The sequence below is a fragment of the Diuraphis noxia genome, unplaced genomic scaffold, assembly GCF_037042655.1.
Source record: "Diuraphis noxia isolate RWA-SAM2 unplaced genomic scaffold, SU_Dnox_SAM2 contig0004, whole genome shotgun sequence".
Lineage (NCBI taxonomy): Eukaryota > Metazoa > Arthropoda > Insecta > Hemiptera > Aphididae > Diuraphis > Diuraphis noxia.
Genome location: NW_028301714.1, coordinates 16359885 through 16431973, shown reverse-complemented (window position 1 = coordinate 16431973; position 72089 = coordinate 16359885). Strand labels below are relative to the sequence as shown.

The 72089-nt window shown below is 31.7% G+C and overlaps 1 protein-coding gene across 1 annotated transcript; it reads left to right on the top strand.

The window, feature by feature from the left end:
* The first annotated feature begins 18589 nt into the window (after positions 1–18589).
* Positions 18590–59239, top strand: Lim1 (LIM homeobox 1). Its single transcript, XM_015518143.2, has 8 exons — positions 18590–19767; positions 25665–25863; positions 40489–40694; positions 51878–52108; positions 52222–52439; positions 55347–55629; positions 56828–56986; positions 58122–59239. The coding sequence occupies exons 1-8, from the start codon at positions 19461–19463 to the stop codon at positions 58181–58183; spliced, it is 1665 nt and encodes a 554-aa protein (XP_015373629.1). The 5' UTR covers positions 18590–19460; the 3' UTR covers positions 58184–59239.
* The last annotated feature ends 12850 nt before the right edge of the window (positions 59240–72089 follow it).

The window sequence follows — 72089 nt, the reverse complement described above, 5'->3', positions numbered from 1 at the left end:
AAAATTCGTAGGCACAATTTTTTTTTATAAGCATTTAAAGTTCAAATTTTGACTAAATACGTAAAAATTACGGCAATGTTCAAATTATCTTAGATAGAAATTCATAAAAGTTTTTCTTTTTAATTCTAAGGTTTGAAAATTTAATACAAGGCTCCTAACATATTTTTACAATAGCAGTTGCAAAATAAAAGGAATACATAGTCATAATTTTTTTTTTAAGCATTCAAAGTTTGAGTTTTGACAACATATTATGTAAAATTCACGAAAATACAGAAATTATTTTAAGCTAGAAATTCATAAAAAATTTTCTTTTTATATCTAAGATTTGAAAATTTAATACAAGGCTAATAATATATTTTTACAATAAAAATTGAAAAATAAAAGAAATGCGTAGTCACAATTTTTTTTTTACAAGCATTCAAAGTTTGAATTTTGACAACATATGTAAAAATCACGAAAATTCGCAAATTATTTCAAACTAGAAATTCATAAAAATTTTTCTTTTTAAAACTAAGATTTGAAAATTTTTAATAATCTATAATATGTCCTAGACAGATAATCCCTCTTCGCTCAGAATCGTTTTTCGTATACAATGATATAATATCATTGGATTCAAATTTAATTCCATCCATTACAGTAACCCACTTGTAACTTACTGTACAGCAGAGCGACATACACGACTTACCCGCTTTTTTTACCTTAACTGTACACCACTTGATCTCATTATATAAAAACAATGAAATTTACAAATTATTCAATTACAAATAACATAGTTTAAAAAAATACAAATGAATAACTATACATTTTTTTATTTTTTATATTGTAGTATGGTTTACTAAGTATGTACATCTTCATTTTCTCTAATAATTCATTTATTTGAATTCCAACTGTTGGAATTTTATAATGTTCTTAAGGCACCACATATTTTCAATTATTTAAATTTCAAAATTGGGGGAGAGGGGTTAAACACTATATTTTTCTGTTATAAATGCATATAAATATTTACCTATAAATCCGTAATGTGCGTACTTGCAGCAATTTTCAAAACAACGAAGAATGAAACGCGTTTGACAACGGAGAAAACTAGTGGGTGTGTCTGCAGTGCCAAAGAAATCTAGTCGTGTGCGTTTTGAGGCGCACAAAAAGACAAATAGGTAGAACCATTATTATTATCACTATCGTTGTATTGTTATCTGTAAATGTAAGACTTAAGTGTACCTGTATTGTAGTTATTGTGTCGTGTCGTCTCACGTAAGTTGCGGTGAACGGGTTTTCTCGACCGTTCGCGGTGGGATTTTCCACGGTTTTCCTATACGTATATAAATATTATATTAAAATTACGGGTACCGTAACCACGGTATATAATGCATTCTAGGAAAAATCGACGCTGCCGCCGCCGTCACGGACGCGGTTCGTTATGTGGCGCCAAGGAAGTGATAATAATAGACGGCGCAGACATACCGACTTGTGTATATAATAATATATATATAATATATATCTTTATATAGCTCTCTATATCTATTATATATATATTTATGCATACAAGTACCTATATATGTAATTATTGTGTACTGCAATAGGCTGCGGTACCTATATATAAGTACATTATACTATAATAATATTAATATTATACTCATGCTTACAGGGTGAACTATTTGAGTAAGTTGCTCTCTACCAGTTTTCTCTGTTGATTTCCGTGGTGTATATTTAGAATATAATTTTTTTTTAAACATTAATCAACTATAACAATAATTTTTGTTTATGTTTCTATTATTCTTATTCACTGTGTTCATATAAAATCTGATGCACAATAATTTAACCTTAAACAATTTAATTTAAAAAAATGATAATTCAAAATGTCGAAAAATTGTTAATAATTTCGCAATCTATAGTAGGCATATTGTATAGGCATATTCATTCTATATGTTAAGAATGTTGTTGCTTTACAACAAACTTGAAAATGTTTTATTTGCTTCGAATTTTATTCATTACTGCAGGTATATTTTCCATGTATAATACATTAATCAATTAATTTTGAGTGAATTTCTCCAGTAGCACCATAATCGCTAATATTGTCCAAAAGTTGGTGTGATTAGGCATGCCGTGGAAACGCATTACTGGCGCCCGTAGAGGGAAATTAATTTTTCCCGCGACGAAATTACTCGATACAAATCCTGATATGAGTGGTAAAATTACTGGCACAGATAAAATGTTTATTTTTGAATATTGTGGTACCAGGGAAATCTACCCATTGTCCAAGTATAGAAAGCCAACAGGAGAAAACAAGTGTAGCAGTTAAAATATATCATCCTGTATCATTTTTAGAGAGATTATATGACCTGTACGGTTTGCAGAGTATTATAAGTGTATATGGTGTCTTTTATGCGCGCGTATGTATATATATATATATATATGCGTGTAAATCGTGGACAATGACGCACGTGATGTTTTTCGCCAAATATATATAATATAGGTGGTGTACTATAATATATAAGTATAGGTATATAATAAAAATAAAAGCCGAATAACAATATATACCTACTTATAATATTATAATATAATATTTAGCCACTCGGGGAAATGTGTGGCAACAACGGGAAAATTCGCAACGTCCCAGGACGCCATTATGTACACAAATACATATTATACATTATATACATCTATATATGTATATAATATGTTACGGTCAAACATGATAATTAGAAAATTACGTCATTGGCCAGTAAATGTCGTAAATGGCACCAAATCGGCTAAATATGCTGTAGGAAAACGTCACAAACCACACATTTTGTACAAGAATTTTCGTCTTGTATTGTTTTCGCCACGAATTCCTAAGATAAGTGCTTAAAAACTTGGTGTCACCATTTTAAAAGTAAAAAAAAAAACTCAAGGACTATGATGAAGCACCCTAATTTTTCAGTTAGTCTTACGAGTTAAGAGCACGTAAACTACCAACTTTACAACATACCACGCGTAATAAGACGCATTAAAACCAAATTTTATATTTCATAGCTTAATCTTAAAAAAATAATTTTGGTTTTTAATAATTTTATTGTTCAAACGTTGTTGTGGATTTTGCCACCAACAATGATTCCTATCAATAGGAACACAAACACATTGTGCACATGACATGTTAATCAATTAATATTAGAAAAATATTTAATTGTTCTTTGAAATAAAAAAATGTTCAAAAAACCATCAAATGTAATAATATGCAAAATAAAATTTAATATGACTCTCTGTGCCTCTGTATCCAAACAAACCAAATAGATTTTAACTGAAGTTTTGCAATGTGTTGTGCACGACTAAAATATGAATAAGTCATAAACATAGTATATTCGTATTATTCCAAGTTTGCAACAAATGCAGTGAAATGTCAAATCACCGATTTAACTCGCCATTGATAAAAATGAATGACCGGTAAAAATATATGAATTCAACATTACCCATAGTTTAAGAATATTGCATTTTCTTGCCAACGTCTTTAAATAGGTATATTAAAATAATAACTCTTGTATTATACACAGGCGAAGTATAATATATTATGTGTTGGGCACATTTTCCCGAATACAATTATTTTTTACAATAATTTAATACCTATTATATATATATATAGTACTCATCAATTTAGCTGATATAGTATAAATGTATAGTACTTCAGCCTTCCGTTATACCTATTATTTAATTATTATAGATTCATGTTGTCAAATTGTGATATTAAGTAAATCATATATATTCAAAATGATTAATTTTTGAAATTAAAACGATGTATTATAATATCAACGTTCTAAACATGTGAAGACTTGTGTCTTTATAACTTGTTCATGCAAAGATTACCTGTTGACAAGTTAGTCAAGGTTTATCTTCACATTCAAAATCAAATAACCCTTAAAGTAACTATTCAACATTATTTATTAGAAATACCAATGCTTTTTTGATCATACATATAATAATTAACTGTCCAAATAACTAATAGGTAATGGCATAATAGTAATACATTGAGTTTAGTAACTATTAACTATAGTGGTGTATATACATATAACCACGAAATAATATTGTTCGCTTACATTCAATTGAATTTAAAAATAGTGCGAATAAAAAAAAAAATTCAGGAATGTTTTTGAAAAACAAATTACAAAATAGCTGATTAAATATAATATATAAAATACATAATAAATATATACAAAATGCTGATCAGTGATGTTTTAAGTTTCAAACCATTTGGAATCAGCTAGTGAAGTAGATACATATGGAACATAATAATAATAATAATAATAATAATAATAATATGAATAGTGAGAGATTATCCTAGAGAGTATACCAGACATTATAAATTATCAAATATAAAAGTTTTGGTTATGAAGTTACGGAGGGTTACTATTGTCAATAAAATATAGCTTACCTATACGAAATTATGTGATGATAGAAATGCATTTATTATACGGAATTAGAAAAGTAATTAGAATTCTAGTCGGAAATTGTTAACTATAGCTATATTTAACAAAACATAAGAAAATATTAATATTCTCCTTATTGCTCTACTTAAATAATAATAATAATAAAGTGTTCTAAAAATGCATTGTTTTTACCACGGATTTATTGGTGTCAGAAATAAAAAAAAAGCTCGGCGTTAATAATAATTATTCATGCACTTAATGACCTAAAACTGTTTTTAGGATGACAGCGCACAGTTTGTTTTCTTTGTTTGACCCATAAACAAAATTGCAAATTCACGTTTAGCAGAATCAACCCTGTCACTTGTGCTATTCATTTTAATATAAAATTGAATTCTCCTTACGTTCAAACTTTAACTTAAGAACATTACCTATGTCTCAACGTTGACTATTTTATTATATTAAATTTGTATGTGCCTAATTTATGAGTGTATAAATTATTGCAATTTAAAAATTCATGTATTCGTAAAAAGTCCAACTGTATGGCGCAGGTAATGTTCTTAGCTTAAAGTTTGATAAAAGGTGAAGTCTAATTTTAAATGTTACAACACAGTGTTGATTCTATTAAACATAAATTTGCTGTAATGTTACGCGCGAGTCAGAGAGATAAAACAAATAATGCGGTGACATCATCTTAATAATTAAAAAAAGAGCCGAATTTCATTATATTACAAAGCAATTAACAAATAACAATGTAGGACCATCGACGCATCATCCATGACTGCAGATCCTTATTTTTATATATAGATTCACCACTAAGTCCATACACGATATGCTCGTGATCTGTATTGAGTTTTAATATATACATTTCTACAATAGGTAACGTCATGTATAAAAATAATAATTATTCGGCTGCAGTGTATCCTGTAGGATGCAGAGGTACTTACTTATTATTATTATTATTTCAATTTGCAGACGCAACCGTAATGAAAATATTAACATTTTCTGGTGAACATGTTAGCGGGACGTAAACGGCGAACAATATTGTGGTTAATATAATATTATTTTAAAACGCGTATTATTATGTGTATGATTTTAAGACGATATAATATAATACTGTGCTGCTACTGGCAAAACCAGTATTTAAATATAAAATACAATTTTCGAAAAAATATAGAAGTGTTCTTTTTTTTTTTTAATAAATCAAATATATTTAGCAAAACTCTTTTTGCTGAAATAAATGGAATATTATGGCGAAATTCAATAAAGAAAAATGTTCTTTTTACGATACATAAATTACTTTGACATTTTTCTCATAATGTAAAAGTTACTGATTTTCAGTCTACAATTAGGTTATACCCTTATATTATGAATATTATATTATGTATGAATATTAGTGTATACACACTTAGGAAATGCGGTAATCATTAATATTGTTTAGCATCAATAGTAAAACTTTCTGGCCTTTCTGCAGTTATTAAATGAATAATAAATCACAAATATGTGAATCGTTAATAATTACTTAAATATTGTTTGATAAATCACTTCATGGCAACTAAAAATGTATGTGTTACCGCGAACGCTACAGCAACTAAAGGTTCCTATTTAATATACTGTTTACAACATTATACTGTAGGTAGTCCGTAAGCATCGTTGTCTACTGAGCATTCTTCTTATAAATTACGATTTTTATAAATAATTTAATCAAAATTAACTGCTACAGGTAAGTTGAATACTATTGTAGCCTAAACGTTTGAATCTCGTCCGACTTTATTGGAGCGGAAATCTCAGTTTTTTAATAAAAAAAAATAACTATAATATAAGTATAATATAATAGTTATAAGTTATAAGTTTGATGATCCTATATGTCAGAAACACATTATAATAAATAAAAAAAAAATTACCCATTATACTCTATAGTAATAATATAATAATACGATAATATATATTTATAATTTTGTTGGGATTTAGACGTTGGCTCAGACCCGAGTAAAAATGTCTTAATAGTTTCAATCATTTGATTATAATACCATTTTGAAGTCTATACACTTATAAACTTATATATATATATATATATATATATATATAATATATATATATATATACATCATATTGCATAGGCATTATTCGATTTCCAAAGCGATTATACCATATAATACCGTTTGGCGTTTACCAGAGTTATTATTATACATTTATATACCTATATTATGACGGTTATGTGCGCTCGTGTATTACATATTATTATATACCTACATGAAATCGTGAACGCTAAACTTGTCTATTGCAGTAAAATATCACACGGAGGGTAGGTATTATATTAGTCGGTATAGAGAATATAATAGTATATCCACATAAAAATTATCGGTTGAAACCGTCAAATCGTTTTCGCGCACACTCCACCGCCGGTCGCATACAGCATGTAATAATAATAACTGCTAGTTGATATAGATAATAATATATAATACCTAATATACAATATATATATATAAGTGTACACGCAGTATACGATATTATTATAAAGCAATATAAACCGTTTTTCGCTTTTTTTCGATAAAGATCTATATTTCATTTTTATTTTTTCGTTTGATGTCGACTACGACGTCGACGACGACGACGACGTCGAGGGACCAGCCCAGGGCACAGGACATCGGCGCAATACTTCCTTGCGGCGGTGGCGGCAGTGGCGGCGACGTCTACCGTTTACCGAAACGATGTAAAATAATTTCCTGCGCTCCTGGGTACCCGCGGCAACGAATGTTTATATATATTATATATTATATATATATATATATATATATATATAGAACTATAGAAGGAAAGAAATATATAGGGGAAATAACTGACGAGGCAACGATGTTATATATATATATATATATATATATATATATATATGTATTGCTGACGGACGACAAGAAGCCCGAGGCTAATACGCGCGCGGCTCATTCATTCTTTTTTGTGTATGTATTTTTCAAACGTCTTGATTTAAAACGTTTTTTTCTTTCGTTACGTTTTTCGAAATTGTTCATTAAAAAAATATGAGATAAAAACGTTCTTGAACGATACACGAGCTATTATAACCAGTAATTGATTTAGATCGTACGTAAATTATTATACAATAAAGGTACTGCGCCGCACACCGTCGTCCGTTTGACCGTGTGAAAAATAATAGTATCGTATTCCTATACAATATTATATAAACGTAGATGATACGCGTAGTAAGGTTCGTAGATTATGTAATTATTATTACGTTTATAATAAACTAAAAAAAACCGATGATGGAGCCCCCCCGATCGTAATGTTTTTAAATATAGGTACTATAAGTATATAGGTACTGCAGCAGTAAATCCTAGCGCGTCGGCTTTCCGCAATCCATATACCTATACATTGTATCTATATCTGATGTATACATAAATTGATACTCTACATTATCCCCTTAATACGATTTATACTCATGGCATGAACACCAATCGTTCAACAAAACCGTCACCTATTTATAGCTGTGTCTATATACTTTGTACATAAGTAGTAAATACACACAGTAGTATTATATAGGTACACGAATTGATCGAATTTGGTAAGGGGGTGTGAGCTGACCGGAGCTCTTCATAGTTTACTATATTTTGTTTTATTGTATGAATTTTTTTATTTCAAAAGATTAATGGGGGGGGGGGGTACTGGGTTAGTATCTGTAAAATATATTTTATTTATGATAAGATTTTATTGAAGGAATTATTCCAATTCCATTTCTTATCATAATATAATTCTCAAAAAACTCATTTACGCAGATTCGTTTTTTCTATGTTTTTAAGTATAAGATTACTCTTAGAGTAATCCCTTTACAAAAAAGAGAGAAAATAATATTTTTTAGGGAATAACATATTGATATTATATTTTATTGTTATTTTAATTTCAAAATAAACACAAAAATTATTGTAGGTAACTCTAAATGATGTTCAAATTGTTTGAAACAATATTTAGATGAATCGATACGCAATTCCCTCAAAAATATTATCATTTATCTTTATTGTAACAGGAGATTTTATTCTTAGATAACTTAAAAACAAAAAAAAAAATGATTCTGCATAAATGTTTTTTGTCTATGTTGAGCGTGAGTCAGAGAGAGAAAACAAATAGTGTGCTGACATCCTCTTAATAAAATTAATCATTCTTTATGATTAAGAATGCAGCTATTATACACGATTTATTTTAGTTATATACCCATAATTTATACAATCATCGCATTATATTGACCACAAAAGGTATATTTTTTTCAAATTTTATGATTGTATATTATTTATTAAAATATATAAATATTTAATAATACTGAAATATTAACTAGGTATTAACTGTTCGGAAGGTACGATTTCTGTGATTTGACATATTGGTTCAATAAAATATCGTACTCACAATATAAACCAAAAAATATATTAAATTTGTATACGACGTATATATTTATAGTCTATAATAAGTACACGAGAAAAAAGACGTTCGATTTTGCTGACATATAAAATGTATAAAATGTGAACTATTAGTGCCCTTTTCATAGCATGGAACGCCCACGATGCTGCTTATACTTTATATACGACATAATGATAATACATATTGGGCACCAAGTGTACATTATATAAATAAAAATAATTGATTAATGAATGTCCTATGTTGATTTCGTGACTACAGTGAACTACAATAGTGTGGGCATCCATCAAAGATATTGTGATAACAGCATTAAATATAGTAATATATCGCAGCCAATTTGCAGGTGTAGGTCGCGTGATTATTATCTATAGTTACTTATGACATATGAACATAATTCATAAATACGTAGTAGACATATACATAGAGAATGGTATATATAATAGTAAAAACTTTTGATACTATGACGTAGTTGCTGAATAAAGCCACGCTATTTATATTAAATATATTATGTAGGTGGGTGATGTAAAACTTTCTTTTCATAAGTTATTTTTAAGAAATTATAACACACGTTTTATTTGGGCGTGAAAAAATCAACAATCAACATATTATTATACATGTACCTATTCTAATTTTTTTTTTTTATTCTTGATTTAAATTAGCTAAAAAAATAGATTTTGAGAGAATAAAAATATAATTTTCAATAATCTAGGAGTGTATATATTTTAACATTTTATACATATTATAAAGTAATAAAATAGCACTATAATTAAACCTATAAAGTTATTGTTAGATCATGGGTACTTAATCAAATATGTACATTATTGGACTACTGAAGTGACAGAAATATAAACGCAGAGTAAAAAAAAATATATCAAGTTATAATAAGCTAGCTCAATAGGGAAAACACTGCCCCGCGGTGCATATTATAATATTTCCATTTCTGAAACAAAAAAATACACTTGAAACTTTTTTGATTGTTTAAAACTATGTGTGAGCTAATAAGCATCACTGCCTATACGGGGCTCTTCCAATCGATACATTGTATAGCTATATGTATTGTACAATATACAATTTTAATATATTATGCAATTATGCATATTTTTTAATTTTATATAAATTATAGCATCATGTTTAGTAGGAAGATACCTACGTACCTACAGATTTATGTCTATGCGTAATGGTTTTATATTTATTGTATTAGTGTAGCCACACCACAAATTTGTTACTATTATTTTATAACTTGATAAACTATTTAAGTTTTTGATCATTATTTTTTTTACTTTTATCTTTATTATTTTTTTTTATTTTTCAGGACAACATACCCTTTTAAATTCTTTATTTCAATGTAGAATATTTTTTGGAGTACTTCAATGAATCAAAATTAAATTTTGGACGAGTATTTAAAATTTAATAATGATGATAAATAATAATATATTTATAATTTAATATTTAATATTAAAAAAAAAAGTTAAATTGATTACATCGTATATGCCATTGGATATTATAAATTGATATAAACCTAACCTAAAAAAAAAACAATCAAATGTGGTTAGTTCATATAACAACCTATTTTATCATTATACCTATAGGTTAAAATGTAAAATATACCTACTATTGAAAATACATATTATATTTATAAATGAGAATTGTAAATAAATACTATTATAGTTATATTTAAGGTTAGTATATTATTTAGTCACCCTCGCGTACTTATCGCTTCTTATATCTAATAAATTTCATATAATGTAGGTATAACAAGGATTTATTTTCATATAAATAAATGGATAAAATAAAATGTAATATACTCGTACGTGAATAAATTGGTTATGTACTAACTGCGATTAATATTTTTGATTTTTTTTTTTTTTATGCTATGTGGTATATACGTTGCAAATATCTATTATCTATCATACAGCTTATTAATATAATATGTAAAATTTTAAATGTAATAATACTCATATACTTACAAGGTAGGGCATTAATGAGTTAATAAGTTAAAAGTTAAGTTAATTTTAACTTATTAACTTAACCTACTAGTTCGCTGTTTTAATTAACTTGACTTTAACTTAACTCATTTATATCGTATATGACCATATTATATAAGATATATCAATTGCTATTACGAGCTCACGAAATCACGTTTAATAATACTAGGCTTGTTAAGTACTCATTAATAATAATAATAATTATTATTATTACTTAATATTTATTAATATCTTATTTCATTATTTTTATGATTGTCGATTATCATGAATTGTGACAATTTTATTACAAATACGCTTTGAGCGGCTCTTTAGTACTGGCGGAGGATAGTTGCTCAACAAAATAAGACGTTCAATAGCAGATCAAAATTTTGAAATGACTCTGTTATTGAATTTTAATAAAAACTTTGAATAAATCAGCAGCAAAGTACAAATTTTACATATAAATAAATATATTTCTATATTATATTATATATATACAAATATAATATTTGTAATATTTAAAAGTTACCTAGGTATAAGTAAAAAATATAGTTACTAGTTTTTTTACACCTCATTTTTAAATGTTTGAGTTATTTATTTTTGAATTGTATTGGTTAAACAATAAAGTAAGCACATTTAAATCAACCCTGACTCCAGAGTGAAATATAAATGTTAAATAGAGTTATATAAAATGATACAGCCCTACACCAGTTTTTAAATTATATACATCATATTGATATATGCATATATATTCATAGATATAATATTACTTACTATACAAGTGATTTTCACTTATTTTAAAACCTATTTTAAATGATTTTTTTTTTATTAACTTAACTTATTAATTGACGTCAAGTTAATAAAATCTGTTAACTTTACTTTAAACTTAATTGATATGTTAAAAAAAATATTAACTTAACTTTTAATTTAATTGAACAAAAAATATTTAACTTAATTTAACCGAGTTAAAAAAAATCATTAACTTGCTCTGCAGTCTTGCACTCTTGCTTATTATATACTCAGATTAAATGTATGCACAATTCAGACACTATTATAACTAACATGTATATAACATTAATATATATAGCTTGTAGGGTGCGGACAACTGACGGATAAACAATGTCATGTACAGGTAAGATTATAGGTTAAGTATAACTATGTTTTATTTTGTAGTTAAATGACTAAACTTCAGAAATTATAGGTACCTATACCAAGTAATATTTCATAACTTATTTGCTTCGCTAATTTCAATTATATCTAAGCATTGTGTATACCTGTATATCATATGGCTATATTCCATAATGTAAGCGTTTTAGGTACATAATTCAATAATTGTTATAATAGCTAGGTGTAGACTAATATAGGCCGAACCGTTCGCATCAACAACCCTCCGCGCTTTAACGTAACCTCAGGCGAATTCGGTCGAGAGACCTTTGAAGATGATCGTGGGGCTTCTTCCACGCGATGATTGATATTAAACTCGTCGAGGGTAATTATGTTTTCGAGTTCCTTCCAATAAATTCGTTTAATACGCGTGTAGGTAAAACGTGGCGATTCTAATATGTATAAAGAAGTTTAACGCATAATATAACGTTTACGGTCGGTACCCTATTTATTACGAGTACAGTAGGTTATACCTAACCTAGATGGTATTATGAGTATATATATATATATTATATAGCTACATACGGTAATGGTTAAAAATCACCCCATATTCACTCTTATTTTCACCCACGCTACCGCAGCAGTTGCTTTGTGGCGTGCGCAATTATATATTATAGACATTATATTATATATAGGTAGCTATAAAATACCTATCGGTATATCGTTTTACACTAACCCAAATTCTGTTTCAGACGATGACGCTATTATATTAACATAATATTATATACATATAATATTCTGAAGTGAGATGAAACCGTTTTTACAGATTAATTTTGTGTAGATAATATATTATACTTATTATTATATATTTAAGTTCATTCAACTATATACAATACACGCAGTTATATTATTAAATAATACTGGTGTATGATATTACCTATGTTTAAAATGCTAATATTATGTTATATGAATATCCGGGGGCATGAATGGCTAGTAATGACATAATCGCGAGCCGTACAATAACATGAAAAATCGTATGATGAGTAGGAAAAGGAATAACGTGTAACTGTATTATTACTATATTAGTAAAAATGTTAAGATATACGAACCACATGAGTCTATATGACGCGAGCCGCGATTTAGCTATACTTCTGCAGATAAATCTTTTCATGGATAATAATATTGAATTCTGCATTTATATGTCATGATAAACATTTAAAATAAATATTCTTGAAAATGATATTTAGGTATTGTTTAATGATGAAGAGAGTATTAATATTAATGTTGATACTTGTAAAACTATTTTGAAAAATTAATTTAATGTGCCTACCAACCTTCCTACATAATGTTGTAACTTCAGGAATAACATTATAGGTATGGTATATACGCAATACGCCTTTATTTAATATGTTTATTAGCAGGGCTGTGAATTTAATGCACTTAAAAACTATTAAATATGCATGCATGTATGCACTAAAATCTGACAAAATATGTTCTAAAAATTCTTAAAATATGCTAAAAAACTACAAAAATTAAATTTTTATTTTTATTTTTTTCATTAGTAAATGTTTTTTTTATTAATTTTAGTTTAAATATTAGTATTTTTACTTCTTGATATGAGTATATGAGTTATTGATCTTAACTAGTCTTGGTCTTCGTCGAGTTGATATCAGCAAATTAATTTAATCTCGACTTCAATAGTACAATAGGTAGTCAATAATATTATACATTAAATACCCGAGTAAAAATAGAATTATTTCGATAAAACTATAAAAGTTATAGTTTATACCTACTATAAGATTGACCGAAAAAATGTAAATATTACGAAAAAAAAAGCATTTAAACAAAAATATTATTAAAACATGCATTTGTATGCCCTAACCCATGATATATGCGAAAATATGCAAAATAAAATTTAGTATATGAATTACAAATAAGTCAAAACAAATTTTGACCGAATCCATTTTTTTATAAAGTGTAGCAAAAAAAACATGCAAATGCATTAAATTCACAGCCCTGTTTATTAGATAGGTATATACTCTCTATTGATTTACGTAATATGACCAATACATGAAATTATAATAAATATGTATTAGGAAAATCATGCGAATAACCCTACCTAATTATTCATAGGTACCTATGCTATTATTATAATATAATATAATTATTATTTTCCCTAGTCAATATCTAAATGTTGTTTCAAAAATGCTTTAATTCTAAAATATCTATATAGGTATAACGTAATAATAATAATACCTATAACGTAATCAATGTTTTCATAAAAAAAATATCTATTTCCACCTTATTGATTTAATTATAACAAAGTGCAATAATGTGGTTTGGTGTATAATAATATAAATTGCGCTACCATCAAGTTCATCACAGAGGCAGAACTACAAAATAAAATATGAAAATTGTAAATAATATAGTTGTCAATAATGTAATCTTAACCCAATGAAATACAAATTTTGTAACTCAATGGCCTATGTAGCCAAGGGTATATTTCGTCTAATAAAAAAAATATATAAATTGCATATTAAATATTGTATAAGATTAGATTAGCTGGTTAAAGGTTAGATTAGGCCCGATATAGGAAACGATATTATTATTTATGTTTCAATACAATGAAAATTCACTCATATTCTGAAAATATTTATACTATTCTGTATAATTATTTATATTTGATCATTTGATTAGGTTTATTTTATTTTTATTAAAGTTAATAGTTAAATCTGTGGTGTCATACAAGTCATTTGGAACAGGTTAATAAATTATTAAACTTTACAATTTTTAAAAATATGTACAGCATATAGGTGCATTATCCATCTACAAAACATTAGATTGTATACAAGATTATTAAGATATATCTTAAAATTACTACCTATATACTCTACCTTTTCAGTTAGTATCTACCGAATCTATCTTTTTGTCGAGATAATTTGCTCTTATGATGATTTAATTTAAATTAAAAAAAAAAAAAACCTATAGACTATAAGCTTGGTTGAATACTTAAAATAATATTATATATATTTATACATCATTAAATAGTATTTGTACATTTATATAGATAGTTAATAATATATAGTTTTAAATAGATAAATAAAATATTGAATAAATTAATATCATTCATTTCCAGATAGATCGGTTATAGTTATGTGTATTAAAATAAATGTGTCAAAAATGAATCTTCGTAAACTGATGTGTCTGCATTAGGATTAGGAATATTATTATCAATAAATGAAACAGAGAAACACATGAGTCGTTTTTAAACAGACTATAATATATACAATATTACACGATGCAGCATTATTATTTATATATGTTTCAATATTTAATCAGCCAAGGATTAATTACATACTCGCAACTAGTGGCGGCTCGTGAACCGTATGATGGGTGAGGGTGGTGAGGCAGATATTTTCAAAATGTAGACACACCATAGGGCAATAGGGCAATGGAAAATAATTTACCACCAAAAAAATTAAAATATTGAAGGTTCTGTTATAATAATTCATCCACAATTTTAAATATTATTATTATTATTATTTTTTTTTGTCAGTATAATGATATATAATAACATTAATAACAAAAAGATTTTGTATTTTAAAATGTATAATATGTTATTGAGTGTTTTATTATTCTTGAAGTCGATTGGAAATAACAATAATTATAGAATATGTCCCTCCTTTTTCTTTATAATACTTAGGTGAGGCTGAGCCTCACTTGCCTCCCCTGACGAGCCGCTACTGCTCGCAACAGTAACTTGTACACAACTAGTACTACACGTCAATAGTGTAAAATTAATATCTAAATTATTAACATTAAGTATGAATAATACAAATATAGTGGTATTCATAAATAAAAGTTTTAAATTTCGAGATCTAATATTATAATCAATTAATTTAATTTCACTGAATTTTACATTAAAAGCCAACAAGCTAAATACATAACACCCACACGCATATACATACATATAAAAATATATATATGTACTTACAAATACTTGGAAGATTATAATTCGAAAATCACCGTACAATAAATTAGTTGAATAAATAAAACTCGTGTTGGTACCTAATACATTTTACACAGGTACATTGAAATTATATCCATATACAATTACGGATAATGCAAATATTTAAACTAGAAAAATTCTTTAAATTCTATATTATGTAGTTATTATATATCTACCACAGCATGTTCACACCTAAACATATTACACCACCGTGTAACTTAGTTATACATATATACTGATATACTTTATATACATAATAGGTATTATGTTCTAGCACATTATGGAACTCAATTTCACGAAATATAATTTCATTCGCATAAAAGATTATCATAAAAAGTATATTATGCTGGTTGTCGGTCATGTATATTATACTGCTGCACTATATATTGTGGATAGGTATGTAGGTATATAATATGTAAATTATATTATTACATATGTATGTAATATACATAGGTACATGTACATATTATATACAAACATAAATAATATAGTGGTTGTGAATAATTATTGCACGAAATATGCACTATTATAATATGATCTTTACTTATATATAAGTATATGTATATATTATAATATATAGTGCTTACTGTCATATGAACATTATCACAATCTTTTGTATTATTTATGTGTAAGTACCTATACCATTATCATATAATATAGAATTTATATATCTCTTACATAGATTAATAAGTTTAATGCTTGCATATGTATAAGAATACAATACAATATATACATAAATAATAATTTATTAATAATTAGCATTGGTATATAAAGATTTTTGCCTAAATATTATGTGACTATTATTATATATATAATATGTTTGTATTGAACAGTTCTTATGATTATTTTTCTGAATTTTTTATGAAGCTATTAATAATGTAATATATTAAATGCAAATAATAATGATTATCATGATTAATCTTATTTTCTTTGCTATTAAATTATATCATGTGCAATTATTTGCAGTATAGGTATATAAACAATATATTTTAATTTTATAAACTACCATGGTAAGTTTTATATAATAACATAAAACGTAATAGGTATACCTAGTTCTAAATCATTATAAAAAATTATCTTTATCATAATTATTTTTAATTTTAATTGATTTCAAATTTCAAACTTCACAATCGTGGGCATATAAATTAAATACATAGACAATTAATATTCTAGGAAGATATATATATAAGTACTGAAATTGATAATATGCTACAGAGTGTGGACATTTCATACTTCGAAAATATTTAGGTGAAATGGCTTATGGACTTGTAGAAACTGCAGGAAGAAAAATATAAATATAATATATAATATATGCATATATTTGTTTTAAGAAGAAAATAAAAAGCAGATGAATACATGTATTACTGCAGTATCAAATCCCATCGGAGGAAAATATATTAGGTATATATAATAACTAGCTTATAAATACAATTATTATATTATCTAACAATAGATAGGTACCTGAAAACGAATAAAAGTTATAATTTGAAATATAGGTGTATCATCATATACATTATATACAAGCACCTATATTGTACCAGATACCTAGCTATAGTAATATATTATAGTAATTATTACAACGACGGTCATGATCGCTCCAATATAATGCATAGCAGCTACATATAGGTAGATATAAATACATAATGACCTATAGAAACATTTATCTATACCTATATACCTACCTATATTAATATACTACTTTTATGTATCGCTGACGCCATTATTATTATATTAAGCATACGTGGGCGTTTATATAAGTATTAAATACAATCGTGCGCGTATAATATTATAATATACCTGCATTAAAATATAAGAATACGTATTTTATCACAAAGTTAGGAAAAAATCTTTAAAAAAAAAAATATATATATACAATATAATAATTTTAATATTTTATAATATAGCAATACTTAGGCCACCGTATATATTGAATATAAAATAAACCTAATAAGGAGACCTAAAGGACCTAGCTACATATATTTATTACGATATCCTGCACATTATATTAAGGTATACTATAGTCGATTGACATCATTTATATTTTTAAAATAAATAATAATATCTAATGAGCACCTATTGGTATAATAATGGCATACCTAGTGATAGAAATTGTAAGTAAGTACCTACGTAAAAAAAAGGTTTCGAATAATTAGGATATAGTATAATAATAATAATAATCAACAAATAGGTATTACGCGTCTTTGGCCACGGCGCAGAGGAAACATTATAATAAGAGACGAACGTGAACGGTCCGTCGACAGTGCTGTCGCGGCTGAGAGTGGAACGATCCGTCAGTTGGGGGAGGGGAGAAAAAAGACTGTATAACGAAACGGAGCGAAAAAACGAAACGAAACGAAGAAGAAGATGTAGAAGAAGTGGGAGATGGCGAAGGAGACGGTGGATAACGATGAGGAGGCGGAGGCAGGAAGAGAAAAAACCGGCGGCGGCGGCGATGGGGTCTTCGTCACCGGCCGCCGTCGTCGCCGTGACGACCGCCGCGGTAGCACTGCACGCCAATGCGTCGGGAGGAGAAGGCGGGCCGGCCGAGAGGCGTCGTGACGCCCGTGCCGACCAACGGCGGTCTCGCTACCTTGCCGCACGGCCCCTCCTCCCACCGTCCCACCGCCGCGGACGCCACCGCCACATCCATAGACGCCGCGCCGCCGCGACCGAATCCAGGCGGCGGCACATACGCGCACCGCTGCTCCGAGCACGGCACACCACGACAGTGTTCGGTTTCCGGCTTTTCGCATCGGTCGACTATTGCTGCTGTTCTCGCTGCCGCTGCTGGTACTACTGGCCGCTGCTGTTGAGTTCGGCGAGCGCGCGCGCGAATAAAATTAATATTAAAATACGTATACCTATTTCACTGTGCACGTAATACATCGGCTCTATTATTTTTTTTAACAATTTTATTTTTAACCGCGAACAATAATCGTATTATTGTCATTTACGTCTTCGTCGCGTCTAAACAAACTATAATATTATATTATCCTTTCGGGTTTTATTTTTTACTCGCGATCGCTAACACACGTGTCCGTAGTCGTCGGTATACGCGCGGGTATCGGCACTGCCATCGATCGTTTAACACGCACGAGGTGCCCACAACTGTACTATACAATATTAAATTATAAGAAACGGAAGGAATTGAAATAAGCTGCAAATCAGTTGGTGTGACAGTTGCAGTTTGATCTCATAAAATAAATACGAGTGTGATATTTGAACTCGAGTGTGCGCCGCGTATGATACGTCGCTTCGTCTGCAGGTGGTCATCACCGCGCTATTACCGTGCTAGCAGCTTTACCGGCCGCCGCCGCTGCCGCCGTCTTCGCTGTAGCAGAGGATTGTCGTCGGCAGTCGCGGCGGACGGAACGACGTCGCGGCGGACTGCATCACCGCCAACCGTCGCCCGGTGGACGGCCGCGCATTGATCATTCCCGGCACCGGTTGACCACAGCCATCACGACGCCAGTGGGTCAGGACGCCGCCGGGGCGGTGCACCAGCCGCCTTATGCCAGGGGTTGTCGGATCCGTACGACGGGCGTCGGCGGTCCACAGCACCACGGCGGCCACATGGCCACGTCGTCGCTGGCCACCACGTTTGGCCTACAGTTCTACCCAGACGAGACGACTACCACCGCCACCTGCGCCACTACAACCGGTGGCGGCGGTGCGGTGGACCCGTTGGCCGCCCGGCCGCCCGTGGCCGGTCTGCCCGTCCAGTCGTCCAACGCCACCGGCAACTCGTCGTCCGCGGCCGGCCAGCAACAGCCAATGTACGCGACGTCCGCCAACCGGAGCACGTCACCGCTGAACCCGCAAAACCATTTGGCACATCCGTTTCATATGTCCTTCCCGGTCACACAGACCCATAATATAAGTGAGTACCTTTGCAGGATATACTTTTAATATTATTATTTATACTATAGGTTTGTTATAATAGAATTAGAGTGAGCTTTTGAATTCGACTATTATACTCGTATTTTTCCTACCCGTTTGTCCACTGCTCTTACCTCTATATGAAATAGGTGGAAAAAATATCTCTCTATATATATATTATAATATAATAATATGATATATATTATTATGATTATGCGTGCCGTACATAGAATTTTTATTTTTTATTTTATCCCACGGTGTCTCATCGTCTGTATGGAAGACAGACACGTCGTCGCGTATATAGTCGTCGTTGTCATCCCCGCAACTCGAAATCTATATAGAATCATAATAAAATATACGAGACGGGCTGTAGATAGGGAGAGAGAGAGAGAGAGAAAGAGAATCACCGTCGTCGTAGGCACGATACGTCGAATTGTCAGTCATGCATGTCAAAAGAGAATCTTTTAACGAAAAGTGACGTTTATACCAACACATATAGTATATGATATACTCACAATACCTCTATATACTTCTGGTGCTCTGTTCGTCGTATACTGCAGTGTTGTATGTATAGGTATATACATACGTATATTAATATCTTGTACACTACCTAAGTATAGAGAGGTACCTACCTATATAATATATACCTATAACGTTACGTTTTTATTGTGCATGAGAGAATATATATATATATATATATATACATACATATGAAACTGTCCGAAGGACAGATATGGACGGCGCGACACGACCAACAGCAACCGCATAACGTAATAATATACACATACGCACGTACGGCTCACGAAAACTCAGCGTCCTGTGTATATACATATCTGCTGTACCTATATAATATTATGTATGTTTATTATACTTGAAAATAGGCTACACGTTCGGCGCGATTGGTTATGCACCTGCAGTACACAGTATATATAATAGAAGATTTTATTAAATTTATACAAGTTGCAGCATGTGCTTCCTCGCACTATTCCAAGCTGGTTGTTTCTCCCGAGTGTAGAATTGGAAAATCTCCATAAACATCCGTGTTTTTTTTATCGCGTGATATTATCTCACGATATTATACAAAAGTATAACAAACTTTCCATACTATCTAGATTCTAGGTACATCTTAACTATTTGGATAATGTAACCTTGATTAAATAGTTCAATTTAAGTAGAAAAAATACATGTGCGTATACAGATTGATATATTATATTTAAATATCAGGATTTTTGTTGAAACGTCCATCCAATTATACAAATTTGAGATATAATACGGGAAAGAAGTCTAAGCTTGGAAGTCTGGTTACATAAAGCCCCAAAAAGTATCAATAATCAAAATCCTATTATTAATATCTACTCATCATATTCGGTGATGGGAAAAAGAAATAATATAAAATAGGTATATAATATGAAATTATGTATCGGCCAGAGTAAATATTTCTAAAAGCTTAATTATGTTATTTTGTCTATTGTAGATGATCATATAGATGAATAGAGTAACAAATCTGTATGTGTAATATGTATTATAATAATAAAAACTTAAATCAATACCAATTACCAGTTAATATGTAAATATTATTATATTGAAAGCGTTGTTGGGAAATTCTCGATATTGATAAATATTCTAGGAAACGATCATATTTTCAAAATTTAAAATTATCTGCTTATGAAAAAATTATATATACAGCTATAGTATATACATCTTCATAATTTATTGAAATACGTATAACATTTTATTTGATTATCTATTCCTATATTATCGAAATGGAATTAAAACTTTTTTTTCTTCAGTTTTTGGATTATCAATTTTGTCACATTTTATTGCTTCATATTTCTAACCATTAAAATGCGATATGTTTAACAAAACGGTATAATAGATTGTCATTAAAACTTAATTTCTGATTCATATTTAATGCATATAGTTACTCGTGTGTATAGGTATGTAGTTTAATATATTTAGACGTAAATCGTGTAATGTTATTTAAACTGCAGATCATGTTGCATATAGGTATACCTACATAGATACATTTTGATATATATATATATATATGTATTATAGCCAGTTCACACTGCGTATGTTCAATAAATTAAACATTTTTACGCTTGCAATTTTCTTGTACATTATGATATAATTTTACACACAACTATATGGATTTAATATTAAAAGCTTAAACCTCTATAAATCATCAACAGAAAACCCGTGTTTTTATTTATTATTTTAAATCGCTTACACAATTAATGATCTAATAAAAGGTATTTTTCAACCACGTTTATATATGTATATATACTAATATACCTTTATATATAGCTGTATTAAAGTTATATACAATTTTTCTACTCATCATAAAGAAGGAAAACATGGCCATTAATATAGTTATAACCATCACTCAACAATCGCTATATTTATCGATAAATCGCGAAACTATATTATTTATTAGACACTCACCACCTTTATTTACATTAATAAATTCTTATAATACACTTACATAATAATATTCTGAAAATCTGTACACCTAATATAAATATATTCATGTTTAGCGTTTGAATTTGTTTGGCAATGTTTTTAGCCCTATATATAACTCCTTAACAATCGAGGCTGCTGCTGGTTCAGTCGCTGCAAACATCATTCGAATCTCTCGCGCGTGTACCTATATAGACAATTTTTTTTTTCTTTGAACGCATTACATTATTATATTATACAGTCGGCGCATTCCAAAAGACACACCGTAACATGACGACGGATAATTTTCCGAGTATTTTTTCTTCCATCGTCCGTTTTATTGTACACATAGTATGTATGTATGTGCATATAGATATGTACTCATCTTGTTTGTGTGTGTGTGCGCGCATACGTTTTTCTGATTTTTGTCGTCGCTGGCCGAGACGACGGCGCGCGGTGGGTTAACGACGGCTATTCGTGCGTAACTCGACTTGTAGCGTGCGGTGTCAAAAAATAGTGGTCATCGAGCGGACGATGGCGACGGACAGTTTGTTTTTTATTCTCGCGCGATACGTCTATAACGATATGCCATGTATATAGACGGAGAAAAAAAATATAATACGTATACAGTCTATCAGGCCGAAGCACGCGTAGCTCGGGCTCGTGGCGTCTTCGTTACGGATGATCGACTTATATAACTCAACGCGTACAATAACAATCACAGCTAGCAATCCTGCATGTACGGCGCACAGGCGTTTTTTTTCGACCACTATATAATACCACCCGACCCACCGGTCACCGACTGTGGTATATAATAATATATAGTTATATATATATGCATTACCTCAAAGTGACTATATGTGTAATATATACATATTATGTATATTGATTCAGCCAAGAAGCCAAAAGTTGTACGTCTCAGCATTTTGAATCATATCGTAATTAATAATATACATTTGTTATCAGCAATATTAGGTGTAGGTACTAGGTATTTATACATACATAAATTCGAAATAAAAATAAAAATGTCTATTGTACACATTTTGTTTAAATATGCTTTAAATAAAGCTCAAATTTAATAGAAATATATCAAATTTTTTGAAACTGTTACAGTACCTATATAATATAGAATGTAGATGTTCATATTTTAATGTCTAACTATATGTATATTATTAATGCAGATTTACTTACACAGTACCTACTCATACATAATTATCACACATCATAATTCTAATAATTTATTGTCTGCTCATCATTTGACGATACAAACATGAAACAAAGTATAATATTTTTGAATTTTAGTAGTTTACTAAATAATAAAATTGTTACTCTTTATTCAAACATATATAATACTACAATTATCAGTATAGAGACCTATCAATATATTAAATACAAACTAAAATAAACGTAACTAAATTTAAATACACATAAATTAACTGCAATACAAAAATGTTTAATAAATCAATAAACCTCATTCTCTTATACATTTTAAATAGTCATTTTCGGGGTGAAATTTATACAATAGTAATCATTTTTACTCACACCTGTTCAATTCTGGTAGGATACGGATAACATGTGCCCATATATATTTCCATCACCATTATAGTAATAGTGTATCATTAAAAAAGTGTATAAATAATAAATGTGTATATGGTCTATTTAGTAGAAAAAGGGGGAGATTATAGTCATAGGTGCTTAGTTTGACGTAGGTAAACACATTACGATAAACGTGTGAATTGAATATATAGGTAATGCGTGTGTTTATTGACGAGACCATATTTAAGACGATTGATGCGAATCAATCGCTCGCGCAATGATGTGTACGTATTACCTAACCTAACCTGATCATACGACAATTATTAACTATCATAATACACGATTTCCTGAATGCGTTGAAAAACGCGTGTGTGACATATTAAATCAATATAGTATTGTGTTAGATATGTACTTAAATACCAGTTAAATTATAATATAATATTATGTGTGGTTGTTGAAACGCGGTATGATATAGGTACATGCGCATATAGGTGTAGTTTACGTTGATATATACTATATAATATTATACTGTAGTGTCATGTGTGTACTGTGTATAGAATAGGACAGTGTTGCCCACGGCGAATACACAAACTTTTTGCACACACTCTTGAGCTAGAGTGTGAGTGTATAATTTGTGCATATACCTATCATAAACACATGTATAATATTATGGATATTATACTATAATGGCTGGCATTAATATATTATATGTATATATTTTCTTATAACACGCGTTTGTTTAATTGGCGTCGCGAGTTTTAGCGGTTTTCTATTATAATGTATTATACGCGATCATAAATATATATATATATATATATATATATTATTGGCTATGGCAGCGTAGTCCAACAACACATACAAACCTGACACCTATGTATAATATAATATTATATATTGTTTTACTGCTGATTTTATAATATGTATTATATTTTACATAATATAATAGTATACCTACATTATAAAGATTGTTTTTCTAATCACGTACCTGATGATGTGCGCTAGCACATGACACTGTATATAGTGTATATATGTTTCGATCACGGGAAAATCGTTTTAGTTTTAATAAAACTAGCTATATGCTGACTGCTGAGGATAGTTATGGATCAGTAATGCATCAGAATGATAATAATATAATGTTTCGAATTTATCGTAGGTCGAGATTTGTGTTGTGCAACGCCATGTAAATACAGAATGAGAGAGATTTATAGACTATTATAGTACCTATTTTTTCCCAAAAAAATCTGGTTCAAATTTTCGACTTATATATACCATTGTGTCATTGGCTCGGCTGATCGATATTATAATATTGTATGTATACCACATCGTATTTAGACAAAACAGTGTCGATTTACGTATCTATACTTATCGACACACTATATATTATACACTTATAAACATAACGCATTTTATTAGTATGTACTGCACGTGTGTGTACATATATACGCCAAAAACGGTTTCTCAGAAATAACGCGTATAATAACATGATATATATATATATTATATTGGATCGAAAATTGGAGCATGACGACCGTGTCCCGGCCGCGTAAGTATGTATACCCGCTATTGTGTATTATATGTAGGAATCGTGTATTTTATTTTTTCTTCAATATTCATCGGAACACGAATGAGCAAATGCGCGAGAATTTCTGCAAGTGGAAGTTTTATTATAAATAGTTTAAAATGATAATATATTCAGTGCTTTACACTGTACAATCCCCCGTCCCAATATATGTATGCTTGTTGTGCAGGGCTTACGCAGAATATGTCGCATGTGAGTATATGCGATTTTTTTTAATAATTATAATAATACTATAAATAGTAGGTGCCTACTTTATACTTTTATAGGTATATCGTGATGTATATACATAGATACTTACCGGTTTATACGACACGTTTCTTGATGTTTTATCTGTGTGTTTTCAGGCAGAGGCGGTGGCCGGTGCAGCAGTCTGATGATGAGTTGCGCGGGTTGCGACAAACCCATTATGGATAAGTTCCTTTTGAACGTGCTGGACAGGGCGTGGCACGCTGAATGCGTGAAATGTGCTGACTGTCACGGCACGTTGTCCGACAAATGCTACAGCAGGGACGGCAAGATATTGTGCAAGCCCGACTTTTACAGGTGAGAGGATTTTTCCGCATCGCGGTTATATTATATATACGTTTATAAAATATTATGTATTTGAATAATCGACCTTCGTACAATATCGCATATATAGATATAGGTATATTATGCTCCCACAATCGATACTTAAAGTCTCAAACTATAATACGCGAGGAACTAAATTCGAAACGTATACATTTACGGTACTATATACGGTGTATAGACAATGATAATATTAAAGTATCATAATGGGCGCGTTTTTACGACATCGTTTTATTGAAATTTTTTTTATTAATATCATATGACGTCGCGCGCAATAAAAAAAAACGCCTACGATTCGTATACCGCGCGTAACTAACGTTTTGCTGGCTCCGCCGCTTCAGGGAGGGATATTGTCCGTGGGTGGATATATGGCATTATATTTACCATATTTATGTGTATATATATATATACTTGAAACAGAAAACATTCGTTGAAACTCGCAATATAATATATTATTTAATATATATATGTATATATAATAGGTGATTTTACGCCACCTCTATACACAGTGTAACACATACATGCACATATTTCTATGGTGCAGTTATGATATGCGCTCTGATGCATATATATAGTAACGTACGAGTGCCAAAATTGTTAGCATTACATTGAAACGGATATACCTTATGAATATTATATATATATCCATTTGTATGTTATTGGCACGTGGCCAATAAATGCCTTGTACAGAAAAAAATGGTTAAAAAAAGAAACCCTCGGTGTATATTATAATATAATACAGCCGTTTTTGTATTTTCATTTTTTTTTCAAAATTTCTTATTAGAATAAACACACCGTATTATATATAATAGGTACATATTAATATATTATACTATATTATTCCAACTATATACTAATCGAATAATGTAATTGAGATCAACATGTCAATTTTGTATTTGCTTACATATTTTTGGAGTATATATTATATGTACATACAGGTCGTTCAAAAAGTTTGGACATGGTGTTTAGACTAGCTAGGATTGCAGATAAACGATATAATTAATGACTTCGTAAAATATTGTTATATTTTACCCAATATAATGTGTAGCACTTCAGTTATCTGTTATTGTAATATATTATGTAGGTATATGGAAATGTGTAAACAGTATGATTAAAGCGTTCTCAATTTTTTTAATACTGTGTATTATTATGCATGAAACTAAATAGTTTTTAGATCAATATTTTAGATTTAAAACTTTACTTGCGGGTAGCTCGATCTTTGTATAGTTGTTGCCAGCCCTTAATATATTTGAATAACTTTTATACTTACTATATTTTAGCTGCTTTTTTAAAAACTTTTTTCCAAACTATTTAGTTAATTTACTAATTAAATTCAACCACGACGTTCATAATATAAATATATAGCGGTATTAAAAATTTATATCTTTTGTTTATTCACACTGTAGACGATGATTTTAAATTATATAAAAGTAAAACAATTTATTGTACTTATTTATTTTTAATAAATTATTTAATATGTATACAAATACATACCTATACAAATATCCTAAACCACTATGTACACAGTGTGCCGGAATAAGAAGAAATTATAGTATAAAGGCTGAATTTTTAACTAAATGATTATATACATAGGTTTTAAAAATTAAAAGTTTAGAGCTGCAGACCACTTTAAATTATAGAAAGACTATTCATAATATAGTGTCAGTTAACTATAATTAAAATAAAAAATACATCATCATTTTTATTTAACTGCGTTAAATAAATAATAGTCGGTCATTTGTTTAGTATATACGGATATAATATTATTTTCTGCTAACTTTTTAAGCTAAAAATATTATTATTTATTTCGTAATTACCTACATGTACTTTTTCGTCTATAAATTAATATTTTGTATTCCAATACTCAACTAATTCAGGTAAACTTCGTTCATTAACTTCCCACTTTTGTTTAAATTATATATAATAATATAATAATATACTACATCATATTTATAAATATACATTTCAGCGGAACGTAATATAATATACCTATATACGTTTCAATATCGTACACAATTGCAGCCACAGTTATATTGTTATATATTATATATCTACTATTGAATATTATTATTATATATATATACCTATATATTATAACCGCGTTACGATATAATATTATACAAAAACCGTGGTTATATCTACAGCTAGCATATAATAATATTATAGATAGTTGTGATAAAAGTGGACGAGTGGAAGACATGGCGCTTATACATATTATATATATGTATATATTATATGTATTACGACGAGCGTAAACGCGCGCGCAATCAATTCGGACGGAACCCTCGACGATGAGCGGCTCGGGACAAAATGGCGCCCGGCAGCATACTGTAATAATATATAATACAATATATCCGCCGTGTACGCCGCGGCCGTTTTCTCTTTCTCGCTCGCAAGCGCTTCTTCTTCGTCGTCGTCGTCGTCGTCGTGAATCCGTGATCCGCAACCATAAAAACCCTATACACAATGCCGCCGCCGTTTCGGTTTTTATTACACTATATACGTTCGGGTTTTCTGTACATGCGTACATCACCGTATATATTTTATAATATATATGTATATGTGCATGTATATATATATATATATATATATATATATATATATATTTGCCGGAAAATACAAAAGGGGGACAATTCGCGTGTGAGTGTTTGAGTATATATTATGTATATAAATGGGCTCAAAAACAATCGCTGTATACATATTATATATATATATATATATATATATATATATATATATATATTTATAAATGTATACCTATATATATATTATATGAATATGGTTTGTACGGGCTGATACGGCATATATCTATATGTAATATATATATATTATTATCGGTATTTAAAAAAGTCGCGTGCCCGCTGACTTTTTAAATGTGAAGAATCTATTATTGTACATAATAATAATATATGATATAACTATTTTATTATTCGATCGTTCGTGTCGATGAGACGCCCGCGCGTTAAAAACAAACAACACGCGTATCTACGCGTGGATCGAAAAAAAATGTACTTACATATATAATTTGTTGGTAAAATAGTTCGACATTAAATATCACCTAGTTATTGCTAAACACCCATATCTCTCCATTATTCTTATAAGTACCCCAAATTAGTAATTAGTAATATAGTTGGTTTATGTGCATTTATTATATATAGATGGTATAGTTTTACAGTTGTACCTACATGCACATATTACAACAATTCGTATATAACCCTACTCCGTGACATGATATCATTCAAACAATAAGTATTTTTATACATTTGCATAGTAATAAATATTCATTTAAAGTTTTGTTGAATCATTAAACGCCGCGCTGATACAAAGTGATTAAACAAATAAAATTTAATAATTTATCAATTTGTTTTCAGTTATCTAACATATTATGCAGTTATTTATTATATTCGCTATGTAATACGTATAAAGCTGATTTAAACTTAACCTAATATTTTTTTTCGAATTAAACATAAAAATCAATTAGTTGTTACAGCAGCTGATTCTCAATAATAATACAACTATGATAGATTTATTATTTAGTAAATTTAGTTATTTAGAAGATTAATAATAGTTATAATATATAGTTAACAATAACCATACTTTTATATTTTTACATAATATGACGGTTGTTGAAGTATATATATAAACATTCTGTGGTTTATCTATATATATATATATAGTCTCTACAGCTAGTATAAAACTACATGTTATATTAAAACGGTTACCTATTATAATAGTAATAGAATAATACGGTCATACGGACTATATAACCGACGCGTTTGTCACATTGTTGTTATATTATTGTGTGAATCGAACCGCGCCGAGTTGACAATTTGACGAGACCCCGTTTTTCGACGTTAGGTACCTTATACGGATCATATACATATTGTATGCGGGAGATGGGTCGGGAGTTGGCCAATACCCCGCGTATATAATATACATATATATATATATATATATATATATATATCATGCTCTTCGCGATTTCCTATACATGGGCACGTATAAGCTCTCTTTCGATGTTATTTTAAAGAGGGATCGCAGCTACACGTATCGGTTGCATCTGCCCCCGAACAATATGTACTGCGACCGATACACCGAAACTGTATGATATTATATATATGTTTATAATAATAATAATAATAATGTACGTACCTATACGTGTATAAACCTCGTGTTATTTGTACTCGCGCGCCTTTTCCGTCCGTCCATCCGTCCATCCATCCGTCAACGCGGTTTTGTGTATACAAACGCCCGACGTTTTCGCGGGCTGTCGCTTCCCGCTTGCATACAATACGCGCGATAGCCGATGATCCTTTTATTATTACCTACGCGCCCGCGCGCGTGTGTGTGTGTGTGAGCTGGGTGTAATAATAATATTGTGTACATAGTCGTTTTTGTGGTGGGCATTGTTATAAGTAGGCATATATATATAATATACGATGTGTATATAATATGTTGTTATTGTTATATATAAGTATATATATATATATATGTATAGTGTACGAAGTGTATATGTTTATACCTGTGAATAAATGAGTAAATAGCAGCAAACGGAGAGAGGGCAAAAAAACGCAAAACTTCTCGGGATTGTTTTTTTTTCGCCACACTACCTCCTTATTGTGTGCGGCGTTAGCGCTGCATAGAAATGTATTATATAACATAATATATTATAATACATATGTATTATTATATATATATATATAGGTACCTACATCCAGATCCTCTCTTTATATACACTCGCGCGTATTGGTATTATTATGCGTGATGTGATACGTCGCTGAAAATTCTTTCTCCGTGTGTGGTAATATCGCACTACTGCACATTATAATAATGTAGGTACTTTTAATACTTCTACAAATAAATGTATGTCCAATCCATCATCGACTTGTTTAATATAGTATAATGTATTATCATATTCATTCTGCGCGAGTGACAAGTAGGTATATAATTGCAAAAGCTTTTATATTATAAGAGCCTGTTTGCCAGAAAACAATAAAAAAATTGACTATAGAGTTCTTATTATTACATATATCATAAAATTGTTAGAAAAATACTGCGTTTCAGATATGTATATATATTGAATACCTTTTACTTACATTAAAATGATGCACTCGAATATTATTATGATCTAATCTGTACGCATATCCCATAATGATCTAATATTCCAATGTGAATATGCAATCTGCATAATATATAAGTAGGTCGTCTCGTATATCTTGTAATGATTGAAGCGTCCTTAAATTTCAATCAAGAGTTGAAAAGTTATGAATATTATGTATAATGTATTTGTGACTTTTTTTATTCTATTATAGTTGTTAAATATATTATTATTTAAATGTATGAATAGAATGATGGAATATTTTACCTATATGCATGCATTTTGATAGCGTAGATGATGGTATAATAACTGTACTATACTACATACTAGTTAAGTCAAATGGTACGATAATAATATGTGATATCAGAACTAGAACCAGAAAATGGGTGGTTATTGAGTGTACCTAATAGCAATCGTTCGTTATTTGTTTAAATTCTTAGGCACAGCTTGCAATTATAGCTATGTATACCTATAAAACAAAAGCCATTTTCTAGGTAGTTTACTTCAACTGATTCAAGTATAGTAGAAAAATAACTCCTCGTGGTCCTGTAATACAATGCAGAAGAAAATTATATGCTACAAAAATGTGTAAATTTTTTACATAATATATAAAATAATAATAAAAAAAATAAAATATACTCATATATAAAATCTGAGAACACCACGTCCCTGATAATTAATTCGTTTGAGCAGGTACCATAGTAGTAATAATAATGATAATAATAACAACAATAATAAATTTGTATTTTCTTCGCACGCATAAATACTTATTATTTATTCCGCAGCATACGCCACCGAATCAATTTTAACGGATAAAGCACCGTGCTTTATCAGCGCTACAGCCGCAGCCGACGCACACAAAGAGGGCGCCGTGAGCTATATGTATATAAGCTCACACACACATACATATATGAAGCACGCACACACATAACCAAATATATAGGGAAATTCCGAGTTCGTTTTAGGTATATACATATATATACCTACTGTGCATACTAATGCTGCGCTCTCGCATTTTAAACCGTTTTCCAAACATATATGTATATATATATATATATGTCTTTACTTTTTTCGCGAACGCAATCGGCCTATAGAGTTCATTCTCTCCCTGCCCTCACGGTCCTAATATATACGAACGCGTATCGTCTCGACGTTAAACTTTTTTTCTACACCCTCCCACTATCGCCCCTTCCGAAGTTCAACCGTCCAGAAACGGGAAAAAATAAAACAATAACAAGATATATATTATACAGTATTATACACAGTGCAGTTGCAGTAGGTATTAAATTATATAATATAATATATATTATACGGAGATATAGTATCATTGTATAAATGGAAAAAATGGAAAAAATACATTAAACGAAAAAGTTTTTCTCTTTTTTATCGACAGACTTTTATGGCGCTAATCCCATCCGAAATTATTAATAATTTAAATTTTCTATTCAATTCTCCGCGTATATACGAATTTATATTATACATTATATAATATTGCACGTGCACCGATTACATATTAGGTATTTATTATACCTCCTATGTCTATATTTAATAGCAGTATTGTTTCGTTTGACAATATACAGTCATATCAAAATTAATTTGCATCGGAAACATTACGATCGATCATTATAAAGGCCGAAAAATATCATTATTTTTTAATATACTCGTGTATCTATGATATAATAGTTGGCGTTTTTCACTACTTCGTGCCTTATGCATAATCCAACCGCACCAAACGCACCAATTGCACCATATACCAAATATTATAATAATATTTGATCATAATGCTTACGCGCACGGGGAATACAAAAGACCTGCCGTAATGTATGTACGATGTGTATATAGTATTATAGTCATACAATATACATAATATTAAGTATAATATTATTATAAATACAGCGCGGTACACCACGCGTGTTGGTGAAATTCTGATAAAATCGATTTTTATAGGAAACAACAACGATGTGGTGACTGATTAGCATATATTGTTCGACGTAAACAACAATGCTTTTATCTAGACTTATATATATAGGTAAATATTGCAGTGAATATAACTATTCGTGTACATAAAAATATAGAGCCATAGAGTAGAGTCGTTTCACACTCATGCACGGGTATATGTAATAATAATGTATTAATGTGAATGTTTAATGTAATATTGAGTCGTCAATAATAATTATATCCAACAATAATAATCGCAATAATATAATAGTTACTAAACAATGTACAATTTTTTTTTAACACTTGACACACGTAATAACCACGTAACTAATACAGAGTATCTACACATACTTAAAGGTATGTAGATACACAATATATAGATGTAGTATTATAAACCTATCTACAATTTTATTTAAAGCATCATGTCGTATGCTCGTATGTGTGATACGTGACGCGACGCAATGACATAAATATCAATAATATTATTTAATGTACCTACGTTTCATTTGAAAATCTTGCTCCCCCCTCCCCCCAACTTTAAACGATTAACTCCAAACTCATGCCAATATCTATATATTATATATTATATATATACGGCGTTTAGAACCATTTTCTGCGGTCGTAAGGAATAATATAAATACATTTAAAACCACGAGCGTTTAATTCTAATGTTAGGTACTCAATAGTCAATTTAGCGTATATACAGATACAATTTATAGAATGCATAAAATGTATTATGTATGCAGCTGTATACCCTGAAGCTCTTTAAGGGGCAAAAATTGAATCTAGAAAATTGAAACATCCAGTTATCAGTTATCAACTATCAAGTATTTACGAAATACATATAAGTATACTTTTTGCATTTTGTCATGGCATATGATAATTTTTTTTTTTAAATTAAACAGTAGATATTTCAGCATTTGTTTATTGTGTAAGTATATTGGTCAGAATTTTCAAGCTTAAAATACCTTTTAGGGTGCGCCATGCATTATCAGCCTTCTGCATATCCTGAAAAAGAGGCCTGCGCATGCTTATGACATGGCGGATAAAATAGCGACGGGAAGTCGTCATTATCGTATTATAACGCGCGCGTATATAATAATACAGTTGGGTAATCGGTCTGATGAGCGCAATTTTAGTTTTATATCCATCACCTGAAAACTCCTGCTGAGGTCTGTCCCCGATTTATCACGTATACACACACACACCATGAACATCACATGAATGCATCATACGTATAGTGAGCACGATTTTCGGCTCAAAGACAACCGGCTATAATTTTCCACCGCGCACTGATGTCGCACTACAGCGGCAAATGAGACGACAACGACGATACAAAAATTATTGATTTTTTTTTTTATTATTATTGATTTTTTTCTTCACTGTCGACGAATAATATCTCATCGTGCAACGGTCGCGGTTCGCGCACGTCCAAATATTTATCAGCAACGATCCGTGAAGCGGATAGACGAGAGCAAATCGCTAAACACCCCCCTGTAGGTTATTTTCCCGTGCGACGAAAAACGCCATTTCCTTTTTTTTTTTTACGTGCTATATATAGGTAGGTACCTAATAATGTATATAAATATATATTGCAGCAATACATTTTATACGAGCAGGTTGGTATACGCCGTATTATCCGAAGCGTCGGAAATTTTTTTCCACTCCTACGACCGTGGCCGCCAATTTTTGTTTGTCATCGCGCGTTTGTAATATATATAACCTACCTATAAGTCTATTGTTTCTCATTCTTGTCCGGATATCGCGCGACCTGCACTTTTTTCTCTTCCTCTTCACGCTATAGATGCGCGTCCGTTATCTTTCCATCATCCTGTTCCCTTTTCGTCTGTGTATGTACCTATATACTTACTTGGGGGCATCATCCTCGCCCCTCGAACGCGTTTAATATAATGTTCAATATACAGTGTGCTGCATAGATCGCAAAAATATAAATACATATCGATCGCAATTTATAGATTTGTTGGTGATTTATCATGTGAATTTCTGTTTAATCCAAATTCCTGAAGCGATTAGTTCGTTATGTTATGATGGTAACGACGGGGTTGAATAATATAATATACATTACATACCTATAAATAGTCGAGTAAAGATGTTTCCACGTATAAAAATTAATTTTGTCTGACAATATATATAATCACAATATAGTATATTGTAATATATCTTACGCAACGTTTACTGCATGCAGTTTATTATCTCTGCTGCAGTGTTATACTTGAGACGTGTATACCTATCTGTAAGTACTATATCACCTTATTGGCTATATATATATATATGTGTTATTGAAATCAAAGTATATACTGTATATACGTGTGTAAATTCATATTTGGAGTTAAATTTGATTTCATAATATAACGAAAATGTTTAAGAAACAGCTAGTTATGATTCCAATAACCATATATGTGTACGTCATCGTGGCGTATTTATGCATGGTTTGCACCAGGGTCTATAGTGTTAAGCTATACATAAATACAAATATATTAAGCATATTTATTAGTGTGTATGTGTATAAGAAAGGGTCGCATGTGGTGGTGGCGGCTGAAAAGCGAGCGGGCGGTTTCACATTATAATAATTAATCGGAAAAATACCCGAAACGACGTGTTAAGACATCGTATATTATAATAAACGTTAACAGAAACGTTAATGTTTATACCACGACGTGCATGTGTCAAACTCGAAATGCAAGTTTATATTATATACACACGATGTTGGGTCGTTTTTGTGATGAAGGGGGTACTTACCTGCGAATTGCCATTACACCTATTATTTGTGAAGCAGTACACTGTGTGCATACGTATAACCCGAAGTTTATTGTATCCGAACACGACGATGACGACTACGAAATAATTTCATTTATTTATAATACTATGTATTTTTTTTATTTTTTGGTTTTCGTTGTAATATTTTCGAGTGGGGGAACGATAAATATCTAGCCGAATGACAAGGGGGAAATAAAGCTGTATAGTGACGCGCGTGCTGCAGTAATTCGTTTCTGTGTGAATTTATGATTTGGGCCTACGCCACCAGTGCAAACTAAAGCAATACTATAATTGAGTATAATCACTATAATACAGGTACCAGCGAATATATTATAATATACCGTAATAATCAGGGCTGCTTAAGTATGACAAAAATCATAATGGTTAGTTTATCTTTATATAGCTCGACTGTGTCCTATCTCGTCCTATCTGAGAGACTATCGGTGTATCTGTTTTTTTATAGAAGCTTGTCAACAGTGCAGATGATAAAAGCGAGAATAGTAAGCGCAATATGCATTGTTTTTAGAAATGTCTATAATATATTAACATCTAATTAGGATAAACGTCAAAACTTGGATTGTAAATTTAATATTTTTTTATTTCCATTAATTAAGACTAAAAAGAAATAATAATAATACCTATCGATCTATATAGGTAATTATTTTAATACATTAAATTTTTCAATTACTTTATAAAATTAAATATTTATGGATTTTCACAATTTTACTTACTTAGTAATTTTTCGCACTATTTCCAGGACCCATAGTAATTCTCTAGAACTCGTAGGTTTACCTTTTTGCCTAAATTTACGATTTACGTCTTTATGTGGATATTGTTCAGGATAAAGTTCAAAGCACTCTTAATCCGAAAAAAAATTTAACTTATATTTATGTTTTTTGAAAAGTGTTCATTGATTAATTAATTTCGATAAAAAAAACAGAACCTTAAGATAAAACCAAAAATATGATTCACGTACGTGGTTTAGACTGATTAATTTTTTCTAATCGAATCAGCAACGGATAACCAGCAACGACCGATATAAAAACCATATGAAAAATCGCACCGAAATCGCCCAAGATTTATTGCCCGATCGCTCTCACGCAAATCGCATTCAGCACTAATAAATTAAGTCAGCGCTATCGAAAAATGTAACAGAGCTATTAATAAAGATATTTTTATATAATATTAATATAAATACATATGTACGAGTATAATACACACACATACACTGCACATATACATATACGATGTGATCGTTATTATACATACCAGCTAGACTCGTCTCAAAGACAAACGGTGTGAAATAAAACTGTATTTTTCATAACAAGTGCCTATATTTTCGTGAGAAAAATCGTCGAGTGCGATTTATATTCGTATACTCAATGGTGTTTGTGTCTGTATAGTGTGTATAAAGTATGTTTATACAAAAAAAATCTGTCATACTGCATGTACAAGACGATGGGCACACCTCGTGTTGTGCTGCAGCGCGGTAAAGATATTATTACCCGCGAAGGAGAAAAATTACGGAACATAATATTATACATAAAAATATTATAACTGTATAATATAGCGTATAATATATATAATATAGTATGATACACTCTATAAGACAACGATGGATAGTGTGTGAGAAAGGACCAAAAAAAAAACACACCCCGCGGGACGCCCGATAATTTACACGAAATTACCAAGTAAATACCAGTTTCACGTGATGTCATTATACGAGCACCCAAGCGTGTGTGTAGTTGGCTTTGATTAATTGTTATTAATATTATCGCATTGTCTGTACGATATTGAATATGTGACTTACGCCTTTTTTTCCCCTTCGTTTATCTTCCTTCCCGGCGTGATTTAAGAAGTGGTTCGTTGTCGGTATCGGCGCGTACTTAAATACGCACTCAAATACATAAATACGTAATACGTATATTACCTATATAATAACAATAATAATATTATTATATTTATAGGTAAAATGCTTGTCCATATTAAATGTAACTCGCGTCACGTGCACAGCACCGTATGTGTGTGTGTTGCGAGATATTAAAATTTTATATTTTATGTACATCATATCTATATATTATTATGTATGTGACACGAATTCTTCGGTGTATATACTATATATATATATGCATAATATATGTATACCGCGCGTGGTCCATTATATTATAACGCGTATATTATATTGGTAGGTATGCATTATGATAATAAAATTATTGTACGTACCTATATCGTAAACTCGAAGATATCAATACGGGCGTCCGAAACACAAATCTTTGGACGAAGTTTACCGCATTTTTCGGTCGTTGTAAATTATTGTTATTACATCTTGTGCCTCGATATTATCGTATAGTATTATACAATACGTAGTTGCTCATATATTCATAGGCACCCATAAGACCATAGTTTAATGCGTGTGATAGACATTATTACTATATAATATTCAATATTGTACACTAGCTATATAACACGTGCTAAGTCCTATTTTTATGTATATAAATATACCCACCTCCTGTATATGCGTAGGCGGTTATAAGTTGTATTATATTATGATAATGTATGCTTGCACTTATAAATTGTCCATTTAGTTTTATTTCGACTTTTTTTATTATACTTGTAAAAGTTGAATTCACGCTCGTGCTCGAGTAATTTAAAATTAATTAAAAGCGCAGTAACGCTCCGTTTGAATACGTATAGTCAACGGACGGTGAATAGACGTATAATATTAGTCACGTTGTTTCTGCTGCACCATATACCTAACCATAATATATTATTTTAATGTTGGTACTCATTTACAACCATCATAATATATTATAATAATAAAAATAGCGCTCGGTTTACCTTATTGCACAACTGCAACGCTGCAGCGGTGACTGCAAACTAAAACTGCTAAGAAAACGGATGCTTCAACATTTATTGTTTTATGCATAGTGTTTTAATATAACAGGAATTCTGTGGTCAAGTTATAGGTAAGGATTGTATAGTCTTCTGAAAAATAAATCACGCGATATGTTTGTCTCCATCAAAGTTATTAATAACACTTAAATATTATGGTCACGGGTGCTATTTATCATATTTTAATAATATGACCGACGATACATAATAGGTATTATGTTTCTGAAAGTGTTGTATGTTGCGTGCTACCTGTTATTATTATGGATTATATATACTTAAATAGTTGTATGAAAGGTTATTCGTCCGACGTGGATTTGTAAAACAAATTTGATTTAATCGTTTTCACGAATTGAAAATCAAGAATTTGTAATATTGCTGTATGCACATAGGGTTTGTGTGAATTATTCGTAAGTCCATGTTAACGGTCTTCTTCATTCGGTGTGGACACTGGCCACGCGTAATAAATATATTAGTATTTTTTCATCACAAAAACACATTTGACGGATTGTTTGTTGAATGACAGTAATAATATATGGAGTGTATAATATAATACTATAAAGTCTTTTGCGAAAAATACAGTGGAAAATATTTTTTTTTCTGTTCAATATAATAATATATACATGTATAACGTTACTTGGTATACTCCCATCATTGTCATAGAAAACCTATAACTACCTAAATAAAGTGTGGTGACAGACGACAGTTACAGCGTGTATTTAGTCATCGTCACAAGTTTCTAAATAACTGCTGCTCACCAAACGTCTGCGCGAGCACTACATTGTTCGTCTGAAATTATAATGTAATAACATCACGACAGCGGACGATTGTTGCGGCAGCGGTAGTCGCTAAAAAAATCTAACATAATACCCCGTATCATGCACGTGGCGGCGGTGAAAAACGCGTTTTTATAGTTTTTCGGTCGGTCAACCGATTCTACCGCACGCGAGACATATAAAGTCGAGAGGTATATATATATACTACAATATTATTATAGTACGCGACGACCTACCTACATAATATTAAACATATAATTTAAGTATGTATTTTTTTTTTTTATTACCACGATTGTCGGCGGCGACCGTTGTTCCCAGAACGGAAAAATATATATAATATTATAACCCTTTGAAAAAGTTTCGGAAGATTATAAAAAACGAAACAAAACGGTGAAAAAAAATATGTGTACATAAAGTTATTTTTTTTCCTAAACATATTATATTTATACATATAAGTATGTATATGTATATATATATATTTATATTTTAGTTTTTTAGACGCGTCGTAAACACGTCCTCGTCCGAAATATTAAACGTACGACCTGTGACCCTCGCGTGTCCTCGCGCGCGGCTTTTCGGCACGACCAGAGTGTGTGTATGCGTGTGTGTGTGTATGCGCTTGTGTGTATGTGAGCAGTGAGCGCCTGGACGCCCTGCCGTTTCACGAACGCTGCAGAGAGAAGAACGCATTTTTTACGTTATTGTTTCTCTCCTGTCTTGCTCTCTTTCAATCTCTCACTCTCTCTCTATCCATCTCTCTCACTCTCTCTGCAGTATATTTTTATCTGACCCCCGTTCCCTATCACCCACATAAACTCTCGCACTATTTTCTCCTTTTGAACCCGACCGACTCGTTGCGTCGGTGGCGGAGAGATGATGAATCGTTTTGGGGCACCACCCCTTATACGCACACAGGTATTATATATATATATATATAGGAATTGTAGGTATACGACTCGCACACACACATACACATCTATATACATTCTATACATATTATATAAACTTACTATCGATAACCGATATATTATATTGGTACATGTAGTAAAGGTTATTATTTTTTGCAACGGAGGTGAGACGAAGTTGATGTGTAATTCATTGAATTTTTTTTTGTTACCACAGGCGGTATGGCAAAAAGTGCAATGGTTGCGCCCAGGGCATCTCACCCACTGACCTGGTGCGGAAAGCCCGGGATAAAGTTTTTCACCTAAACTGTTTCACGTGCATGATATGTCGGAAACAGCTGTCTACCGGCGAGGAACTCTACGTGCTCGAAGACAACAAATTCATATGCAAGGACGATTACATATCCGGCAAGAATGGACAAGGTGCGTTATTTTATTATTATTATTTTTTTTTTTTACCGTAACTTATGTTTTAAATAGGATATATAATTTACTTGTGGGGATATAGTATTTAGTTTGAAAATACAATTAATAATTACATTACGGAAAATATAAATACTAAAGAAAGGAAGAAAGCGTTTAAAACAAATCTTGAGATAGTCCGGTAAAAAAAAATATATAAATAAATAAAAATGAAAACTGAAAATGAAAAATCATATAAATCGATTAAGTCCTATTTCGATATACATTTTTCCAATTCTCTTCCACGCCACTGAAACCCCTTCCAGCCATTTCTACTTCCAAAGTTTGTTTCCTGTCTGAAAACGGGGGACATAACGTGGTTACCGGTTACACGACGCGCAAAACTCCCTTCGTATATATATATATATTATATTCGCCTCTACCCTTACAGATAATATACATATATATATATATATATATATATATATATGTATATATAGACACACTCACGCACACAAACATTGAAACATATATACTATATACACCCCCGGCACGCACGACAACCCTTCGCCATGACCCGTTTTGCACGCATAACTAGATTTCCGTTGATGAGTTTCAAATCGAGTTTCCCAACTATGGAAATGAAGTTCCGGCTGCCACCCCCTCTAGCCTGCAACATCCGTCCGAAAACGTAGTATATCCTATATATGTGTACGCGCAACTCTATACCACACCGCACCGAGCGCGTTCGCGTGCAGCATTTCAATATTTCATAATATACAAAACCGCTGGGTTTGAGGGAAACCTACTGCAGCGGTGTACGTGAGGTTCTTAAAACACAGTCGCGTATGATAAATTATATCGTAATATTGTTGGTCTCCACGCGACAAAGCTCGTTTCGCCAATGTTTATTGCACGTGTGCGCGTTGTATACACGTCAGAAAATTAAAAACTTATGCGAGCGCGTATTTCGGTCTACGCATGTATAATATGTGTATAACAATTATAAGGCATAAACCAACGGCCGTATAAATATTATGAACGTCGACGTATACGTAATAGTACATAAATTATTTCTATAATATGATGTATATCTGGGAGAAAAAAATATGCATTTAACCGCAAAAGTCGCGAGTAATTGGGTTTAAATTCTACATAATAATATTATATTCTCATGCGTATGACTGTACTAACTGTAAACCGGTTGTATGAGTTGAGTGTCAAGGTCTGGTGCGGTGCTAATGATACAAATGAAAATAATAGTTTAGCGCTTTGTAATCTTATAATATACCTACTCGATGGGTATGTATTTAATATGTGCAAACCGGTTAAATCGCAGCCATATACACTACTGGTACATAGGTATAGGCGTACCTACTTGCTTGTGTATATATAACATAATACATTAATATATAGTCCAGTAAGACGTATAGAATCGTATTTTCCGATCCAGGCATGGACTTGCCTGTGCATATAGAAGATGGCCGAGATAAAAAAAAAACCGAAGGAAATTAGATGGTTGGACGCATACGAGTCATTTTCACGCACTAAAAAAATTAAAATTAAGCACCCAATGAAATAAGTTGAAATAATAATGATGGATGTTCCTAGACGCGCTAGACGTGATCCTAGTCTCAGCTATTATATACATACAAGTAGTGAAAATGGAAAAAAGTAAAAGTAAAAACAATAATTACCGTCGACCCGTAATAGAATAATAATGAAGTTACAAAATATTGCGGGTTTAAAATAACCGGTTATAAAAAAGGTTTAACAGTAGATAAAAATATGATGCGCACAAAAGTATAAACCTTTACCTACGTTAAACATGTACCAAAGGTATTATAAACACCTGCAGTTCCAATATTGGTATAATATTATATTATGCGCGTTGTACGCGCATGTAGGTGGCGTATAAATATTTGAAACGACCGGCGTGCTTTTACGTATATTTTAACCCCTCGAAGTTTCACAAAAAAGTGCAGATGCGAAAAAGAAAAACACGAAACCTTGCGTCAAAACAAATGAACCGCGCGTTTAACTTTCAACAGTGGCTATCGTGCGTCTACAACATGACATCACCCTTGACAAAAAAAAAAAAAAAAAAAAAAACAAAGAAAAACACGGCCAAATGCATACCTATATACGTATAATATATACATCATTATACAAGCTTTGTTTATGAAAAAAAATAAAAATAAAAGCAATTTTTACACCAAAGCGCACGTATAATGGCATTGTGAGTCGAAATATTGGAATTTTCTTCCTTTCACGTTACACGCCACACACACACACGCATACGACACACACGCACAATGTACTCGGTGGTACACGGTGAGTTAAATAGGCGCCAGAAATTTCGTTACAGTCTGCGGCAAGTACCTATACATAATATATAATATATATATATATATATATATATATATATATATATATATATATATATATATATATATATGTATAGACATATACAAGACGCGATAGTCACTACGTGTGTAGTAGTGGTATATATAATAATAATACGGTAGTAGAGCATGTATATAATACATAATATGCGTGTACGAGGAGAGAGAAAAAGAAAGACAGAGAATAGACCATCGCGCGCGTACACACGCATTCCCCGCGGGTCATTTTTCCCGCGTCTCCTTCGGGGCCGTCCTCGCACTATCGGCGGACTATTATTATTATTATACATCATATATATATAAATATTATATTATATTATGTGTGTGACCGCGGTAGCGAACGTACACAATAAATATATGGTCGCCACCATGCACTATGTATAGGTATAGAGGTAGGTACCTACAACTATTGTTCCATTGTTGGTCCACGTCGCGGTGCTCACGGGAGGGAGAGAGTGAGAGAGAGAAAAAAAATAAAAGAAATATAATGTCGAAACTATAATATACAATAATATATTATCGTATGTGTATACCTCTATATTATATATACGGCCGTAGTCCGTGTCGCGTTCACTCTGTAATATATATATATATATATTAAGTATCCACCTGTTTGTCGTTACGGATATTTCGTGTTAATTTCAACCAGCGCGGTGTATCGATCGTGTTGTGTATATGTCTGGGTCTCTCACCGAACACGACGCCTGCTCGTATACATTAATATATACACGTCACACACACACACACATATACACGCGCGGTTCCCATATAATAAAATATTATAATAAATGTTATTAATAATACGCGTTCGATGGCGGTATTCTTGACATGAAAAAACAATATTATCTGAGGGATACTCTTAAGACATAATAATAAAATATATAGATCTGTTTAGTTCCTCGGCACATTATATACTAGTGATTATAGATACAGACGTTCATTCGCTTAGTACTTCAGGTTAGGTATAGTAGGTTTCCAGTGTATATCGCTCAAAAGTCAAAAGTATTATCACTATCTAGCAAAAATTATATGATCATATTATATTCAAAATAATGAAGAATTAACAAAATGGGTACCTTTAACGACATAACACAACGCAGTGCCACCACGGGACCTGCTATACACTTCCGTATAATAGAATTCACTACGCCTAATTGTATTATCTTGAATATATAATGGGTAGGTATATCAATATGAATAAATTATCATCCATAATAATGATCTTCATAATATGACAATACTATTTATAACACAATAACTATATTCTAATATGAAGAACGTTTCGTTAAGTTACGTATAACTGCAGATCGCGAACTCCTATGGTATTTGAACATAAATCCCGTCCCCTGAAAACTTCTAGTTGTGTCACTGTAATTTAACAGTCTTCCGACGCTATACTTTTAACTCGGTATTTCTATGCCACTCCCATGTCAAAAGTCAAGAATCACTCATACGTCATATCTGCCTTATTGCGATAACGCGAATAGGTAATGATAATATTATGTAATCGATATTTTTACGGTCTACATTACGCGTATCATTTGTATACATTTTAGTATTTTATGACAATATATTCGTTAGTCATCATCATGTCGATGAAATAATATCACTAAGTATTCTGCTGCTACTTTTGCAGCATAATAAAATCGCGTATGTAAACGTGCAAAAAACACCGAACCGTGTGGAGGCGGCGGCCGTCAAAAATCATCATGGCGTACCACGGCGGCAGCTTTCTCGGAGGCTACGATGGCCGCACCGCGAATATATACGCGCGCCACTGCAACAGTCATCAGTTTATCAGAGAATGAAGAATCTGCATGCATACGATATAATAATATTAAACACGTTGAATTAGTGTAATACTTATAATATTATAATAATACACACCTACTCAACGTGTTTGCGCGCATGCGCCCCTGACATCGTATACATAATATAATTATATACAATGTTGTTTACGATAGAGTTTTTCGCCAAAGTCGATATAACTGTTGTAATATTCCGATAATATTCCGATAATACAGATAATATTCCGCCGACGATTTTGAATCGATGATCTTCGTTGTATTATTATACTTATTAGGTATACACCTGCCACAGAAATATAACGAGTAGGTACTTTAAAAGTTGATATTGATTCACGCACAATGTTCAAATCGAAAATGTTTATTTCAAACACTAAATATGCATAGGTATATCCATTTAACACATTACCTATACCTATATTACTTAGGAAGGTTAGTTAAATTGAAAATAATAATTACATGGGGTATTCGGAAGTAATTAAGAAATGTGCATACCTAATATTTAAATATCTAATCGATAATGATATGTAATTAGAAAGGACGGGTAAACGCCAATCAATATATACATTTTTAAAGAAGAGCTTCATCACGCCCCCGTGTTTTCTTTCAATTATTCAAGCTCTGGATAACCGTTCAGATGTTTAGACTTGACAACATATTATATACTTAAGCGCATTAATTAATTACCCTTATTGAAATAATATCGTAATTATATAATATATTGATGCACAATATTATGAAACCGTCATCGTGCGGGTAATTTAGGGTATACAGGTATATAACTTGCATTGGTATTAAATAGGTATTTACATTTTATATCTTTATAAAAACTTGTCAAAGAATTAAGAAGTGTTTTTTGTTTCCATCCTCGAAAGTTCAAAATCCGTTGTATTCTTTTGCGTTATAAAAGAAGTCAATCGCAAAAAAACTACGAAATACGTTTGTTTTTTGTTATTTTTTGTTTCATCGTTTCTCCGAGCGCGTTCCGTCTCGTTTCGCCGACGATGGCTATACGACGACGCCATTTTTATAACGATTTTCTTGCGTGTTTAATAGGTACCTATGTATTATAGTATATATATATATATATTATTATAATACCAACTATTTGACGGGATGGGAAGAGCATCTCGTCCCAAATGAACCGTATACAGCTTGCAATGGCGGACTCGCAAATGCGATTTTCCTGTCGTCGTTGTCGTGTTTTTTTGTTTTGTTTAATATTCGATTTTCACGCTTACCCGATTTGCTCGCACACAAATGACATTTTCTGCAGCAGCATCAACGTCTGCAATATGTGTCGTAAACGCGGTTGTTCTCAATAAAAGACGAAAGACAAAAAAAATAATCGCTTCGAATCGAGTCTGGTTTATATAGATTACATATTAAAGAATATAAAAGATTTGTATTGGGAGAAGCACAATATATAGCGACGACCGCTATATACATTTAATAGGTAACCCATCTTATGTACCTATATTTGTATCTTGTATGATGTGTCGACGCTTATGCGATCGCGCGTCTAATCCTTGCTCCGATAGTGATTTATAACCGATTGTCAAACTTTTCCCATGTATATATTCCATCGCCAACGCCGACGGTCGAAAAATCAACAAATGAAAAATGCGTTTTATCACTACACGACGACGTCTAGACACACCACCGCGGACGATAATTAATTATCTCTCGCGAGAGTGAGTGTACGAAATATTTCGTGTAGGTCTCGCGCCGTAATCATCATATAATATGTTTAATATTATAAATAATAACATAATATAATATGTTATATATTACGTACATATAGTGTTTAATCCCGTAACCTCGAAAATTAAACGAAAGTCTCTTTATTTTATTCAAATTTAGTAATGAGTTGTAGGCGTATATATTATATAGGCAATGAATGTTCAATGTGTGTAATATATACAACAAAATTCGCGTTTATGCATTGGAAAACATAGCGCGAGCGCGGAAATAGATAGATTGTTACTTCCCGAGTGGTATACAATATATAAGCACGAATGAAACGAATATCTATGAAATATATTCTTCGATAAATGATGCGCACTATTATATCGTTTAGAGTGTTCTTATTCGCGCGGTTCCGATGAATATTCCATTTCTATAAATTACGATTCGTGACTCAAAATACAGGTTATATACCTATTTGTATAACCACGTATGGTATACCTATATATATGTATATATGTGGGAATACATTATATATTATTTTTATTCGCACACGAGTATCATGCACGTGAGTACGTCGGATGAGACGTGATTGGCGACGGCGCGATAGGACGGCGTTCAAAATATAATATTATATTAAATAATAATAATAATAGTAATAATAATGATAATAATAATAATAATATACGCTCGCGGTGTAACGACGACGGACGAGATGACCTCAGTGACGGCGGCGGCGGCCGGTTCTTTTGCGTCTGACGGGCGACGTCGAAATCGCGAAACGCCCCGCGGGCTATACGTCGCCGCCGCACGCCGCCACCGCTGCTATACACTGCAGCCGACGGCACACAGAGGAGTCGTGCGGCGGCCGCTCTCAGCGGGGGGCCCGTTTGCCTTTTTACCGCGTCGCCGCGGGGGGAACTATGCCGTCGACGCCGCCGACACGACCCTCCGCCGCTCAGCCCTGGGACGGTACGCACCTCCCTCCAACGCCGCACGACCGATGTCCCTATGTAATATACAATGGGTACAACACGTGATATATTAGAGACACTGCAGCAATATATATATATAATACATAATAAAAATAATAATATACGATACGATTGTATCGGCCAAAACCAAGTGGTATATTATATTATTGTTATTTAATATAATATATTATATGGTGTCGGTCGCCGAGATTTTTAGACGCTAAACGTCTCCGAATTAGTACACTGATGCGCAATACTCACACACGTCACAAGATATACCGTGCTCGGTGATATCTTTAACCTGCAGCTCAACCTGAACTTCCTTAAATCTATACATACCTATTTAGGATTGCAGATTGTATTTTAATAAATATTATGACATACATCTAAATAGGTCCTGCGTATCATTATACTTTAAAATATAGGCTTATACCTATAATAGGATATTGTGGGTACCTACATATATATAATATGTTTTATATTTATAATAATATTGATACATTATAGGTACCTTCCTATATATAGTGCTGTAGTGTTATCGCGTTATTGTTTTTTCTTCTTCTATTCTTTATTCACGCGTATATATTATATTCCCAGACACGCGTTACGGCCGGGCTGAAGGAATCGTAAATCGGCTTCGGGCTAAAGAGATGATAAAAAAAAATTACACTACGTGACGTCCGCGGCGTAAATTAGACGACGCGCGCGGGTAGGAAAAAAAGTAAAATAAAATAATAACGACGATAAACAATGACATGTCTTCGGGCACGAGTGATTTAGTGGCCGCGTCGTCGTTAGATATATATGCGATGTTATTTTTTTTATATACCTACTTTTTATTTTTTATAATTATTATTCCGTCCGCGATATAACGGGCTCTGGTGAAGGTGTGAAACGGCGGACGCCCGAGAAGTTTTATGGATATAATACAGCCGCATAAACGACCTGAACGCATTCACACACACAAACACACACACAAGTGTGAGCTCAGCACGCGTACCGTGCCGACACTTAACGAATCCAATTAGGCTACGATATAGTCGCGTGGTATGCGACGGGTGCGAGCGACATTGATCACTACGCGCGTTTCGCAGACCAAAGAAATAAGTTTCGACATAAATCCTGTGGTTTTCAATGTAATGATATAATATACATGGGTACCTATTTTATTATTATTGTTGCACCACGTCCTCGATGATGCTCGATGCATTTTGAACGGCGTGATTTCCTCCGTAGGTACATAATAATATTGTATATATTGTGATGCTGCTTCAGTCGTAAAATTAATTACTCAACTCGACCGTTCTCGCCGAATCTAAATTCGATTGGAAACCATAATAGAAGGAAAAAAAGCAATACACCAAAGTGCCAAACGCATATTATAATAAGCGTGCCTAAATATATAATATAACGAGTGTATTACATTATAGTATTGCAGTATGGTTATTTCAAGCAGTTGACTGACGTGGCATATCGTAAATATTCGTAAAAGATTGCGTGTGCAGTCCGTGTCTTTTTTTTTAAATACTACGGCACAGCCGTATAACATACTTGTATTTCAAATACGTGAAGTTCCGTTGAAATTAGAATGAAGGATCGAAGAGAGTGAGAGAGGCAGAGAAAAGGAGAGGGACCAGAATTGAAAAAAAGTTGTAATTCATAAGCGTTATGTGTATTTTTCACACGTTCTCGACGTTCGAACCAAACAGGCTGGCGGCGGATCGTAAACTTGACGTTTCGATGGCTCGAAACAAATCTGACGTCTGTTCGGGACACGGTGATAATGTCATTATATTTCATGTATATATATATATATACGATTTACATCTTGTGTGCTTGTATAGGTGCGTACGGGAGCGTTTCAAGGGGACCGACAGAGAAGTTAGGAAAAAATAATAATAATAAAATAAAAAATTATGAATATATCGTACATATGTATAATATGTATATATATTATATAAAAAGAAAAAAAATCATAAAAGAACCGAACACCTAAGACGGGTCGTAAAAATTGACAGGTATTCTGGTGGTTTTCTGGTCACTTTTTTTTCAACGTCCCTCGAGCATAAATTATGTAAAAAATTCGTGTTATATGTAAATATGAGCGCCTGCGATCGTTTTGACGGGCCAAAGACTCCGGTCGGTCTGGGCTGATCATAAAAAAAAATCCTTCAAAACTATATATTTATATGCATAATATCCTTTATACCGAACTGTGACTTGGGCGTATAATACTATACATAACGCCGAAAACCTACTCGGTTATTATACAGCAGCTTGTAAAATAACCCGAAAAGACAGTAATGACCCAGCTCCCAGTATTTTACACATTTATTATTGTATATAATATATATATATATATATTCGTTTTTTATTTTACGATTGTTACATTATATTATTTTTTTTACCTAGCTAATTTACCGTACAAAAACTTCCGAAAGAAACGATTTTATGCGGTGTAGGTATATATTATTATTATTATAATATTATATGAATGTGCACACACGTGTATATCTATATAATATTATATATGCGCGGTGCAACAAAAAGACCGTAACTTTTTATTCTTTTCAACGTCCCTTATTATTACGACATACCGCCGCCGACTCTAGACGATAAAAATTCGCGTTCGTTTTCGCGCGATTCTATAATTACGATTCGTATAATGTGCATGTTTCGCGTAAAGTTTTTGGAATAAAATCAAACGATTCAATAACAAATGAAAATCGATCGTACAATATAGTATAGGATAGTGGTCTGGTTTTCGATTTTTATACCTAAACAATAATTTGTGTATACATACGACAACGCCAGCAATGTCACGTATTACATGCTTACACAATTTTAGCGTCCGTACACGTATGGAATTTCAAATTAAAATCAGATCGCTTCATGAAATATCCTTTAAATATTATTATATATAATATTGGTAATATGTGCAGTGTTTCAAATATCTGTGATAGGACGTATCACACGCGTGGATCATAAAGCCTTTTGCGTGATGTGCGTACGTAATATTTTATAATATATACGTATACGCAATAATATAATATCATATATGTACGTATATAGATCCACCGCGAGGGACGAGAGCAAAAGGGCCGGAACGCGCGATTGAATTCGTGATGGGATTTTTGTCATCGATACACTCCCCTCCCCCCCATCTATCACATATACCCTTCTCCTTTTCCTTCTATCTGTTGACCACATTGTTTGAACAGGATACTAACCACCACCAACACCACCAGCAGTATTAGTATATATATCATATATTATGTATACATTTGTGTGTGTGTGTTTGTATATGCCGAGTATTTGTATACGTGTGTGCTTATACATAATATACATATTATATATATATATATGCGTATGTATGTTATTATATCTCTGGAATTGTGAGCCGGCAATATGCGCTCACGTTCCTATCATCCCCATTGGCAGACGCGGCTTTAATGCTATACACCGCGAGCGCGGCTACACGGCAGCATCAGCGTGGTCCTCGGGCGCGCGCGCGTGCAGTACGCCCCGCGGGCGCGAATGGGTAATCGAGTTTGATTCCTGAACAAATATTGTCGTAAGCCCTTCTCCGCGCGCGCACCCGTTCTTCCCGCGCGTTGTTTCCATCTCGTCGCGTCCTTCTCCGGCATCACCATCCCCGAACCTATTCCACCCAAACCCCGCCACTATCTGCCCCTCGACAATAACCAATCGCACCACAGTCAACCTAGAGGGATATATATGTATTGTATACCTACCCAGAACGCGCTTCAGAGTTGCACCCTCCGAGCGACGTGTATACATATTGTATATAATATACATATACACATCGTGCGCCGTGTGTACACAATGCTGTTGTGTGTGTGTGTGTATTATTCGCCAAGCTCTGACGCCTCCGCCTCTGGATATTTATACTTGTTTGTTCGAATCGTCTACCAATTATATATACTATACTTTTTAACAAAACGTGCGTCGACCCGTGTTTTTCTTACCCCTTTTTTTGTTTTCTTTTTTTCCGCCTCTGCGCGTCGTGTCTATTTGTGGTATTTTATATATACTGTTTCGTTCTCACGCGTCACCAACGCGTGATGCGTGTGTATACAATATATAATATTATAAATACTCGTCCACCAACCCTTCCCCCTCTCCCATCTGCAGACCCTCGGCACGCAACACATAATCTGTTTGCAGTTATTCAACACAATAAAATACAAAATGTTAAATAAACACACGTATTACAATTTACAAATATAATATTACATTTAAGTATTGTTACTTGTTTACATCGTGTGTGATGATAGATATCTAACCGATCGGTTTTTACGCTCGTTTTTCAGGTATCGACTCGTTGACGTACTCGGGATCGGAAGACGAAGATGACGACGAGACCACCTCGAACAGCATATCGTCAACCAAACACCATCTCATCACAGGGCTCCACGGATCGGGCGGCCCCGGTTCGATACTGCCACCGACTACACCAGAAGCCAACAACAACTCGCTGTCGGCCGGTGACCTGCAAGCCCCTCACTCGGGCTTAGACCTCAAAGAAGATTCCGAGGACCAAGGTAAGCGGCCATTTCCCAAAATATATATGTATATGCGAACAAGCATTATTATTGCGGGTTGTGAGTTTGTGACAAATATAATACTCATTAATATTCGTATTTTTCCGATAAAGGTTCTTTGGATGGCGACCCAGAGACCAGGGATAGCCAAACGGAGAATAAATCACCGGACGATGGGAATTCCGGGTCCAAGAGACGGGGGCCCAGGACTACTATTAAGGCCAAACAACTAGAAATACTTAAGACAGCCTTTTCGCAAACGCCCAAACCTACCAGGCACATCCGCGAACAATTAGCCAAAGAGACCAGCCTACCCATGAGGGTCATTCAGGTAGATATACTTTAAAGTTGTTAAAATATTCATAGCAGCATATTATATTATAGTTTATACTATAATATAATACCGATTCGCTGCGTGGCTTTGTATACGCAGTGTATATAGTTTGACGTTTTTACATATTATATTATATTTATATATGCGTATGTGAACACGTGCTTTTTCGGCACACACGCCGCGATAATGCATTTAAAACGACTGCGCGTGTCAAAGATGTATATTATTACACATTATATAGGTACCTATATACACCGTATGGATACGGACGATATGGTACGGTACGGACGGACGAAAGTCGTAAATTCACTTCTCTAAATTAACTGTCACTATAATACGCGCAACGCCCGTGCAGTGCGACGCAGCGATTCGTATTTATATGTATTTGTTTCGGGATGGTGCCGATAAAAAATATATATATATATATATTCTCCGAAAGGTTATAATAATAATTTACCAAGTGCATCATCACGCGTTTCAAATATTTTCCAGCGTCTTGTGCATATTACAAATCTAACGCATTTGTCCTATATCGCAAGCGTCATAAATATTATATACAGATACATTCGTATATACTATATCAGTTTTGGTATACTTTAGCTAAAATAATAATAATAATAATAATAGTTATTATTATATATGCTTTGAATTAACGCATGCGAGACGCGCCACCGATGCCCATGATATAATATAAAGAAAACGACAAGCGCCAGATTTTTGACACGTCGACGCCGACGGTAATGGACTTTGATGACATTTTGATAAACCGAGTAAAACGACTCGTTCCGAGGCGTTTAATGAACGTTTATTCTGCCGCAATCCACGATGATATTATGTATATATACTTACTGGGCGCATCGAGTCTCCTCTATATTATGTATATTTATATAGGCACAACTGTAGATTAACACGTATATAGTCGGCGGCAATGCGTTCCGCGTCGGATCCCTCGTCAAAAAACCGTGCGATTTTAATTATTTTTCGTCTCTACTCTTTTTTTTTCCTTATATTTTTTCCCTCCTTCCCTGACCATTGCTTTGTTTATGATTCTCACGTTTGCTCCGGTCGGAAGGCTAACGACTTTATTTATATACAAATATATATATACATTGCGCTCGGTATTATACATTATATAATACCTATATATATATTTTTTTCCTCATAATATATACCCGCGCACCGCCAATACAAATTACGAACAGAATAACAAATTATACAGTACATATAAATAACAAATACACATATATATTATTATTTAAACATGAGTTTATATGTTCATATCTATAATGTACAAAACGCGAAATAACCTTATGGAAATTCACATAATTTTTCGTACCTCACACAATAAGGTTTTTTTCCTTTCCACAATATATACACTCACGCGAACTCGTGTAGGTATAATCAAATATGATGATAATTTATAAATACGCGATGATTGATAATATAATTTAATAAAAGAGAATTTTAATATTTATAAATGCACGCGTCATATTATATATTTATAATATATAAGTACCAGCTACTTATGGAATTGTGTAAGTTCTATTTTTGAATATTCTTATATTATCTTAAACCAAAGAAAACTATAAAAGATAAAAAATAAAAATAAAGTCTTTTGATATTCGTACTTACCTGCAGCAAGAATTCCTGTGAATTTTCAGGCATCTGTGAGTGGCAAAAAATGTACGTTTAATTGTTTTCTCTTCGCGTACTTTTGCAATTGTTATATTTACCATAAGCACAATATGTAGACAAAGCGTACCTATATAATATAATATATTATATTTCATATGATTTTGCATGTGGTATGGCGTTTATCATGTGGTTTTTCTATGCCCTGTGGTCAACAAAGAGTGTTTTCATCTTTACGAGCTGCGGTCATTATCGCGCGTGTGCTTGCGCATAAGAAAACGACGACGTGTGTACTTGATTGTTTTTTTCTTTTTGTCTCTCGATCGGTTTTAACCACAGTCAGGGAGGTCCAGCAGTGAGTGACGGTGGTTTCTCGGCACTGGACCAGGGTTGTGGTCGGTCTACGAAAAAAAAAAATCCCAGAGACTTTAGTGAGGTCACACACAACGTGCACGCGCTTTTATTTCATTTTTTCCACTAGTCTTTACGATCGGCCATCAATCAATGTTTAACGCGCCTTTCCCCGCTCCGAAACCAAAAGAAAATCATTAAAAATACATTAGGTAGAAATTGAGTCTTCTGTTTTTATTTTTATTTCTCTCTCGCTGTAGTGTATCGAAAAACGTTTTACCTAATGACGAATATTACCGATCGTTAAAAAAAAATGTTACATTGTCGTTTCAGACTGCAGGATTATTTATTGAAGAAAATTTACTAACATTATTTTTGACGAAAACTCCCTCAGTAAAAAAGTTTATTCGATTTAATTTTTATAAAAATAATACCGTAATTCTTCGTTGTATGATTTAACAGAAAACATGTCATATATATTATAATGTATATAACTTATACGTATATAGGTGCGTGGTAATATAGGCGATTTGATATTGTTTATTGTAATGCAATGCACGCGGCGTGAATAATAAATTATACACAAACGTTATTTATTATTATTTATCAAATATTACGAATTATGATAGTCAAATAGTGTTCGATAGAACAAATTACCACTATGGAAAAAGAGTGTGTATATAAACCGGTTTTCAATAAATTTGTTGTTTCTTTTCACGCTGCATCACGGAACAGTTGGCATTGTTTAATAGCACATAGTTATCCATCGAAAATGATAGCGATTTTTTATGAATAAACATAATATTGTTGTATAACACCTGTGGCTGCTGCAGTTGTATAGGTCATAGGACTCGAAAACGGCCATCGATGATCGATATCACCCAATTTACATAATATTTACGTTTTCGATTGTTTCTGCAGGTATGGTTCCAGAACAAGAGGAGCAAAGAGCGGCGGCTAAAACAGCTGACGTCCATGGGCCGAGGGCCATTTTACGGTGGTGCGCGGAAAATGCGAGGGTTTCCGTTGAACATGAGCCCTGGATCATTGGACGACCAGCAACCAGGTTTCCCGTATTTCGCTGGATCAGCCGAAGTCAAATTTGAGTTCGGTTACGGGCCTGGATCGTTCCACCCTGACTTCTTCGGTCATCACGGCGGTCCGCATGGTGGTGGCGGACCCGGAGGACCCTTCGGACATCCAGGTAAATATCACCTTTATTATGGTATTACTATACTATTTTTCTAAATTTAAAACATTCAAGTATCGCATAACATTTATCTATTTAACTACACAACTGGCATAAATCTTCATAGAACAGTGAGACAATGATATAACATAGTGGAAATAAACAATAAAGGGGAAATTGAGTTTATTGGATGACAAGGAAATTTAAGATTTATTTTGGAAATGAGAGAGGTTAGAATCGACCCGAACATCAATAATTAATTTACGCAAAAATACCAAAATCCAAATTAACTACATGTAGTTTTCTATCCGCTAGAGAAGCTTCTAGACTTGTATAGCGTCTTTACTTCTTCTTTATGCCTATTACTGGACTGGGAGAATATTCCAATATCGACTGTATAAAAGCGTATAGTACACAGTTGTAAAAGAACCAGAAACCTTGAATTAGTTGAATTATATATCATACCACCATCATATGATATAGAGACGTTTTTAGGACATTTTATTATTTTAAGAAACTGTCAACATTCGTTTCAACTATAATTAGACGAGAAAGACAAATTATTTAATTAAATAAAACGATTAACGTGTGCTTTAACGAAAAATCCAATTACATTCAGTACAAATGTTGCATACAACGATGTAAGGTGTAAAAATACTTCTGAAACCGCCTTATAATTAACTTCGAAAACATGTATACTAAACGTTTAATTAGTATGTACGATGACACTGTGTACATGAGCAACGCGCTAGACTTTAATAATATTTCTGAAAAATACAAAAACGCAAATGGTCAAATTTTAATATTATTTTATCGTTGTCTTCGAATCCGATGACTGTCGGAAATGCACGTCCGGTAATAATTACGTGGTTACCCATCCGTAAAACCACAACCACGCAAAAATAATATGCTATTCAGACGAACGATATATAATAATAATAATATTGTTATGCATAGATTATATTATTTAGTGGTTTTGACCACGGACGATGTATTTATATAGGGAACAAAAACAAACTTCTATACAACACGACCTCTCAGCAGGAGCAATAAGACGATGTTGTGTTGTTGACGTTGGACACGCGCTTACATAATGTTATGCGATATTATAATATTAAACAGATTATGCGCATACGCACGCATGTAACTCTTTTTTGCATTTGTAAAACAATATGTTCGCTAACCTCCTCCCTTCTTGTTTGTCTTTTTATAGGTGGTATGGATTCTAACCCGATGTCTGGAATGGGACCCGACTACCCGGGCATGGGCCAAGATGCTCCGCCCGGCTTCATTGCGCAGCAACAGCAGGCAAACGACCAGCAGCTCGTGTCACAAAGGCCGGGCAGTCCGTCAGAATTCATGGGCTCCCAAGGCAAGTAAATTTAAAAATAACATATTTTATTCATTCGTGGTTTTTTATTTTCATACAAAAAGTCTCGTAAACAAATGCTCTTTGTACAAATTTGCACACTATTCTCTTGTGGCGTTATAGTATAATACATAGTAGGTACGTACTTAATATGCTTACCACACTATTGACAAATTACTCAATCATCATTCCATGCGTATAAAACAATTATTATTGTAGTTTTTACAAACAAGTAGCTATGTATGTAAATCTCATAAACGAATCATTCATAATATATTGTATTATACAAAAATTGTAGGTGACACATTTTCTACAATATATTATGACCTCTGTAAGTACTAAGTATACTTGGGTATAACGTTAAAATGAATCGAAAACACTTAGACATTCATATATTGTGAGTATATATAAAGGGATTTTATAACGTAAAATACATTCTTAGAAATTATTTATACAATTTAAAACCTATACCTATTGCAGTAAAATATAGATTTTATTATCGTATAGTAATATTTATCTCCAAATATTATTCATAAAATTATACAATGGTCGTATAAACATACATTTTATGACTTTCATAGTATATTATTAGAATAATCATATTAGGCCTGGAAGATTACAATGCAAAGAAAATTGTTTATAAAGCTTATATACAACTGGTATAGAATAAAAATAAGCGTTCGTTCAAAAATGGTTCGTTTATTTTATTATTAGTATTGTTACCACTTATACATAATATACATATATATATATATATATATATATATATATATATATATATATATATATATTATAATATGTTTTTATGTATATTAAATGCAGACTCCGTACAAAATCGAACAAACAAACAAAACAAGTTAAACTTCTCTATATATAATAATTTTACGTCAGTGTGTTTATGCACAGTGGACTTGCCAATTATATAAAATATATAAATCGATGACATCCGTTATTGTGATGCATCTATATACACTTAATAGGTAGTCTGAAAATGCGTGTTCAGAATATCATAGAGAATATTTACATAATATATATAATTACAAATCATATAATTACATTTTTTTCTTTAAACTGTTATGCGAGCAAAAATCTAAATAACATTTATGTATAATGTGCGCATATTTTGTTCTTTTCACAGGTGGTAGTAGCAGTGGGTTTTCAGACGCACCAAACTTACAGAACGAAGGTATCGTCTGGTGAGATAATGTATTTATGTACATCGATCGCAATCGTCTCCACAGATGTATGCCCTAACACTCACAATATAATATTTAAGAATGTTGTTCTGTCAAACGGAGGTAAAATTAATAGAACCGTGCCATAATGTTATTATTATTATTATTATTATTATTATTATTATATATCACTATATTATATTATTATAGCGCAAAACATCTTTACGCATAATAACTAAAAATTAGAAAAAAAAAATTAAAATCGAGCACCGCAATACCTACATGTTATTATATTTTTTTCGAAAATAAAATGTTATTATGTATAAAAATAGAGAATATTTATAACTTGTGTAACGGATTTAAAATATACATAAACGTTTAACATTATTTCGTGCATAAAAAATATGTGTATATACATAAAGCGAGTGTAGGCATATAACGCAGTATTTTGTAGGTTAGAGTAAATTTATATTGTAAAAAATTTTGCTTTTTCGGTGTACATAGAGAATATGTAAAAAAAATCTTCCGAGTCGGGCAAGGTTTTTTTCCTCGATAAATACTAATACATCTGTCGTAATTTTGGTCGCATGGAAATCTGCAGCGGTCACAAGTTTTTTGATTAAAATTTATAAAGTGTAAACGGCTAGATGTATCCTAGAATATAAATAATATGCATTTATGTATGTATATTTATATGATATAACACACCTCTAACTATTTATAATATTTACGATTATTTGTATGCCCCGTGTGTTTCGTGTCCTAAAAGTCCCAAAAATCGTAAACTATTACGTGGACGTGAATATTATATATTATATTATAGAGAAAAGTCCCTTATGTCTGTGAACGGTTTTCACAGAAAACCGTGTATTATTATTATTATTATTATTATTATTATGAAAAATTAGATTTACGATAAAAAATGTTATTGTTTTACTATTGTCCCAAAGTTGAAAATATTTTTTCTTTTTTTTTTTTTGTTGTTATTGTATACGTTCCCTATGATCATCAAACCTGTCTATTGTAAAAAAAAAAAATAATAATAATATATATAACTCTGTTGTCATTATCACATCAAAAACTGACGTTTATTTATTGTCTTTCCCTTTCATAACAAAAAAAAAGTATCTGGAGTACAATGTTTGTCCTCGGACTTGCAAAACGCGTTTAAACACGATACCAGTTATGTCAAATACGATACCGGCTACGATATCCTGGTTGGCAGCGGCGGCGTAATTATGTCGTTTATAATAATAATATCATACTATATATATACCTATAGTATGTTAATAATTTTACGTTATGAGCCGTAGACGTGTCGTTGCGAGTGTCCCAACTTCAATCATCGGCGGCCAAACGTCATTATGTACACGCAAGAATAGTATACGTATACGCACACCCACACACGCACACACACACACCGCGTAAACACGTAATGTATAATATGATATAATATAATGAAGTTTCGAAAACAATCGGTTGTGGTGTATATACGTGTATGTATAATATAAATCGAGGAGTCCACGACCCCACCGACAAGGAGGGTCGGAAAAGTCCAAAAAAATAAAAACCATTATTCGATTGTAATCGAATTATATATTATGTGCGGAATTGACTGGATGCTTCCTCCGCTGCCGCGGTTGCCGTTTGATGGCCTTACGGTGAGTGAATGCACGCGCGCGCGTGTGTGTGAGTAGTGTATTCAAGCGCGCGCACGCTCTTTATTTGCCGTCGCCGCCGGGCGGGGTTAGAGGGCGTCAAGTGCCCCCGCCACCGCCCGTCCCCTCGATAATAACCGTAATTATGGTCAATTTGTGTAAATAAATAATTGCCCGAAAACCCCGCAGGGACACACGCTGTAGTGTACCTATATATTTATATTATTTCTTCGTAAATATATGTACGACACTAATGTAATTGATTATGCTTGTGTGCGTGAGACACCATACGTGCGTGTGTGTGCATTTGTGACAAGTCGTTGTCTATCGCACATAATAGAAAATAAAATAAAATGTATAATACACAGTAGCTCTGCACCGGTGACATTTTTCTTCTACCCAAAAATATATTATTCTACAGTCATTATTTTTTTTTTCGCTAAACCATATTATACGTACTCGTCCGTCAAAAAAACGTTCTTCTATTGCGTGCGACAGTATCTACCTGCATATTATTAATATTATACTATTACATAAAAAATATAATAGTATACACTATACATGCATTTGCGAGTGCATTTATAAGCACGCGTGATACCGTTGCATCTGCCCACGAATGACAATATATTTTGTTATATTAAATAGTTAAATATAATAATAAAATAATCTCAATGGGATGTTTTTATGCGACCTACTGCGATATAGCGGCGTATATAGGTACCTAATATACCATCACTTTTTTTTTCATTTCAACGATTATTAGGTATAATATTTTCTTTTTGTACCTTCAACGTTCTGGTTGAAATTAAATATCCATAGATACTCGATATATTTTCACCTTTTAAGCGGCGCTAGAAATCAAAATAGTAAAAACTGTATACGGACTACCCTGGTGTATTCTTAATAATTTCTTTTGAATCCGGTAGGAAATTCGACTATATGTCTGTGTTTGCAACACTCCAAATCGAGAACATTTATAGAGTAAAATTCGTGCAGCACGTATAGCTAGTGCAGTGTGCGGGTCGGGTGCAGCAATCTATCACGTGAATTCACGCTAAAGGTGCGTACGCGCCAACATATTGCTGTGTCATCCTGCCATACGTGAATGACTACGGAAGTGAATCGATGTGACGACGTCGACGGCTATATAATATGATGACAATACCGCCGCTGCTATGTCGATGTTTATACAGATGTTACAATACACTTCATTTGTTTTGGGTTCATCAAAAAGTCGAATAATTATAATAGTAATAATAATAATAATAATAATAGCAAAAACGTCCAAGCCTCCAAGGTAAGAAATCATGCTTTTATTCTTATTATTATAATGAATGATGATGTATAATATACAACATCATCAATTGTATTGATGTCGAAGAGCTGGTTATTATTTTCCGGGGCTGCTGCAGAGACAACGTTTTTTGAAAATCATGCGACGAGAAAACGATATATAAAGTGTGTATATTCAATATATACGATATACATACAATATATTTACATACCTAGGTAACTTGTTCCTTGTACGCAGGTTTCGTGGTATAAACCTAGGTATATGCATAATAGCTTTGCGGTGATATTACTCATTGTTACGATGTGTTTTTAGCTTCGTGTTATTATAGAATTGGCCCATTTCCATTGTCCATTGTTGGCGGCCACGCGATATATTGCAAACGACTTGACTGCGCAATACAATATGTTTCGAACAAAACGCTTTGGTAATTATTTTCATTTCATATAAAATAATATTTATATTATTTTCTTCGCCACTCGTATTACCTACTCTTATAGGCAAGGCTGGGCATTAACGCGTTAATAAGTTAAAGTTAAGTTAAAAATTTAAGTTAATTTAACTTTTTAACTTAATAAGTTATTTTTTTTTTATGTTTACTAACTTAATTAATAACTTTAGGAGCTTTTGAATTAACTTTTAATTAACTTGAGTTAATTTTACATTTAAACAAGTTAAGTTAATTTAATTTAATTTTGTGAACTATTGTAGGAATACAAATTGCTGGTATAGGTACACATTTTATAAGGTTATAAGTATATGCTAACAAAATGTGTAGGTACTGTTAGCTTTTGCACACATAAAAAAGTAATAGTTCATTGGTCTAATAACATGAAAAATTTTAGGTACCGATTATTTTAATTTTATCTATAAGCAAACAAGAAACTTTTTTTAACTTAACTTGAGTTAAAAAGTTAATATTAAATTTTGGTTAACTCTTAACTTAATTCAATTGATGGAACATTTTGAATTAACTTTTAACAATTAACTTGATTTAGATTTTAATTTAACTTAACTTAACTGAGTTAAAAAAAATCATTAACTTGCCCACCCTTGCTTATAGGCACTGTATACGTCTTACAATAAGTAATACTGTCGTCTGTCATGTAGAATTATAATATGCCATATCGATTTTCATTACAAGTGTTTATGTTTGTAGCTTTTATCTGCGTGTAATAGATCCAATACTTATTCATACTCATACATTATTTGACAATCGGCAATCTCAATTCACAACTAAATAATTTAATGTCAATAATATTGAAAAAGTCATTTTTTTTTAAATGCATTCTTTATTAATGATATAATTTATGAGTTTTGACGAACTGGTTTTATTTTATAGTTGAATTGTGTTGTGATTTTCAGTGAAGATAGATTATTAACTTTTTTCGATGAATTGTGGAATAGATATAGTGGGATGATACTATTATAATACGAGTTCTAGTCTCTATATTCCGTTTATTTAATTCAATGTATTTTTAATAAAATATTTAGAGTGTAATTCCGTATCTATAACATACAAATATACAATACGAGCATCGAACAATACAATTTTTCATCGATTAACAAACGTTTATCTTTATTTATGAGATGTGAAACATAACTTTTCCTACTTTTAAAGCGACTACCGACCAATATCTATTACATTGTTTTGTGGTTCATTTGTTACAACGACAATTAATCAAACTACATCATAAGTAGATAAAAAAGAAAGAGATAAAATGTTATTATGATAAACTCAAGTTTTTTTGAGTCATATAATACTCTTGCATAATAAATGAGATAAATTGAATGAGTTTCGACAAAATAACAACAATTAACTTAAATCTTGTATTTTCTATTGATACTCTGTAGCGCAATGGAAATATTATGCTATGAAATAATGATTAATTGAATTATACTAATGGCATTTATATTTTCTTACGGCTATAAATGTATTAACTGAAAAGCATTATCAAGGGAAAGAATGACCACGCGAAAAATTGATTGAAAACATTCAGACAGCCAAAACACCTATTACATAAATCGAATAAAATAATATTTCCGAGGGCACGTTTTTTATTATATTAAATTTAACGATCATTATTAAACTGTGAAGACTTTAAAATGAAATGCATTATTCTTATTTTATTAGTTATAACTTTAAAACATTCAATTAAGGATGAAACATATGATCAAAACATTTTTTGTTTTTTAAAATATTTATTGGATTAAAGTTTGGATTACAGTGAACTATAGGCGTATTACCAAAGATAAGAAAGATTACAAACTATGAACCTATTAATTGACCTATTTACAAAAAATAAAAAATAAATACATTATTCAAGAGCCAAGAACAATATATTGCAAAACAACAATATTGTTTTATTGACACATTCACTATTCCTACAACAATAAACTATATATACTAATTGCATGCTATGGTTCATGAAATTGATAAAAATTATTCAAAATAATATGCGCAATTAAAATATATATTATTATTGAATGAATTCATAAGCTCGAGTGTTTTTGTATGAACTATTATGCTTACGAACTATATTGTTACCTATAATAAACAAACCGAGATCTGGTAGTTTTAATAATGCCTAGTGTAATAATTATATTCGTATATATTATATTGCGTCGTGACGCAGCGGCGAAAAGGGCGCAGGGTGGAGGGGTTGTGTGAGTCGGCGGCCGGGTGGTTTCGACGAGTCTTGGTAGGGGGCGGCGGTTGATTACCTCGTCCGCAAAACAAATCGCCACCGCCCCGCCGGAACGAAACGGACGGCAATAAACACGCCGCGGGCAGTGCTATTGTTGTCCGCGCCGCCGTCGCTAGCGCGCGCGCGTGTGTGAGTGAAATGCGTCGATGACGGACGGATGGACGACGGATGAGAACGTCGGTTCGCGCGAAACCGAACCCGAAAGAGATGGGACCGCGCGGCAGGGACGGAGGAGGCGCTCGCGTGATCGCGCAGAGAGGCCGCGAGCACGGCACCGTCACCTGACGCGTTTCTCACGTCAACACCGCTGACGTGCTTTTGGGGAGGTTTGCTCCCGGAGATACAGAAAAAAAAAAGAAATACGAATACAAATTACTGTCGTTATTGTTATTATTATTATTATTATTGTCGTTACACGCGCGCGTTTCCCGTCGACAGGTTTTCACATCCCCTTTCTCACAGTTTATGAAAAAATATTATAATATATATATTATATTATATATATACAGGTGCTGCAGAAGCAATAAGTTGCGCAATCATAGTATTACATAGGTGCCTGTCAAGTCACCACACGCATACGACGTATTAAGCGTAGATACATTAATATTATAATATTATACGATAAGACATAATATATATCTATCTTTATGTATTATGTTTAGGTTTTTGTAGTACTAGACAATTTTAATTTCGTACAAATTCACGTGCAATTAATAGTATACAATATGTTAATGTGTCATTTTTAAAAAACTATATTTTATATACTTCGCATTACGTCTAAAATTTAAATACACTTTCGGATTAAATATAATAAATTATATTCTGAAATGTTACGCCAAGTTCATGACTTGATCATGTTTAAACTTCAAATATTAACATTTCCATTACAGAAATTGGATTATTTAGAACCAAGCAAAAAAAGAAAATCACCATCTATACATGAAGAAAATAAGGTAATTTAATAAAGAGTCTAGTGTTATTTTTATACAGGAACAAATTTAAAAACCTCAGACAAAAATCCGTATTGACTGCAGGCTTTAGTTGACTCTGATATTATATGTATACTTACGTATTTTTGTGTTTTATCTATTTAGTGCTTGCTCGATAGTAATTATATGAATATTGAATTTCATGTGTATAATAATCATAATATATAAGCAGAGCTCAATTTATTTGTATGTATGGTGAAAATAATAAACGTGTAACAATATGTTACGATGGTAAAAAATTGTGTAAACATTCATGTAAATTTCTGTGATAAAATTATTTCTAATAATATTGCAAGAATATAACGTGGTGAGTATAATATGAGTACAATCAATTAGACTGTCACTACTTATATACCTAGGTAATATAAAAAGCTCCTCTTATAGAATAACTGGTTTTAAAAATTGTATACATATTTATATATATATATAACATAAACATATCAATCAACGCGTTGAACTTTATAAGTCGACGCGACGGCCACACTCTTATAATATTATGAACGATAAGTACTATACTATTATATATTTAAATTTATCTCGTTGTTAATCTCTACCAAGAAACGTGAGTATATTAATAAAAATTGAATTAATGCCAAATAATTGATAAACAATGCTCGCAAAATGATAGACAAAACTTATGGAACCGATTATATAGGTAGGAACACAACAAACTACGGACTACCTACATAAAATGATAAATGGCGTGTAGAACATTTGTTTTGTGTGAGACCCAGACATTTTCTATACTTACCACCACCACAACCACCACTAACTCATTTAATTACATACAATTATCACTGTTGAGTGTTGATTAAACAGTCTAACCTTTGAAATCGCTCACTTCATTGTAGCAGTAAAGTAAAAATACAATAGTTATATTTATATTTTTTAATACTCCGCTTAATACTCATTCGGACGCCATAGACATAAAAATCAAACATACAAGGCACATGCTTCAAAACTGACTTAACTACGTCATCACTACAAGCGAGTTTAGGATGTAATATTATCATAATAACTGAAGTCTAACTATAAATAAGTACATATTATAAAAATTATTTATTACGTATCCGCACGGTGTTCGTGTAAGATTAGAGATTAGATCGACAAAAATGAAGTATAATAATAATTATAAGAAGGGAATAAAAATAATAAAATGTATTATATACATGCGCTGGAGTTATAAACCAATTAAATCAAAGTTATAACTCAAGTCACCATGAGCTTAATTCCACGCGCGGAGAGGGGTTACCAGGGATTTGTATTGTATCTGCTTGGTGCCGGCCAAATCCCCGTGGCTTATGTACGCGCGGGTGGTGGGTACTGTGGGTCGTAGGACGAGGATCAGGGGTAGAACCGCCGCCGCAGCCACACATATACGAACATATTACGTAGCGGCTTGGCAATTTCGATGTTCGTCTGCAACGCGCGTTTAATGCCAACCGCCACTGTAGCTTGTATACACATATTATTACAACACATCACTGCGATATTTTTAATATTTTTCGAACGGGGAATAATGTAAAAAGAAGACGCCAAAAACCCAGTCGGATGAAAATCCCGTGGCAAGCGCGTTTGCAACCTTGCACAGACAGTTTTCCGACGAATTTATAGTGAAACTCAAAACGTATAAACAGTAAATTACATCTATATTGCTGTTAGGGCCTCGACATAAAACGCCGGTCCTCTGTTTTAAAAATGTATGTGTCCGGGTCTTTTACAAAACTTTCAATACTAAAATTTATTATAAATTATTAAGAATTAAGATTCATAAGCATTTTCATTATAAAAATGTCTTTTTATTTTCATTAAAATATTATCTAAAGTATATTCTGTTAAAATTTTGTTTTAAAGACTTTAAATACATGAAAATCAGTTAAGACCATCATTATTGTTATTGTCAAGATGTGAGATGATGTCTCTATGAATAAAATAACATGTATCTTACAATATCAAAATTACTAAATATTATTTTATAATATTATTTAATATTAAAATCAGTATTCCTATTAAAATTTCAAATTCATTTCAATGAGCCTACGGGCCCCTGCACTCCAGGTCCAACAGCCCCCCTTGTATAGGGACCCTACAGATTGCATTGTAATACTCGTATAATGATGCAAAACGTAATATTTCCATAGTTTCTTCGAAAGCTGCAGTTCAAGGTATATAGCATATACTATATTATTATGTCTGACTGATGCTATGAGTATAACGTTAGGTTAGTAATTTTTTTAAAGATCATGTAGAAAATCGCTGAGAAATGATTTTTTGATTGCATTTTAAAGATGTCCTCAAATAAGGATTTTGAGAAACCTTTTTGTGTTGTTTGTAAATGGTTACCATTCGTTGAATATTATAATAGCGATTGTAGAAATTAGTATTATTTTATTTATTTTTGTATATTGGTTACTTGGGTAGATCAGATACAATAGCATCATGCACCAAATCTTCGTATTTATGACATCGAGTTAAGAAATTATAATCATATCTGAAGACATAAATATATGAAAGTTTATTCAAAAATAATTATTCTATATGTTTGTTGTCTATAGACTAAAAACCACCTGACCGATTTTTTTGACCATTTCATAGATTGTTCTCGAAGATATAAAAAAATGTAAAAAGTCGTTCGAAAATATGCAAATACTATATTATCTGAAGCTGAACTAATGTTGATGCAGCAAAGTCGGGTTTCACAGTAATTTCATATATAATATACAGAGTGTCCCAAAGAGATCTGAAAAATGAAATAACTTTAGTTCTAATCAATATTTTTAATATAATCCATAGACACTTGCGCTACATTTTTAGAATTATTTTTTAATACTTAGAATAAAAAACTTAAAAATTGATAAAAATTTTTTTCGAAATATTCAATATAGCCAATTTGTAAATCTGATTTTTAGAACAAACATATGGTAAAAACACTTATTTAAGACAAATGGCTAATTTTTAAAATTTTTTTTAAATATCAATATTTTCGTTAAGTAAATTACGATCTAGTAAATATTAAAAATCGGGAAATAATCTAGGATCCTCGCGGGACACTCTGTATATAGGTATACCATGGTTAAAATCAAGAATAAATAAAAATGCAATACGTCTTGGAAAATCATCGGAAATGCGGAAAGTAAACGCAGTGCAATTTGCATTTGTCCGGAAGTTTAATCAAATCAGAGCACAAGTTTTATGGACGGGTCGCACGACCTTGACGAATAACTACGTGTATAGTTACGTCATTTATTACCAACACAGAATAAAGTAATTTGTATAGCTATCGACTATTATCGTCTATACCCGCCTTCTGTACAAATATTTCGAAGCTTCTTCATTTCGAACAACTGAAACCCCATCAGACTACAATAATATAGTTAGATACTTATTAGATGACATATTATACAATTTTGATAAATGCATTTACATTGTACAAGTCAAACAAATTAAAATACATTATACAATATTATTACAATATTCAAGCATGCTTACTGCAGTGGTTTTAAAATGGTTTATATATATTTATTTTGTATATAGTCAAATTATTATTGTTGTTGTTGTTATATATCACATATAACATTATTATACATCATATTATACATTTTAAAAACTGATAAATTTAATTTAACTTAAAACAAGGTTGCCGTGCATTGGCCGCCACTGTGTATGGTATTGGTATAATATTGTGAAACGATGTATATAAACGAAATACAAGTTAACAAATATTATATTTTTTAGATATTGATATAACAATACACAACATGTCTGCGAATATTTTTATAGTATTTAATATTATAATATCTATATCTATCGTTAACGAATCAGTATTTTTATTATCTTTTGGCAGATACTTAAAATTTCTACATATAGCTTCAACAAGAATGTATTGTAACGCATATCTGCTAAATTCTCTTACCTATACCTATTACTTACTGTTCATGGATTGAAATAATAAACAAAATAGTATTTAAATGAAATAGTCGTTATATTAATATCATATAGGTATTTGTGTCTGTTACACTACTATAAATTCAAGACTGAGAATTTTGTTAACTATTTATAAAATGTATATAATATTAAAAATCGTTTTTAAATATCAATAGGTACTTATACTTACACTTGAAAGTTAATGTTTGAGTGTATACTCTACACATTTTTTAAGAACATTTTCATTTTATTTTGAATTCTTTGTTTGTTACGTATGCGTATGCGATTGGAAATGTGTTTTTGTAAAAATATCTGTTCAACATGCTTTATTTAAGTTTGAATGAAAAATGGTAATAACTAATAACATTACTGCTCAGTGCTCACACGAATCACACCCAGGAGATTCGGTATTAAGTTTTTGTTTTTTTTTTCTGTACCATAATGTTTTATCATGCACTGTAATCAACACCGGAATCGTAATTTCAACGTTACACATTCATTTTAATAATATAATTTGATACTATGTGTAGTATTTGTCACAATATTATTTGGCTATTACGAAAATACGTGTCAGCATAATTATACGTATTGACGTGTATAATATGTTTTAAACGAAACGTTTTATACGTTACTTGAGCTTAGTATACAAAGTCACAGCTGTACATTATAATATTTTTAGACTTGCCCATGAAAAAAAAGATATATAAATTCACTTACATTTGAAAAATGGAGATGAAATTTATTTGATTTCTTTTTAATTTCGTGTTCCATTTACAAACGTTTGTAATAAACGGGCTAGTTTCGATGGTGTGTGGCCAAATTCTTCTAACTGCTATAATAAAACATTCCGAATATTAGAACCGTGTATAAAAATTATAATTTATGTCTAAAGAAAAGTGTTATCATATTTCATTTATACAATATCGTTTTGCGTAATATTTAAAAAAAAATGTTATTGTTTACAAATATTATAGACTATATAATCGATTTAAAACAGTTTTTGATCAATGTATCATATGTATCTATATATGGAAGCGGGTATACGTATATTAATTTTATACTGCATGGATGATTCTAAGTATGACTAACTTTGTTTTAAATTCTCAAACCTTAAATAAAACAATTTGAAATTTAATAAATGTTTAACTACAAAATAATTTGCTTTCGTGATTATCAGAAGAATAAGAAACAATCAATAGATCATATAGATGTATTATACCTATTTCATTTTTTTGTTTGACAGCTATTATAAACACTTATGGGGAAATTTATATTCAATTTTCAAGATTTTATATCATGCTAAAAATTATTTATTAAAAAAAAAATGAAGACTGCTATTTTTTCATTAAATGATAAATATTAATGTTTTCAAATTCAACCATCCCTTTCTTAATGCAAATTAATTAGCGGATAAAGAATTTTTTTTAAATTAAAACTAAATGCAATAGATGAGTAATGAAATAAAAATATTTTCACTTGTCGTAAAAGCTTTGCCAATGTTTGCTACAGGTTTGTAATTCTTATCCCTCATATACAATATACCCATTGAATACCATGAGTTATTTGACAATATCAATATTATATTAATAAAAAGAAGCATTATCTACAGCTGAATCTCAATAAGGACATATATCTCACTATAACGGAATTTTGCGTTGATTTTTTTTCAAACCTATATATATATATAAATGGTATATGTAACACAAATAAATAAATATATATATATATATATGTAATACTCGTATACCCGTATACATTATATATATATTATGTACCTACGGAATAAAGCTGTTATACATTTTTTTTTCATGCACACCATTAAGGTTACGATAACATCGTGTATTCATGTACGTGTATAATACCGCACGTAATATTAAATATAGAAGTGGACGCTGATTATTTCAATATTCGCAGATAACGTGGTTTTCAATATGGTCATTTATTGGTATATCATTCCCGTAATGGAAATCGCAAAAAAACAATTTGCTCTCCGGATCATCACGGACTTTCTTCATGGTAGTAGGTAGTCACTAATCACGGCGCGGGTACGCGTACAGATAGATACAAATAGAAATGTGGTTTCTTTAACGTCGCCGGTTAATTAGATTTTATTTTTTCCTCACGACACGCGTCGTCGTCGATACCGTTGTATTTCCTGTTCGTTTGAAGCAGCTACATCATTTCATATTTTTTTTCTCCCTCGACCAAAACATATAATAATATAATGTGTCGTGTCTACATCAACCATATATACTATATAAGCATTATATACACGCAGTCGGTGTATTATACCTAGTATATACAATATATGCACATACATGCCTATAACTATATATACCTATATACATTATACACACATACACACGTCCTAAACGTCTTTTTTGACTTCGACTTGTTTTCCCCCATCGCGTTTTGATTAACAGGAAATTATTTATACACATGGCATTTCTATAATATACGCTCACTTTGTTTTCTAACCTCGGACGCTGTCAATGTGATTTTTAGGAAAAAAAAATAATCCTCTCCGCACATGAGAAATCTCTTGGTTGAAATAAAAATCGTTCGAAATTATTAAAATAATCACATAATATAATATTATTTTTCATATAAATTCTATTATACGTGATTTGAATTGAATCAAAACCAAAAATGCGAGTCAAACTGTTTCCCGTCATGCGCCTATGCTCCTATACTTAGGTTAGGTACCTATACTTAGCATCTAGTATCTATCTACAGTAATTCGATGTAAATGCAATTTCACTAATTGATCAAATTAGTACCAGAAGTTTATTTATATTTCCAATGTATACATTATAATATTCAATTATCATGCACGATGTATTTCAAATTAACACAAATTAAAACATTTTTGACTCCAAATTATATAAACATAATTAATGTAAAATTTTGCATTTAAAATAGGCATTTCATAATATTTAATCGGTTACCTGATAAAATAATATAATTATATATAATAGAGACATATATAAACTTATCTGCAGTAATACATTGGCATTTCACTGTTGTTATGAAATTAATTGACTATAATATACGGAGTTTGTATAATATAGTCTATAATTTAATATTTGTTATTTGCTTACAAAAAATTTATTAGCAAACGAGATTTAAAAAAAGGTATGTCTCAAAAAAAAACAACCCCATGTCTTACTAAATATGCATAGGTACTACTTCATGGTATGCACACATAAACATAAACCTCAACTTAAACATTTCATTTTATTACAACGTGAATAAAACGTGTTGTCTAATATCGTGAAATACCATAAAATCATTAATTTATTATTGATTATTCATGAATCATGCTGATATTATGTATCCACTATACATAATATGTAATATA

What these genes read in the sequence shown, in the direction of transcription:
- Lim1 (XM_015518143.2), top strand. Translation starts at nt 19,461, where the DNA reads ATGGCCACGTCGTCGCTGGCCACCACGTTTGGCCTACAGTTCTACCCA. An exon ending in TACCCATGAGGGTCATTCAG is followed by an intron (nt 52,440 to 55,346) that starts GTAGATATACTT and finishes TTGTTTCTGCAG; the next exon opens with GTATGGTTCCAGAACAAGAG. An exon ending in AGAATTCATGGGCTCCCAAG is followed by an intron (nt 56,987 to 58,121) that starts GCAAGTAAATTT and finishes TTCTTTTCACAG; the next exon opens with GTGGTAGTAGCAGTGGGTTT.